This window comes from Pelobates fuscus, chromosome 3, assembly GCF_036172605.1.
Source record: "Pelobates fuscus isolate aPelFus1 chromosome 3, aPelFus1.pri, whole genome shotgun sequence".
In the NCBI taxonomy this organism is placed as follows: Eukaryota; Metazoa; Chordata; class Amphibia; order Anura; family Pelobatidae; genus Pelobates; species Pelobates fuscus.
Genome location: NC_086319.1, coordinates 36,331,860 through 36,395,967, shown reverse-complemented (window position 1 = coordinate 36,395,967; position 64,108 = coordinate 36,331,860). Strand labels below are relative to the sequence as shown.

The following is a 64,108-nucleotide window of genomic DNA, read 5'->3' as shown; positions in this document are numbered from 1 at the left end:
ACTGAATTTACAAAGGTGTATTAGAGAATTGAATTTCAGCTTCCCGGAATTGTAATGAGGAGAGAGCTACCAACTGAACTACAACTCCAAAAATACATTACAGTTGTATAATTTAATGGAAAAGGGATGAAAGGACAGAAAGTGTGAGCTTATCAAGCAGACATATTTGTTATTTAAAGGGACACTATAACATTAGGAATACAAATCTATAGTCCGAACGCTATAGTGTTCTCCTCAGCCTCCCCCATATCTAATTACATATATGGAAACATTCTATCACTTTTTTTCCAGTGCCGAGATCCAGTCCATGCAGCCGATCTGCCTCCTGCAACATCACGCTGACTCTTTGTCTTCTCGCAATATCTCATGGTCCTCATAGAGAAGCATCGGGAATGAGGAGAGCATGTGTGGCCATCCGTTCCTTCCTCCAACTAAATGCTGTCCTCTGTGAGAAGCATATGAAGAGGTTAGCGGTGAGAGATGAGTCTGACTCGTCCATGATAGGGGCACTGCACTAAGATCACTTTATTAAGATGAGGTAATTTAGGTGCCTATAGTGTCCCTTTAATGAAAAACAAAAAAGAATAAATAACTATAACCTAACCTACACATCACACCTAACATGGTTTCTAAAAAAGTAATGTACATTTAGATGCTAGTATGAAACTCACATCAACATAAATATTTTATTTGTGATGATTAAAATTCTCTGTGAAAGCCTTTTCTTCACCCTGTTGTTAGTTTAACATGCATTATGATATAAAGAGTTGAGGTAAAGGAGCAACTAACTGAACTGCTCAGCCAACGCATTTCACCATAGGCATTAAAACTATTGAAACATGATGAGCAACTGCAAATCAATGCTACCTACTGGCCTGACGCACAATGCATCCCTTACACACAAACACACACTGCTTACTATCCCTTACACACAAACACTCTGCATCCACTACATACATTGCATCCCCTAAACACACACACACACACACACACACACACACACACACTACATCTCCTACTCAAACTGGTATCTCTATACACAACTTTCTATGACTATGAGCACACACACACATTACATGTAGTTAGACTTATGGATGGGCCTTGTGGGCATACTCATGGTCAGGGCTTGGGGACCCAGACCTTGATCTGTGTAAGGGGCACCCAAAAATGGAGCTGCTTTGTGTTCCCCCAAGGCATTGATTTTTGTGAGCACAGTTACAAACAGCCTTCAGAGAGCCTGTTCAACACCAGACAAGTGGAGCCAGACTGCAGCCAGAGCCCATCATCATTCTCTTGTTGTCATCTGGCACTAATCACTAATATCTAATTTACCTCACATTAAAGGGACACTACTGTCACCAGAACACCAGAACCACTTTTTCCTTTTGCTCCCATTTCTCTCATTGATTCCATTCTATAAATTCTCCTTCTATAGCATTAATTTCTAATGTTCAGCTTTTTTTCTTTTTTAACTATATTCACTCCTCAATATAATTATTTTTGTGAACTAATGTATGTTCTATGGTGTAGACACAGCTCTCTGACTGATGTTGGCAACGATGCCTTAATTTTAAATTCCGCTTGGATTCACATTGGATTCTCACGTTAGTGAATAGCCCTGCTTGTGTATAAAACCAGATTCCAGGTTAGAAGACGGTATAGAAATTAGATTATCCGAGGAAAGTCGTGTAAATTACAGCTTCTGTCTGTACAATATACTTACTGCTAGAATTGCTGATTTCCAGGAGATGAAATTAATAAGAAGAATAACAAACAAAGGTGCATTATAGATACCAAGACCACTACAGCTTAATCTATAGTATATAGCTTAATGTAGTAGTTCTGGTGTCTATAGTCTGTGCCTGGAGGCTGAGCAAAGTAAACGCTGTCTTTTCAGAGAAAAGGCAGAGTTTATATTACGGCCTAGTAACACCGCTAGGTGCAGTCACTCTGACGGCCACTAGAGGTGCTTCCTACATTCAGCGTCTCTACGTTCTGCATGAAGACGCTGAATATTCCCCTAAAGATGCATTGATTCAATGCATCTCTATGAGGAGATGCAGATTGACATGGTGCAGCGTTTTGTCGCGCATGTGCAATACCCTCCTGAAGCGTTCCTATGGGAAAGCACTGGATTGGATGAGATGGTCACGTCTGATGATCTGAGTCATGAAGGTGGGGACAGCTGTAACGCTGAAGAAAAGGTAAGAAAAAACAACTTTCCTAAGCGATCTAAGAGTAAGAACACATAAATAATGCACGTTTATCAACTTTCTGGTGTTTTGGTTACAGTTGGTTACAATTGCACACATGGTATATGCACTCTTACACTCTACACATGCATTTGCTGTAACAATGCAGCAATAATAATTAAAGGGGCACTATAGTCACCCAGACCACTTCAGCTCAATGAAGTGGTGTTGGTGCCAGGTCCCTCAGTTTTTAACCCTTCACATGTAAACAGAGAGAGTTTCAGAGAAACTGCTATGTTTACATTGCAGGGTTAATCCAACCTCTAGTGGCTGTCTTCCTGACAGCCGCTAGAGGCGCTTCTGCGACGCTGGATGCGAAATTCGCATCCAGCGTGCAGAATGTCCACAGGAAAGCATTGAGAAATTCCGCTCCACTCGGGAGCTGACGTCAGCGGGGCACAAGAGGTCACCAGCGCCGAGGGAGCCTGGCGCTGGATTAAGGTAAGTGGCTGAAACGGTTTTAACCCCTTCAGCCCAGCGGGAGGGGGACCCTGAAGGTGAGGGTCCCCCAAGGATTATATAGTGTCAGGAAAACAGGTTTGTTTTCCTGACACTATAGTGATAATTTAAGATGCAATAACAATATTACAATTTTTTTTTTTTTAGTTAGTATCAAGTCTTATACCTGTATTAATCTGGACTCTGTAGACAGTTGCCACTTTTTCTAGAGGAAAATCCAAACCTTTATCTGAATCATATTTGATGGTTAAACAGTTTGATGACGGTTTTGGCAACTTTTATGTATCTGTGATTGCCAGTCACAATGATCAAAGAGTGTTCACTTAGCAAAGCTTAAAGGATCTATGTCAAATCTGGAACTAGGAACCAAATATGGTGCAAGACAATTGTTACGGAACGCAGTATATTAGTCCACGATATCCGTTGGTATCCTCAGGAAATCCACAGTCACGACAGAAAGCACGGCAATATTCCCCATCCTCCCAATAACCGGACGAAACACAGTTTGGGAGTCAACTGAACTCGGTTTATTCACAGGCAGTATATTTATACAGTGCCCCATGCAAGGGGTTTCCAGACAGTAATTCCAGGGGATTTCTCCCACCATGCATCGTGACTTTCCCAACAGGCCTCGCTGCACGAGGGAGATACTCCCACTAAAATGGACGACTAAGTGGATTATCTCCTCGTGCAGCGAAACCGACAATTTATATTAAAATACAGAAATTACACATTATTCGGTACTTTGCAATAGTTGAACGTTCGGTAGATAGCTGGGGTCGGAGCGCACACTTTGGGAGAATACCGCTCCGATCCCAGCTGAATCGACCGAACGCCGCACATAATACAACAAAACATTAAAGTGCGTTTAAAAGCACCGAATAAGTACGGGACATACAATGGACCGAACGTGGGACTCCCGAACGTGCTGGAAGTCCAGCGGCGTTCAGATCATCGAGTAGCCGTTTTCAGTTCCAGGCTCTCGACGACCGAACACCGCTGCAGGGACAAAGGATCCAAGATGGCCGACCGCCGCATGGTCGGTAGTGGATCGACGGCCACCTTGGAGAGCCCTTACTCACCGATTGCAACAAGGTTGCAATCGGTGAATTGGTACCACACGACTTGGGAATGTGTGGTCGACCTGGGGAGCCCGGATTCGTACGGCGAACGGCCAGGATAGCCGTGTTTCGTCGGATGACTGCTTGGTGCGCTGGCCGCATACGGCGGCCAGCCTGCGAACGGTCACAATACGGTACATACATAGGTTAAACTACACAGTACATATCCAGCCTACGGACAACCTTTAATAACTACAGTCCAGAAGTGGCTAGTTTTGCCACACTGCTCCCCCAGAACCAAGCCGGCATACACAGTCTGATCCAAACGGATCGGCTTGGGGATGTCCGGGAGAGTACTCACAGATCACTTCTCGAGTTCAGTCTGTCTTGATAACCCGTCAGCGTTACCGTTTTGTTTTCCTGGCCGGTAATGGATAGTAAAGTCAAAGGGCTGCAGCGCCAAGCTCCAGCGCAGCAGCCTGGCATTGTCTCCAGACACACGGTTTAGCCACACTAACGGGTTGTGATCTGTGAGTAAAGAAAAAGGTTGTCCGTACAAATAGGGCTGTAACTTTTTAAGGGCCCACACCACGGCCAGGCATTCTTTCTCGATGGCGGCGTAGCTTACTTCGCGGGGTAACAACTTGCGGCTTAAGTAGGCTACGGGGTGTTCTCCGCCATCGGCTCCCACTTGGCTCAGCACTGCCCCCAATCCAAACATTGAAGCGTCTGTGTGGACAAGAAATCTTTTAGTTGGATCAGGAGCCATTAACACAGGAGCATTAGTTAGTGCGGTCTTGAGCTGTTGGAATGCCTGCTCACACTCTGGGGCCCAGACAACCAGTCGGGGAAGGTTCTTTTTGGTCAGGTCCGTCAGGGGTTTGGCCAGGGTACTGTAGTCGGGTACAAATTTCCTATAATACCCTGCAGTCCCTAAAAACGCTAGCACCTGGGTTTTGGTCCTGGGGGTAGGCCACTTGGCCACGGCCTCAATTTTGGCTGGTTCGGGCCTCTGCTGCCCACACCCTACTCGGTGTCCTAGATACTGCACCTCGGCCATCCCTATGTGGCACTTACTCGGTTTCAGCGTCAACCCCGCTCCCCCAATACGATCTAGGATCGCCCCTATATGTTGGAGGTGGTCCTCCCACGTCTGGCTGAAGATGGCTATGTCGTCCAGGTAGGCACAGGCATAGTCTTGGAAGCCGTCCAGTAGTCGATCTACCATCCGCTGAAAAGTAGCCGGAGCGTTTTTCATCCCGAAGGGCATGACCTTGAACTGGTACAGGCCAAACGGGGTGACAAACGCCGACTTGGGGATGGCATCATCGGCTAGAGGAATCTGCCAGTATCCCTTACATAAGTCAATTGTAGTGAGATACTGGCCCCGTGCCATTTTATCTAGCAGTTCGTCTATACGGGGCATCGGGTAGGCGTCAGACACGGTCTTGTCATTCAGCCTCCGGTAGTCAACGCAGAATCGGGTTGTGCCGTCCTTTTTAGGCACCAGGACTACCGGTGATGCCCAGGGGCTATCTGAGGGTTCGATAACCCCTAACTGCAGCATTTCATCCAGCTCGGCCTTCATATGAGTCCGGACGGATTCCGGGACCCTATACGGGGCCTGCCGCATAGGTAGCTGTCCCGGGGTTTCAACTCGGTGGGTGGCCAGCGGAGTGTACCCAGGTAGATTAGAGAACGTAGCCCCTTTAGCTACGATCAGCTCCTGTATCTGGGCACGCTCGCGAGGGCTTAGCCGCTCCCCCAGTTGAACCCCCCGGGAGGGCTCTACCGGCTCTTCCTGTTCTAGCAGATCAGGTAGTGGTAAGTTCTCCTGATCTTCCAGGGCTGAGGCACAGATTGCCGTCACATCCTCTATCCGCTCGTGGTAGGGTTTGAGCAGGTTGACGTGAAGCATGCGTCTCTTCCCTACCCCGGAGCAGGGGCCAATCACATAGGTAGTGTCGCATCGCTGCTCCACTACCTGGTATGGGCCTTGCCAGACGGCCTGCAGCTTATCTGTGCGGACAGGTTTTAAAATTAAAACCTTCTGCCCCACTTGAAAGCTGCGGTCCCTGGCTCCCCTATCGTACCATCGCCGCTGACGTTGTTGGGCCGTCTGGAGGTTGGTGTGTACGGCCTGGGTTAGCGCCTCCAGTCGGTCTCGGAACTCCAGGACGTACGATACTATAGGGGTTTCGCTAGCGATACTCTCCCCCTCCCAGTGCTCCCTAATTAAGTTTAAAGGTCCCCGTACTCTTCTCCCGAACAGTAGTTCGAATGGGGAGAAGCCAGTCGATTCTTGGGGAACCTCTCTATACGCAAAGAGCAGGTGAGGTAGAAATCTCTCCCAGTCTTTGTGGGTTTCCCCGAACGTCCGAAGCATCTGCTTCAGCGTCCCATTAAAGCGTTCACATAGTCCGTTGGACTGGGGGTGGTAGGCTGAATTGACTATAGGCTTAATGCCACACACTTTCCACATCTGTTGGGTAACTTCAGCAGTAAATTGGGTGCCCCGGTCAGATATTATCTCCTGGGGGAACCCTACTCGGGAAAATACTTTTATCAGAGCTTCCGCCACGGTTTCCGCGTGAATGTTAGAGAGGGCTACTGCTTCGGGATATCGGGTGGCGTAGTCCACCACAGTTAAAATGTATTTCTTCCCAGAAGGACTGGGTTTTGGCAGGGGCCCTACTATATCTACGGCGACCCTGCTGAAGGGTTCGGCGATAATGGGAAGGGGGCATAACTTGGCCTTGTGGCGATCCCCTCGTTTTCCTACCTTCTGGCAGACGTCGCAGGACGTGCAATATTGTCGCACATCCTGTGAGATCCCGGGCCAGAAGAACGCGTGTGTTAGGCGGTACCGGGTACGGGTCATCCCTAGGTGTCCTGATAAGGGGATATCGTGCGCAATTCTGAGCAGCTCCTGCCTATACTTCCGGGGTACCACTAGTTGTTTGTTCGTCAAAGTGACGGACCCCCCCACATCCTTGGCCGTGATACGGTACAGTAACTCTTTTTCCCACGTGTAATGCTCCCCCTCTAGCCCGGTCTGGGCAGCTTGTGCCCGGTCCCTATAGATTTGTAGAGTGGGATCGGTCTGTACTTCGGTGATAAAGGTAGTCGGGGTATCCCAGGATATGGAAGTCGGGTGAGGGTCGTGGTCTCTTACCTGAGCCTCAGAGTGTATCGGTGTAGCCGTGGTGCGTGCCTGTTGCCGTGTGGTTACTGGATGGGCTTCCTGGTAGGGTGCCTGCGGAACAAAGGCAGAGGTCATCTGACCCAAATCATTCCCTAACACAACATCTGCTGGTAAGTTCTGCATTAGTCCCACTTCCACTGTCCCCTCTCCCGCACCCCAGTTCAAATGTACTTTCGCCGTGGGTAGTCGGTATACAGCTCCCCCGGCTACCCGAACGGCCACAGATCCGCCGGTATGCGTGCCCTCCGAAACCAAATGGGGGGCTACCAGGGTTAAGGTAGCTCCCGAATCTCGCAGACCCTGCACTTCGGTTCCCTCAAGAGTTACCAGTTGTCGGTGATGCTGCCGGTTATCAGTGGCTCGGACCGACATGACTTCGTGCAAAATGCCCAGAGGTTCCTCCGCCTGCACACTCCATAAATCCTGAGTGGCGGGGTCCCTCTGGTAATGGTGAGCAGCCGCCCTGGGTGCGGGGTTTGGACGGCCCTGATTCCAGGTGGGCCTGCTGCGATTCTGGGTGCATTCTCGGGCCATATGCCCCCATTGTTTGCAGGAATGGCATTGGATGTTGGCCCGCCCGTTGTATCTGGACGGTGGCGGTGTCTGTCCTTGTGAGGGACGGAACGGGGCAGCGGTGGGCGCTAGGGGTGTTGTGGCGCTAGGTAGTCCTGGGGGTCGGGAGTAGCTTTTGGCTACGGGTCCCTGGGGTCTCCGGGCATCAAAATGTTGATCGGCCAATCTAGCCGCTTCCGTTAGGGTAAGGGGTTTCCTATCCCGTACCCATTCTTGCGTCTCCGGGGATAATCCATTAAAAAACTGTTCCAGCAACATCAGCTGGCGCAATTCCTCCATGGTGGTGGCGTTGCTGGCCTGGATCCACCCTTGGGAGGCTTGATCCAATTTGTGTGCCCATTCTGCGTGCGAATCTCGCTCTGGTTTGCGTAAGTGTCGGAACTTGCGCCGGTATGCCTCTGGGGTAATGGCATACCTCTCCAAGATTGCACGCTTTACTTTGGCATAATCTTTGCTGTCCTCACTGGGTACAGCACGGTACGCTTCGGCTGCCCGACCTGCTAGTTTGCTCGCTAGCAGTTGCACCCATACGGACCGTTCTAGCTCATGCAGATCACACAGTCTTTCAAAGTCCTGCAAGTACCCGTCTATCTCGTCCTTTTCCTCGCAAAAAGCCCTGAAGGCCTGGTACGGGATCTTGGGCTTTACTGGGTTGTAGAGGGACCCTGGGTTTGACTCGGTTCGAGCCAGGGTGTGTTGCGGGCTGTGTGCCATAACATATTCCTGCACATTTGCCATTACCATATTTAACATGGCATCTGATATCGGTTGCGGCAAAAACGCTAGCCTGGAACTCATTTCTCTTTCATAGAGCGTTTCCTCCATAACTACCGGGGGGGTAGCGCTGCGGGCTTGGTCTCCCTCCATCAGCTCGGCAATGATTGTCGCCTTGTTTTTGCTGCTGGCTACTTTCCCTCTGGCTTCCAGTAGTTCCTTTAACGTCTGTCGCTTCAGTATGGTATAGTCAATATCCATACGAATTGCCTTTGCTTTCCTCGTTCGGTAGTTCCAGTTACACGAACTCCGTTTTTCGGCTGTAAGGTTCGGATCCCGTCGCTTGCCACCATTTGTTACGGAACGCAGTATATTAGTCCACGATATCCGTTGGTATCCTCAGGAAATCCACAGTCACGACAGAAAGCACGGCAATATTCCCCATCCTCCCAATAACCGGACGAAACACAGTTTGGGAGTCAACTGAACTCGGTTTATTCACAGGCAGTATATTTATACAGTGCCCCATGCAAGGGGTTTCCAGACAGTAATTCCAGGGGATTTCTCCCACCATGCATCGTGACTTTCCCAACAGGCCTCGCTACACGAGGGAGATACTCCCACTAAAATGGACGACTAAGTGGATTATCTCCTCGTGCAGCGAAACCGACAATTTATATTAAAATACAGAAATTACACATTATTCGGTACTTTGCAATAGTTGAACGTTCGGTAGATAGCTGGGGTCGGAGCGCACACTTTGGGAGAATACCGCTCCGATCCCAGCTGAATCGACCGAACGCCGCACATAATACAACAAAACATTAAAGTGCGTTTAAAAGCACCGAATAAGTACGGGACATACAATGGACCGAACGCGGGACTCCCGAACGTGCTGGAAGTCCAGCGGCGTTCAGATCATCGAGTAGCCGTTTTCAGTTCCAGGCTCTCGACGACCGAACACCGCTGCAGGGACAAAGGATCCAAGATGGCCGACCGCCGCATGGTCGGTAGTGGATCGACGGCCACCTTGGAGAGCCCTTACTCACCGATTGCAACAAGGTTGCAATCGGTGAATTGGTACCACACGACTTGGGAATGTGTGGTCGACCTGGGGAGCCCGGATTCGTACGGCGAACGGCCAGGATAGCCGTGTTTCGTCGGATGACTGCTTGGTGCGCTGGCCGCATACGGCGGCCAGCCTGCGAACGGTCACAATACGGTACATACATAGGTTAAACTACACAGTACATATCCAGCCTACGGACAACCTTTAATAACTACAGTCCAGAAGTGGCTAGTTTTGCCACAACAATCAACATGAGGCCAGAGATCCTGCCATCTGATGCTAATTTATGTGAATTGCTCTAATCATATGAAGATCAGCAGAGGCGGCTCTAGACTTTATGAGGCCTTAGGCGAAACTCAAACATGAGGCCCCACTAACAAAAAAGTGTCACATATACACATTGATGCACAGTTTACCTGTGTATGTGCCTGAGAGTGTGTCTGACGGAGTATCCTTGTGTGTGAATGTATGTCTCTGTGAGCATGTTTGCATTTTTGTCTGAGACCCTATGTGTATGGGGTAGCTGCTTGAAGTGTGTTGTGTGTATAGGAGGGTGATGGTGAGAAGGAGAGGCGGGTGATGGTGAGAGGGGGTGATGGTGACAGGAAGGTGATGGTGTGGGGGGTGATTGTAATGTGAGAGGGGTGATGGTGATGTGAGAAGGAGGGGGGGGTGATGTGAGAAGGAGGGGGGGGTGATGTGAGAAGGAGGGGGGGGGGTGATGTGAGAAGGAGGGGGGGGTGATGTGAGAAGGAGGGGGGGTGATGTGAGAAGGAGGGGGGGGTGATGTGAGAAGGAGGGGGGGTGATGTGAGAAGGAGGGGGGGTGATGTCAGAAGGAGGGGGGGTGATGTCAGAAGGAGGGGGGGTGATGTCAGAAGGAGGGGGGGTGATGTCAGAAGGAGGGGGGGTGATGTGAGAAGGAGGGGGGGTGATGTGAGAAGGAGGGGGGGTGATGTGAGAAGGAGGGGGGGTGATGTGAGAAGGAGGGGGGGTGATGTGAGAAGGAGGGGGGTGATGTGAGAAGGAGGGGGTGATGTGAGAGGAGGGGGGTGATGTGAGAGGGAGGGGGGTGATGTGATGTGAGAGGGAGGGGGGGTGATGTGAGAAGGAGGGGGGGTGATGTGAGAGGGAGGGGGTGATGTGAGAGGGAGGGGGGTGATGTGAGAGGGAGGGGGGTGATGTGAGAGGGAGGGGGGTGATGTGAGAGGGAGGGGGTGATGTGAGAGGGAGGGGGGGGTGATGTCAGAAGGAGGGGGGGTGATGTCAGAAGGAGGGGGGGTGATGTCAGAAGGAGGGGGGGTGATGTCAGAAGGAGGGGGGGGTGATGTCAGAAGGAGGGGGGGTGATGTGAGAAGGAGGGGGGTGATGTGAGAAGGAGGGGGGGTGATGTGAGAAGGAGGGGGGGTGATGTGAGAAGGAGGGGGGGTGATGTGAGAAGGAGGGGGGTGATGTGAGAAGGAGGGGGGGTGATGTCAGAAGGAGGGGGGGTGATGTCAGAAGGAGGGGGGGGTGATGTCAGAAGGAGGGGGGGTGATGTGAGAAGGAGGGGGGGTGATGTGAGAAGGAGGGGGGGTGATGTGAGAAGGAGGGGGGTGATGTGAGAAGGAGGGGGGGTGATGTGAGAAGGAGGGGGGGTGATGTGAGAAGGAGGGGGGTGATGTGAGAAGGAGGGGGTGATGTGAGAGGAGGGGGGTGATGTGAGAGGGAGGGGGGTGATGTGATGTGAGAGGGAGGGGGGGTGATGTGAGAAGGAGGGGGGGGGTGATGTGAGAGGGAGGGGGTGATGTGAGAGGGAGGGGGGTGATGTGAGAGGGAGGGGGGTGATGTGAGAGGGAGGGGGGTGATGTGAGAGGGAGGGGGGTGATGTGAGAGGGAGGGGGGTGATGTGAGAGGGAGGGGGTGATGTGAGACGGAGGGGGGTGATGTGAGACGGAGGGGGGTGATGTGAGAGGGAGGGGGTGATGTGTGAGGGAGGGGGGTGATGTGAGGGGGGTTGATGCTGAGGGTGGTGAGGGGTGATGCTGAGGGTGGTGGGGGATGGTAGGGCCTGATGCTGAGGGTGGTGTGGGGGGCAGTGAGGCTGAGGGTGGTGTGGGGGGTAGTAAGGCTGAGGGTGGTGTGGGGGGTAGTGAGGCTGAGGGTGGTAGTGAGGCTGAGGGTGGTGTGGGGGGTAGTGAGGCTGAGGGTGGTGTGGGCGGTAGTGAGGCTGAGGTTGGTGTGGGGGGTAGTGAGGCTGAGGGTGGTGGGGGGGGTAGTGAGGCTGAGGGTGGTGGGGGGGGGTAGTGAGGCTGAGGGTGGTTGGGGTGGTGATGCTGAGGGTGGTGTGGGGGGTAGTGAGGCTGAGGGGGGTGGTTGGGGGTGGTGATGCTGTGGGTGGTGTGGGGGTAGTGAGGCTAAGGGTGGTGGGGGTGAGGCTGAGGGTGGTGGGGGGTGAGGCTGAGGGTGGTGGGGGGTGAGGCTGAGGGTGGTTTGGGGGGTAGTGAGGCTGAGGTTGGTGTGGGGGTAGTGAGGCTGAGGTTGGTGTGGGGGGTAGTGAGGGTGGTGTGAGGGATAGTGAGGCTGAGGGTGGTGGGGGGGTAGTGAGGCTAAGGGTGGTGGGGGTGAGGCTGAGGGGGGTGAGGCTGAGGGTGGTGGGGGGTGAGGCTGAGGGTGGTTTGGGGGGTGAGGCTGAGGGTGGTTTGGGGGGTGAGGCTGAGGGTGGTTTGGGGGGTAGTGAGGCTGAGGGTGGTTTTGCGGGTAGTGAGGCTGAGGGTGGTGTGGGGGGTAGTGAGGCTGAGGGTGGTGGGGTTAGTGAGGCTGAGGGTGGTGGGGGTAGTGAGGCTGAGGGTGGTGGGGGTAGTGAGGCTGAGGGTGGTGGGGGTAGTGAGGCTGAGGGTGGGGGGATGGTGAGGCTGAGGGTGGGGGTAGTGAGGCTGAGGCTGGTGGGGTTAGTAAGGCTGAGGGTGGTGGGGGTAGTGAGGCTGAGGCTGGTGGGGTTAGTAAGGCTGAGGGTGGTGGGGGTAGTGAGGCTGAGGCTGGTGGGGGTAGTGAGACTGAGGGTGGTGGGGGTAGTGAGACTGAGGGTGGTGGGAGGGTGAGGCTGAGGGTGGGGGGTAGTGAGGCTGAGGGTGGGGGGTAGTGAGGCTGAGGGGTAGTGAGGCTGAGGGTGGTGTGGGTGGTGAGGCTGAGGGTAAGGCTGAGGGGGGTGAGAGCCTACCTTTCCTGGTGGTCACCCTTCCCTGGTGGTCCAGTGTGGGCTCCCTGGTGGTCTGGTGGCCATTGCTGCCTTCCGGTCTGCAGCTCCACAGAGCTGCAGACCATGTAATCTCGCGAGATGTCAGAGCGTTGCCGTGGTAACCCGCGGCAACGCTCTGATTGGCCGGTTCTCGCGAGACACATGGTCTGCAGCTCTGCTGACTGCGGAGCTGCAGACCGGTGTCTGCGGTGGCCGGGCAGCCAGGAGGGGCCTCGCACCCGGCGGCATACCGGGCCCCCTCCTGGTGTCAGGTCCTCGGTCACTGACCGAGGACCTGACACACTCTGCCAACAGGCGGTTTAGGCAGCCGCGAGGCCCCAGCCAGCGCGAGGCCTTAGGCGGCCGCCTAAACCGCCTAATTAGAGGGCCGCCTCTGAAGATCAGGCATTATCTATGGTGTAAATATGCTACCTCTAGATAGCATGCTCGTTTGAGCAGGGTCCTCATTAAACTATTGTTTCTGTAACATTTTGTTATTGTCTCACTTATTGGTAAATTTCCCTCTTTATAATATAGTAAAGCACTGTGGAATAAGTTGGCGCTATATTAATGACTATAATAATAATAATAATAATAATACAAAAATGTCAAAAACGTTTACAGTCTCAATTTTGCATCATGTTGTGTTGGAGCTCCATCTGCTGTTAACCTAAAACAAGCCCATGCTTAGATTTAAAAAACTTTAGCACAATCAAAAAACTAACTAAAATGTATGTATTGGTTGTCCTAATCTCTTTGTGAAAAACATTTTTTTTTTTTGTTTTTTTTTGTTTGTTTTAATTTTTTTATGTAATAGATGTGTGGGGCTCATTGGGCACAGCATGTTAAATAGTTAACCCCTCAGCGCGTACAGCAAAGCAGGAGAAAATAGCAAACACGTTTGCATTGGCTTTCTGTGTGCGAAGAGAGCTCATGAGCGACTTTGAGGCATCACAGTGCAGTAAACTCATTCACAACATAGAAGTGCGCTGGAAGTAATATTTTTGGCATAGTATTTTCCCCGGTAAATTCTACAATAAAGTTTATTCTCTAAACTGCAAACTGCAGCCAAATAGAATCCAATTGTGAAAGACTGGATAAAATACCCAAGATGTGATTATAGCTGAGAATTTTTTCAGATCAGCTTTTTTGGATTTTAATACACAACAATTCAATTAAGTGAATAAACCTTTGAATCAAATCGAAGGAAAAATAAAGCTGTTATTAAGCATTGCTTTTCTATTTCATTATTTTTTTTTAAATATATTTCCTACATTAAATTATAAATCTGTTGTTTAAATTTACATTTGAAAGTAAAAATTGAACACTTTGAAAAATCATTCTCCAAACGTGTTGCTCTATAAAGAAATAAAGTCTGCTTAGATCTTCCTATAAGAAAACAGTTTAATCAGCAGGTGTTGATACCTCCTGCTTGAAAAAGACCTTCTTTGGTCTAAACGTTGCTTCTGGACACTTGGGTCCAATACATTTGCCTATTTAAAGCCTTGGAATGCGTGGACCTTTCTTCTCTGGCTACAAACCTCTGGCTACAAACCACATTTAGGGGCTTGGTGATGGCCCCTGGGTCCATTGCACCTAAATCTTAAAAAATAGTGCAATTCCTGGTTTGGCTTTTGCGGTGTTAATACCAGTCATACACCATAGGGATGTGGTGTGTGCATCTGCACCGTAAGCACTTGCCATCATTTTGATATGTTGAAACTGGTAAGCTAACTCAAAAATCCAGACACAACTCTTATCTGGAAAACTACTAATTACTTAAACTTAGAAAGAACAAGCCAAGAGCTCGGATAACCATCCGGGACTCACGGATTGACTTGAAACGCCTACAGCTGAGCTCCAGAAAAGTGACTAACCCTCAATTTAAATAAGAACCCCTAGAATTAATAAAGGTAGGGCTCCCGTCTCTCACTGCATTGGTCGAGCTCTAACTTAGGACCCTTTATGTTTAAGGGGTTCTTTTTTATATTTGTAATTACTTGAACAGTATTCCCACTCCTATTATCTCCACCCCACATTTCCTCTGTTCCGCTTGTCTCCTCATTTGCATTTTCCACCTCAAAAACGGGGTAGTCGGACAAGCAGTTTTTTTTCCTATAGAGCTCTGTATTTGTGGAATCCAGTGCCAGAGAATACGAAATCAGCCACTAGTCAGAATAGGTTAGGATCCCCAGCAAGTTTTAAGTCAATAAACCAACAAAACACATGGTGAGAGTGTTAATAAGGTGTATTACAGGACCTTAAAGTAGCTGGTTTAACCCTGAGAGTAGAAATAGGAAAATACCAGAACTAAATGACTAATTCCTAGGCCTGAAATACTAATTGAAAACAAAATGATCTGCTAAAATTAAGATATCTATATCAGGGTCCTGACTAGCAGAGTCAGGGATACTGGAAAAATAAAAATTAAGGTCAAAATACCAGAAAATAAAAAACAATAAGACTGCAAATTAACATGCTTACACACCTAGAACCATTAAGGGCATCAAACCCAGGGTGGTACGAGTTGAAATAGGATCAGGCCCTGATGTCATACCCCTGTGTAAGCTGTACAAGCATTATACTAGGCAGCAGCAATGACTACAGTACATATCAGCCCCAATACATACAATGAAAAAAAAAAAAAAAAGTAACTTGCGCACTGTGAAATCTGAACGACCTAATAACAGATATAAAATTAATAAGACTGATAAGAGATAAGGTCAAAAATGCTGCAATGCATTTTACGAATTGTTTATTCGAAATTAACAGAATTAAAGAGTGTTTGAACCATTTTCTTTATGAAGAACAGTTTGTTTACGTAACATTCAAGATGTGTTTTGCAGTTTTCTCTCTTGAGATATAACTGTATTTTAGAGGCTGAGGCAATAATTGCATGCACAGATTCAGAGGGAAAATTTAATTCGTAGTCACTGCAAAATGTTCAACTAGACACCGTGTTCTGAACACCCCACCAAGTGTTTATTAACTCTCCTGTTTTTTCATTTCCTTATTTCCAATATGTCCCCATATATTCTCCTGGGTACGGTATGGTCACTTGGAAAGCTGTAATTATGTGGTGTATAGATCCCAATGTGGCATTCCCCTATGGTTAATAGACTGTGTATATATATATGTCTGGTAAATATTCATAGTAAAAAAAAAACCAACCCAATACTCTCACTAGGTATAAAGATTGAACTATAATTGAAATTGTCATGTTTCTTCTTTATTCATTGGGTACAGTAGATATTTCTTGACAATGTCATTGGGATCTAAACTCCTGCTGAGTTTACAAAATTGCTCCTTTATACGTCAGTCATACAGATTCTAAGTAGTAGGCCACCGTCAAACACTGAACTTACTAGGACTTCAAGATTTCAGCTGGAACAATATAATAATCAGAGATGGTATTATTGACAATTTTGTGAGGGTATAGAACAGAAGTTGGTCAAGTTCTGAAGGAAGAATAAAACCTCAGATCAGCCCTTCACACAACCCTATCACATGTATTATGTGCACACTACACTGCATCCCATGATGCAATAGGGCACAATAGACAGTCTTATGCAGTATCATATGCTAGCCAAGTGTGTGGGCTACAAATATCCTAAATACTTTGGAAACTGTCCTGGTGACCAGCCTGGACCATTTTATCACGCTCTTCATCTCCGGAAACTAATAGACACTGCTCAAAAAAAGTAAAGGGAACACAAAAATAACACATCTTAGATCTGAATGAATTAAATATTCTTCTGAAATACTTTGTTCTTTACACAGTTGAATGTGCGGACAACAAAATCACACAAAAATAAAAAAATGGAAATCAAATTTTTCAACCCATGGAGGTCGATTTGGAGTCACACTCAAAATTAAAGTGGAAAAACACACTACAGGCTGATCCAACTTTGATGTAATGTCCTTAAAACAAGTCAAAATGAGGCTCAGTAGTGTGTGTGTCGCCTCCACGTGCCTGTATCACCTCCCTACAATGCCTGTGCATGATCCTGATGAGGTGGCGGATGGTCTCCTGAGGGATCTCCTCCCAGACCTGGACTAAAGCATCTGCCAACTCCTTACAGTCTGTGGTGCAACGTGACGTTGGTGGAAGGAGCGAGACACCAGATGTGCTCAATTGGATTCAGGTCTGGGGAACGGGCGGGCCAGTCCAATGCCTTCGTCTTGCAGGAACTGCTGACACACTCCAGCCACATGAGGTCTAGCATTGTCTTGCATTAGGAGGAACCCAGGGCTAACCACACCAGCATATGGTCTCACAAGGGGTCTGAGAATCTCATCTCGGTACCTAATGGCAGTCAGGCTACCTCTGGCGAGCACATTGAGGGCTGTGCGCCCTCCCCCCCCCCCAAAGAAATGCCACCCCACACCATTACTGACCCACTGCCAAGCCGGTCATGCTGGAGGATGTTGCAGGCAGCAGAACGTTCTATAATTTCCACCTGTTGTCTATCCCATTTGCACAACAGCATGTGAAATTGATTGTCACTCAGTGTTGCTTCCTAAGTGGACAGTTTGATTTCACAGAAGTGTGATTGACTTGGAGTTACATTGTGTTAAGTGTTCCCTTTATTTTTTGAGCAGTGTAGATCCACATCCTATACTTTCTATGTGATTCAGACAACTTATCTGCTGTTTTTTTTAATTTACAGACATTAGATTATTACAAACCAGGTGTGTGTATAGTCAGCGAGACTTACTCAATTCGTATTTCTAAATCCAGGGAACCATTTCTTTGACACAAAAATAAATGACTCCTACTTTGCTTTCTCATTGTTCTAACTTCATAGAAAGTCAGTGGTTTGATTTAGGAGTACAGTGCAGGCTCCTAAATATAGGCACTGAACAGGACACATGCAACTGTATTTTAAATGTGTAATTTATTTATTTTAATCTACCCTGTTGCTGACCATTCTTTACAGCAACTAACATTTGCACAAACTGCTTTGATTATTATGGGTCATCTACAAAGAGGTCTTTCTTCAGCCCTTATGACAAACGAAAAATTACCTTAGTTTTATGTAGCTTTATGCTCAACTTTTATTTAGTTGACAAAACATACGGCAAACTATGAAATAACAAAACAATTTTAAATTAGTGGAGAAATCCTTTACTAAACAAGACAATTTCCAAAGGGGATAAAAAAAAATAAAATAAAAAATATTAATCAAAGTTATGATTCGATGTTATACTAACAACAGACATTTGTGTTGCTCATACTTAGAAAGTTAGAATTGCAGTAGTAAGCACATCAAACAATATGTAGTGATATAACAATTTGCACAGTGTAACAAACAATGTGAACAATCTGTGCCAGTAATAAAAACAAAAAACATAATTACAATAACATACTGTAATTTCACAAAACTTAAGGGCCTGTGCCACTTACCAAGGACACGTTCACCTGATTTTGGGCACAAAGTTTTGAATAAAAAGAAACAGACAACACATTTGTACACGAGATTATAGGAAAATGAAAGCTGTCACTTGAGGTTTATTACTTTTAAATGCTTAATCTAAGAGTGCAGGGACTATTTTCACCTCCGTGGAATTAAACATTATTTAATTAACAGAAGTAAATAGACAGAATTCTTTGGTACAGAAAGCTCAAAAGAGAACATAAATATGCGGTTTCAGTGATTGTTGTCATGCCATAATTTGAGCCAGAGGAACACACACACACACACAAAAAAAAAAAAAAATCTGCAATTTGACAAAATATTATTTGCATAGGAAAATATCTCAGAATGGTAAATATATATATATATATTTTTTTTTTTAAAACAAAGTCTTCTGAAATTCCAGTTTTCCAGTGTACTACAGACAGTGTGTATGCACTACACTTTTATGTCACAAGCTTACATAAATCACCAGTGTCATAAGAGCACATACATTCAATGGACATAACCAGCTGTAATACAGTTATGTACCTCTTAAATATACACTATATAGTGTTAAGCAATGCATCCCTGTAAGAAGATTTCAGAGTCTCCATCAGAGCCTCAATCTTTGCAGGACTGAACCCAGGAAGTAACTGTAGTGGCAGTAAATAGGAAAAGAAAACATATACACTGCTGAGGCTTTAGGGACAGTGTATTTTCTCCAGAACGATGAGATTAAGCTGCAGTAGTTCTAGTGCCTATGGTGTCCATTTAAAATAATCTACAGATACAGATGATCTGACTGAGGAAGATATCTTAAATAACATTTGTCTTGAAATAGATGTTCTAGTTTCCATTGAATGGATGTGAACAAACGAGCATAATCTCTAGTGAGAATTTCTTAGATCAGCGACACTGGTTTAAAATTGCTAATGTAAACAAATGTTACAGGAATGCTGTCCAATACACATTTTAAACATCCTGGTAAATAAAAGGCAAACTATTTGATAAAGTCTACCCTAGTGCAAATTAAAGTTAAAAGGAAGGTATTGCGAGGTTACTCCCTGCGATTGTGAAGAACAGACAAGGCAATTGCACACTTTTTGCTAAGATGACAAAAATGCTCTAACAACTTTGTTTCCAGCTTGGCCATTTTGGTGTAAAATGTGCAATTCTGCTGTTATTTCCCCATAGCTTTCACTTGATGGAGAAATCCCAATAACAACTACAAATGCAGAAAACCTGAGTGACTTTTCATTGTACTATGGCAATCTCAAAGTTGTTACAACAGTTCTCAACTAGTTGTAACTTTTCATCAGATAACAGATTTTCCTGCTTTAACTGCCTAATGAGAGTCTCAAGGACCTGTAAACGGGACAATGTGGCATGTTCCTGGACTTCAAGGAGTGCTATTTTGCATTTTAGTTTAGTAATCTTTTCCCATATTTGATTCCTGTTAAATTCTTGTCTGCAGTATGAATGTTCATTTTCTAACACTTCATAAGCACAATCGGAGTCAACGCCATGTGCATTTCCTAAATCAAATTGTTGCATATCAGTATACGAATGATCGTTAGGTATCAAAGACTCAATGAAAATTGGCTTTTTTTCAAAATTTCCCTCTGGCAAAATAATTGTAATAACGGACTGTTTAGGTGAAGTTAGTTCAATAGTTTTAAATGCCTCATGTTCTTGAAAGGATGTTTGTTGGTCCCTAAAATGATCTGTATGACAGCCACTGTAGTTTTCTGTCTCACCATCATCTTGCTCTCCTGTTGAATGATGCTTATTAGTAGTGTGCAGCCCCAAATTCAAACTGGGCACAGTGCTAATGAAGCCGCTATGTTCCTCCAAACTGATTTGCTGGCAAACTGGAATGTTAGTGTCTTTATTTGACTCTTGGCAAAGTAATTCTTTAGACTGATCCATTAACAAATCCCTATTAATTATATACTTTGTATGAAGTGGCTTAATACAAGACTCATCAGATGTTAGTATAGGAGTCAACAGTGATTTTTCTTCTAGCGGACAAAACTCAATGATCTCTGAAGACGTGTCTTCTACTGTGTTCATGCATTCTTCTTTGCCTTCCTTTGTATTTTCACTCTGGTTTGAACAAAAGGGGGAAGAGTAAATACATGCTTATGTAACTAGGCACTTGACTGTTATAAATATATTTAGAACACATGTATCTTTATTTATTTTTCCTGTTCCATTTCATTTACTTCTAATGTTTTTAACATATATTAGCATTTTATATAAGTTATACGATAAAGGAATCATTAAAGGGACACTATAGTCACCAGAACAACTATAGCTTAATGTAGTTGTTCCGGTGAGTATAATCATTGCCTTCAGGCATTTTAATGCAAACACTGCCTTTTCATAGAAAAGGCAGTGTTTACTTGGCCCCTAGGGACACCTCCAAGTGGCCACTCCTTAGATGGCCATTGGAGTGGCTTCCTGGGGCAGTGCTGCACAGAAGGCAGCACTGCCATTCAGCGTCTCCACGCACTGCATTGGGACGCTGACTTTTCCTCATAGAGATGCATTGATTTAATGCATCTCTATGAGGAGGTGCCGATTGGCGAAAATGGCGTTTGGCCCCGTCCCGTAGCCGATTTTAGCCAATCCAATTCTTTCTCCATGGGAAAGCATAGGTTTGACTGAAAACCGAGGGGGCGGGGCCAGTGCTGATAGACCTGCACAGCGCTGGAAATAAGGTGAGTTTTAATTGCTTTTAAGGGGTGAGCCACCTAAATGGTGGGTTTAACACTATAGGGTCAGGAATACATGTTTGTGCTCCTGACCCTATAGTATTCCTTTAATATTAAAGGAACACAAACATGTATCCCTGACACTATATTTAGAACGCCGTCTCCCATCAGAATAGAGATAAAAGGTGTTTAAACTCACCTTTTCTCCCACGCTGCAGCAGTCTTGCTGCGGTTGGCCCCAACTTGATGATCTCAGCCAATCCAATGCTTTCCATAGGAAATGCAAAGCAAAACACTGTGCTGTGCCAATCAGCATCTCCTCACAGAGATAGATTAAATCAATGTAGCTCAATGTAGGGGTTCAGGGTCTCCAGAGAATACTGACCCAGGAAGCACTTCTAGTGGCTGCCTGCCTATCACTAGAGGTGTTACTAGGCAGTATAGCAAGCACTGCTTTTTTCCTGAAAAGTCAGTGAGTGCATTAAAATGGTTGCAGAGACATGCTATAGACACAAGAAACACTATATTAAACTGCAGTTGTTCCGGTGACTAGTCACTAGAACCTAGTGTATAGTGTCCCTTTAACTAAAGAGGTGCACAATACACTAGAACAGTGGTTCCCAAACCAGTCATCGTGGCTCACCAACAACCCAAGATGTATTTTTTTTCCCTGTTTTATTCCAGTGGAGATACTGTCCAAACCTGGACTGTTGGTGGGTCTTGAGGACTAGTTTGGGAAACACTGCATTAGAATGTATCCTTCATCACTCTGCCAACGGCATGGAGTTTTCTCAAGCTGCATACCACTTTCACACAAAAGGATTCCACTTGTAACTTCTGCAAGAACAACAGGGAGGCTTTTGTTCACAGGTCAAAAGCTTTGCATGCTTGCAGACTACAAAGTCTCACTGTGTGTCCATCCACACAATTTAAATTTGCTCTATTTGAGCATGAAACATTTCACAGGATATCAGTGGAGATCAAGACATGTATAATGTACACAGTCTGATGGGCACATGATAGTGAATCCTCTCATACAATGGCGACATGTGCATTTAATAATACAATACTTGTGAGAATATATTGTGCCACCCACTCTTATATTTACAAAGTAAATAAAAGCGTTTTTTGAGCGATTAAAAGTGAGCAGTCAGAAAGGAGTTTTATTGAATGGATTTCATTTTTATACCCCCTGAAAATCTATTTAAGCATTAATACACAAGTACAAGTTGGTGTTCTCACTGGTACAATAAGATCATATCCAAGTTGAAAAGACTAGTTTAAAAGACAACGATATTGCACTACAAAAATAGAGTTTTTATATATATACAATTAGCTAGTTGGACAAAGACATAAGTACATTTTCCTTTTTCTCATCCTGCTGTTTAACTGTATTATTGTGGTAAGGAAAGTGAAGATATCAAAAGATGCAGGGTTCACTCCCTAGGAAAAAGCAGTGTCTGCAAACTGCAGTGGCAGAAACAGCTTCAGGGCTCATCGTACTCTACTGAGCAGCTTTCTGACACACAGCACTGGGAAGATGTAATATGAAAAAGGGTGTTGCGGAGCCTTTAGGGGGTCTCTGTCACTGAAGCATGCATTGACAGCTGACTCCCTTGCAGATCATGTAACTCTCCCAAAAGAGATTGTTTTGGAACACCAAGTTAAATAGTCTAAAAACCAAATGGCAGAAGAATAAAAATAAAAAAATAAATTATAAGGGTTTGCAAATGCAGGAGGCAGGACACTACTTAAAATAACATTTATTAATCCTATTAAAATATTATTAATAATAATCAGCAATTAATGATTGACATTATACAGTCCTAGCAAGTCTGATGTATGTTAGTAAAAGCACTGACAGACAGGAGGTAAAAGCAGGTTTAAATCAGATTTAAGGCCAGAGCATGTCTCCATACTTGCTCATGGATTGTTTGTCTTTTACAAACCCCACAAACACTGCATACCTGGAAACTTGATGCACAGGGGAAAATAGTTGGTACAGCATTGGGTTTCAAATATCGAATACCCCATCTGATGTTAAAGCAATCGGCGGTAAAATGGTCACTGCATAACACCTGGTGTTTAGTAGGATACCATTTGCTTTGTTTCATATTCCACAACCATTGCTGTAGTCTTCCCTTGTCATGTAGTGGAAACCTATACAATACATGAAACATAAAATTGTCAATATACCATCAGCACTAAATACTTTTAATATACAGTGCAACTCTTGGTACCAGTTTAGTATCTTTTACGTAAAGGAGCAGTGCAACGTTATAAATATATTTACTTAAATTGTTAAGCTTTTGCTCACCTTCATTAGATTGTTACCACCTTTTGCCGACCCAGTGAAATTTAGTAAATAGCATTAAACTCACCCTTTATTCATCACCACCAGCTTATTGTGCTGTTACATCATCCCAATTGATGTTTCATGTTAATCCAATACTTCTCATAGAGAAGCACTTTGGCCCTAAAGGGCATGCGCGGCAATTGCTGCGCTCAGCCAACTAGACACGTTTGATAATGAAGCATTGGATCCAATACTTCTTTATTAGAAACATTGAAAGTGTTCAGAGTGTTCATGCTGTGCAACACAACATACAAAAGAAAGTGTTCGGAGTGTTCATGCCGTGCAACAAAACAGCAGATTAGCAATTTTACATGTCTGCTATAAATGTTAGAGGGGAAATCTGGGATGACCTCATTGAAAAATAAAACCTTTCTAAAAGGTAGCTTAGTTGCCTCATGATCACCAGTAACACAATTCTTCCAAATATTTCACCTTTGTTGCGTACTATGTGTATATCATAAGGTGACAATTCAGATTGGATTTTTCATTTATTTAAGATATCCATGGCAAAAATCTAAAAATAAAAATCACAAACTCTTTAGAAAGACATATTAGGCATGACAAGGGCACTTTAAGCACCAAAACCACTTCTTCATAATGAATTGCGTTTGGTGCATAGACCATGTCCCTTTTTTACTTGCAATGTAAACACGGACATTACTTAGAGACTGCAACCTTTACATTTGTCTTATCCTGAGCGTCTAGCGGCTATCAGACAGACAGGCCCTAGAGGCTTTTCCTCATAAAGACCTTATAAAAGTGAAATGCATCTCATAGAGAAGCATTTGATAGATGCAGTTGGTGCACATATGCGGTATTTTCCTAATAATGTTCTATGGGAAACATTGTTTTGGATAAAAGTCTTCATCAACGGCGGAGAGTGGCCCAGTACTGGATCCAAGCTGACTGTTACTGTATAGCATGTGCAATTCTTCGGATTACATTGCTTAGTAAATACATCATTTTCTTTGCAGAGATGATTAACATGATGCAAAAGGCCTTGTGCCAGTGACAAAAAAGTAAAATATCAAGCTATCATTATATGGAGTGATGCAAGGCTGAGGTAACTCTGGTGACAGCTGACTCCACAATGACAATTATCTCAAATGATCATGCGTGGCCTTTTGATTTTATGGGGTCCAGTTGCAGATGAGCCTGATGTACTGCTATAAGAAAAGAGCTACTAAAAACCTTAAAAGGAACACGGAGGACACCATAACTAAATTGAAATGAAGGTTAGGTGTTAAACCCCAAAGTTGCTCTGCAACACCGTTTCTCTCTGTGCACCATCCACATTCAGAAATCGTTCTAAAGGAAGTCTCGGAATGCCGCTGGACAGGAGTGCTGCTGATTGGCTTGGAGAGATCAGCTCTCCATTCATAAAAATGGTCTGAGAAAGGAATGTGGCTTTTTTTGAAGCTCTTATAATGAGTGGGAAGCTTCAGCAAAGCCAACCAGCTGCGACCCTACATTGCGGAACTCAAAGACTTATTTTAGAAGAATTTCTGAAAGCAGATATTTAAGCAGCACAGCTAGAAACTGCGCTACGGACCGGTCTTTGGGGTTTAAACCTGGCACTCTCTTACCTTTCAGGGGCCATACCTTTCAAAAACTGTTTAACCCCTAAACGATTAGGAAGCGCCAGAAACCTCCAACGCCATTAAAAGCTAATTAGACAAAGTTAATTTCAATGAAGTTGTTATGGTGCCTGGAGTGTTGCTTTAATAAATAATGATGGAATAAGGCACATGCACATGGTTTTACTTCACTTGAAACATCAGACACAAAAATAATAATCTGTAGCTCCCAGTAAAGCGTGACCAAGGCCAATAATAAGGACTGTTCTTCCTAAATCGGGTCGCTTGGTAAGTATGGTTCCAGTGGCACACAGTATAGCGGAGGGAGGGGAGCCGCAGCCTGGCACAGCCAACTCACGGGTAGAAGGAGACTCTCTGCTGTTTCCCTGCCGCCGCCTGCCCCCCCCGGTTCTTGCAGCCTGGGGCCGCACAGTATCGTGTCATGGCGCCGGCACGCGGAGCCCCCAGCACGGACACGCTGCGTGGTAACCACGGGCAACCGACCCAGCACCGCTCAGGCTTTCCGCATCCGGGCCTCGCGCTCCCATCCTGGCTACTTCACTGCCAGCTAGGAGCTGCCTGTCCCTCTCACTGGAGGCCGGGGCAGCCATTTTACATTCGGGCAAAATGGTTTATTGCAGGGGAAAAAACCGTGTAAATCATATCGTATCGATCTGAAATATCCGCAGACCGGGCTTTCTGAGTGCATGCGAGGATTTTCCGTTAGCTCCTCTCGAGTCACTAATTCGGTTTAATGGCGGGCGATGCCCTGACTAAAAATGTCCGCCGTGAGCTCCAACTCAGTTCTGACGCACTAACGTCTCCGCAGAGCCCTTACGTACCCTCAGAGCACACGCACGTTTGTGACAGGAGGTGGCAGCGATCACGTGGGGGAAATAACTGCCCTCAGCGCAAGCCCCGCCCAGCAGCACGTGCCAAGACTGAGAGTGGCGCGTCAGTCTTGAGCTCCGCCCCCCTCCCCACCCCTACATTTGCCCAGCGACCAGGCTAAGGACAAGTCAGCGGAAGTGACGTCCGTTGTTGACCCTCCGCGCTGAACAACAGCCTTCCACGTGCGCCTAAAGGAGTCACGTGTCCCCTCCCCGGCCAATCGCCGAGCGTGTCGTGTAGCTGCTGCGCTGGTGGCGCGGGTGCTGGCCTGGGGGCAGTGGGCGGGGCCGCTGAGCAGGGAGAGGAGATAAAGTCCTGGCTGCGGGCGGGTCAGTAAGCTGTTGGCTGCAGGTGAGTACCGGGGGGTGTGGTAGGTGCTCGCGGGCAGGGGGTCCAGGGTGAGGATGGTTTTCATACCCTGAGGGTGATCTCCATGGTGACAGCAGGGTGTTAGGGGCTGTCATAACAGGCCAAAGTAATCAACACTGAGCTCTCTCCAGGCTGATTGCCCTGGCCTTAAATCTGTTTTAAACCTGATTTTTACCTCCTGTCTGTCAGGGCTTTTACTAGCATACAAAATTCAGCCCTGTGCTCCAACTCCCACTACTCCTGGGCAGCAGCAATGGCTACAGTACACATCAGCCCTGATACATCCAAGGGAAAGCCCTATCCCAATACCAAGTACACACTTTGAATAACTGGAGGTACAATGGCCTTTAAAGTGTCAGCTCACCTGCCAAGTCAAACTTTAAAGGCCATTGAAGTGATACTTAAAAAAAAAACCTCCAGTGTTTTAATTGTGCCAAGGGATTTGGAATAATGTGCAAGTTATATTTAATTTTTTTTTTTTTTTTCCCCTTTGGTTTTTATTGGGGCTGATGTGTATTGTAGTCATTGCTGCCACCCAGACAGAGTGTCAGTTTAAGTGCAGGGCTTCATTTTTTACATCTGAATTTGCGTTTGTATGTATTACATGGCCATGTTATCATTCTGCGGTCTACTTTCGTCTGTTCCCTATTAAGGGTTAAATAAGTGTGTAGTAGGGGTTTTGACCGCTACCCCTCTTGGTCTCAGAGATTTTACCTTCTAGCTGAAGACCGCAAGGTGAATTGTTAGTGTAGGGCTCACCTAAGCGTTTATGCTTTGACTGGGCAGGTTAGCGTGTATTACATGGCCATTGGAGTGATACTAGAAACCCACTTCTTTAAATGTGCGTAGGGATTTTGGATAGTGCACAAGTAACTAACTTTTTTGCTTTAGTTCATACTTTTAGTTAATAACCTAGTGGAGGCATTTACTCTCTCATCTCTTATATCCTGCATTGTTGTCTCAGCAAGCATACACATTCTTCATTTTCTGAATACCGTATATGAATATATGTGTGTGTGTATGTATGTATGTATGTATGTGTACGTCCAGTGGTCTGATTATGTGTCTGTTAGTCCACCCATTGTACAGCGCTACGGAATTTGTTGGTGCTATATAAATAATAAAATAATAATAATAATAATGTGTGTCTGTGTGTGTGTGTCTGTGTGTCTGTGTGTGTGTGTGTGTGTGTGTGTGTGTGTGTGTGTGTGTATGTATATGTATATGTATATATATATATATATATATATATATATATATATATATATATACACATTTTTTTTTTTTTGTAAGAGATGAGTAGGGCTGTTATACCTATGGCTGCGGGAGACAAGTCTCACCAGCCAAGTGTTTTTTTTTTTTTTCCTGTGTTGCATTGTTGTAAGGGTCTCTGTTAGGGTTATTTACTAAAGTGTTCATTCAAAATTATTCTAAAATTTAAGTAGCCAATCTCAAAACAGCTAACTTAGAGATTTATTTATTTTTTCCAAAGTTTGGCTATTTTGACCTTTAAATTTTAAATTCACCTTGAATTTTCACTTTGAATAACCTTGTGTTTAGTTTTAGACCTTGCAAATCATTGTACGATCTTGTTGCATCTGCGATAAAAGTATCGGTTATAGAAAAAGTGTTTGGAAAAAATAAAGCAATCAGAGGAAAACTGTTTCGGTTTTATTCCACTGTTCTGTTTGCTAACTGTTTCACTAAAATAACTTTGCCCCGAAACATTACTAGGTTGACCTTTTCGCTGCTGTCCTGTAAAAGTACTCGTCATACTAAATGTCTGTGTTGGTTGTATTGCCATGTATTGCATGCTCTTGCATATAATCGTCAGGGGAACATAGCTGGGAAAAAAGTAATCAAATCTGTTACTGTGATGCAACTAGTCACCCAGGTGAATACAGGTGTTGTGGCATTGAGAGGATGCTTTATTATTCTAGCAGGTATTTATAATCAAAGCAATTTGAATTCTCTGGAAGAAAAATGATATAGCATTTTGGAGCTTGTGACCTTATGTAAGATATATGGGAAAGCAGAAGTGTTAAACTGGTGGGGAAAAAGTACTGTCTAGCTTTCTTCTGTGCGTTTTTTTTTTTTTACTGGTCTGGGCTCCTATAGTTTCCCTTTAAACTTGTATTAAATATGTAGCCATTGCCTTCACCATCCAGTTAAGTCATGTACATTCATGGCACACTTTGCAAATGAGTAGGAGAAATAGAAATATTGTTTAATCTCTGTATGCCTATTATATGCAGACTGTCAGATCTTATAAAATGATTAACAGAAGGGGAGAACTCTTAATTTCTGCGTAAAGAGGTGTAGACTAATACATTTTAACTTTTTATTTTTCCGTAACCACCATAACCACAACAGCTCACTGTAGTGGGTATTGTGCTATTAGTCTGTGGGCACCATCCCCTGTTTTTTTGTGAAACTGTTTCGATGTTGGACAAAAGAAACAAGGTTTCTCTTCATCACTCATCTAGCCTTTCTACTTCCTAGTGTGATTATGCGGAAGTGTAGCTTTTACATTATCAACTGCAAAGGCATCCAACCTTTAACATTGACAGGCTGTTCAAGGTTGGACAAATCAAGAGACTGTGCTCAAACTCATAGCACAATTGAACTGTAGTGGCTATAGTTCTTGGACGATCATCTAATTATCCTTTGGGTTGTTTTTGTTGCTTTATAAGTCACATGCTGTTTTTCCAAATTAAAATTATTGCAGAATGCAAACTTTTCAGACCTAAATAACCACAAAGACAATAATCTCCAACTAAATTCATTTGAGCATAAACTTTGTAATTCCTTTGTCAAAAATCTCCACAGTTCTGCTTATATTGAATGGCTTGTAGATATTTTCTAATATTAAAAGTAGCTTCTCATTGTGGGAACAGTAAGACAAACACATTCCAGGCGGCTCATGTGTATAAATATATTGCGTCTGCCTATTGGCTTGTGCTGTATATGTAAGATGTCATCTACCTGACAAAAAAATGCTTGTGTTTTGAGGTGTTGGGTTTTGTTTTCATTCTGGAATATACATTGTTTATAATATATATTTTTGTTTACCCCTAACAATTAGTGGGTAATCTGCAAAGACCCTAACACATCCACCACTAAGGTCTGGTGGCTACTGGGGAAGCAGGCAAAAGGGGGTTTAACTTGCCTGTCCCTTGCAGGGCCCCTCGTTTTCTCACAAGTCCTCTTCTGCTCCTGTACGGCATTGAGTTCTATAAAGGATTCTGCTGAATCCTCCATAGATGGAGCCAATTCTCTAAAGTATTCACTGGGGGATTGGCATGTCTTGATGGCAGTAGCTCTGACCACAATCCCAAAGTGTAATTTGTAGGAAAAATACTGAGACCAGGTCCCTACTTAGTATATGTTTTGACAGGAATTTCAGTGAAATTCCAACAGTCATTGAGTATTTCATATAACAATTTTTTTTTATTTTTTTTTAACTCAATTTGTAGGTTGACTTATCAAAGGTGAAATCTTTGACTCATCAGTTGAATGCTTAAACATTGTGACAGGAAAGTTGGTACTTAATTCCAGTTGTGGTTTTTAAATGCAGCACACACTGAATAAACAAAGGATATTTGTTGATTCATACAAAGTATTGTTTCCGTCCCTTGTGCTTGCATCACAGTAAAACATAATAACCACTAATTGTATAATAAGGACTACAGTGACCAAGCATAATGGTAAAACATCATGACCACTAAACGTACGAGGGCTTTAAAAAGTGTTTTACATATGTAAATGTAGATTTAGCCAATGTGCTGTAAGCTGATGTGATTATCCCCTAAAATTAAGTTAATTTGTTACATTAATAGTTTAAGGGGTAAATGGTCCCTCACCGCTACTTTGCTCTGCCTGCCAGGTTCCAAGTGATCTCTCTGCCAGTAGAAGGGAGGTGCTCACCCCCTTTTTGCTCTGGGGCACAGTAAGCACCTAAAGAGGTTCAAGGTTAACTAAGGAGTGGATTGTTGGGGAAGGATCCATAGTAAATTTCAGATTGTAGACCAAAGTGTGTATGTATGTGTGTGTGTATATATGTATATATGTATATAGAAAAAAGGGGAAAAACCTTGCACTCCTACTTACAATATTAATGACCCGGTGCTCGATTGCACTATTCAATATGTGTAAAGGATAATCAGCACTCCCAGGTTTTGTAGAAAAACAAACTTCTATTTATTCCGAAATGTCAACGTTTCAGTTCCTCTAGGGAACTTTCATCAGGACAGCAAGCAACAAACAAATGATGCACAAACTGAGTTTAAATAAGAACAACAATCAAAATAAACTTACAGATCAGCTGTGTATGGGGGCCGGCCATTCCAATCAACGGACACATGGGCAAACACCATCTGAAGTCCATGTCTCATTGCGCGCTGTGTACTTCCGTATGTGGGCTGGTTGCCAAGGTGATTATGACGCAAAGCGCCTGCCTTTCACTCATTGGCTTATTCCCCAAGCGCCAGCGTTACTTGTAACTATGGAGATTCGAGCGCATGCGCATGAAACATAGAATTCCGATATAGTGTTAATTCCCGGAACGGATCAGAAATATAGCCTGTTGCCCGACCAAATACCTAATCGCTTCATAAAAACAGGGATACATAACAGCCCTAAGCCCTTCTCCCATCTCTGGCTAAGTGTTGTGGTACCATATACATAATAAAACCAACATGACTAATCTATTTCGTGAGAACTGTGTATTGTCGAGACTGTAACACCGAAAAATCTGCTGGGCACAAGGTAAAGCCTGACCTCTCTATGGGCAGGGGTGTTCCTATAAGAGTACCCTGGTGTGCCTAGGATACATTATACGATCAGGAAAAAAGAGTTTAATACCGGACAACCTGTCCTTGGTATAGCTGGAGAAAAAAAGAAACTAAGTGAATAAATGTGAATTAAATTTAAACAGTGACAAATGTCTATGATAGACTACTGGTGCTATAACATGTGCTAACAATATTGACCAAAAGTCAGTGCTATAAGTGCTGTAATATTCATCTAATTGTCTGGTATAGTGGAGAATGTCTATAATAACCATAATCTCCATCCCCATCAGTCAAAATAATGATATAGTACGAAATCAAATGAGGGGAACAGGGCAACAATATACCCCAATTGAAATATAGATAGGTCAGCATCTGTCTAAAAGTCTATAGTGACAAAAAGATGTATATGTATGTTGTACACTCAAAATTATTAAAAAAGACATTTCGGAATAAATAGAAGTTTGTTTTTCTACAAAACCTGGGAGTGCTGATTATCCTTTACACATATGTATGGATGTGTGTATGTGTGTATGTGTGTATGTGTGTATGTGTGTATGTGTGTGTGTGTGTGTGTGTGTGTGTGTATGTGTGTATGTGTGTGTGTATGTGTGTGTATGTCTGTGTGTGTGTGACTGTGTGTGTGTGACTGTGTGTGTGTGACTGTGTGTGTCCGTGTGACACTGTGTGTCCGTGTGACACTGTGTGTGTCCGTGTGACACTGTGTGTGTCCGTGTGACACTGTGTGTGTCCGTGTGACACTGTGTGTGTCCGTGTGACACTGTGTGTGTCCGTGTGACACTGTGTGTGTGACCGTGTGACACTGTGTGTCTGTGTGACACTGTGTGACACTGTGTGTGTGACACTGTGTGTGTGACACTGTGTGACACTGTGTGTGTGACACTGTGTGTGTGACACTGTGTGTGTGACACTGTGTGTGTGACACTGTGTGTGTGACACTGTGTGTGTGACACTGTGTGTGTGACACTGTGTGTGTGACACTGTGTGACACTGTGTGTGTGACACTGTGTGACACTGTGTGTGTGACACTGTGTGACTGTGTGACACTGTGTGTGTGACACTGTGTGACTGTGTGACACTGTGTGTGTGACACTGTGTGACTGTGTGACACTGTGTGTGTGACACTGTGTGTGTGACACTGTGTGACTGTGTGACACTGTGTGTGTGACACTGTGTGACTGTGTGACACTGTGTGTGTGACACTGTGTGACTGTGTGACACTGTGTGTGTGACACTGTGTGACTGTGTGACACTGTGTGTGTGACACTGTGTGACTGTGTGACACTGTGTGTGTGACACTGTGTGTGTGACACTGTGTGACTGTGTGACTGTGTGACACTGTGTCACTGTGTGACACTGTGTGTGTGACACTGTGTGACTGTGTGACTGTGTGACACTGTGTGTGTGACACTGTGTGACTGTGTGACTGTGTGACACTGTGTGTGTGACACTGTGTGACTGTGACTGTGTGACACTGTGTGTGTGACACTGTGTGACTGTGACTGTGTGACACTGTGTGTGTGACACTGTGTGACTGTGTGACTGTGTGACACTGTGTGTGTGACACTGTGTGACTGTGTGACTGTGTGACACTGTGTGTGTGACACTGTGTGACTGTGTGACACTGTGTGTGTGACACTGTGTGACTGTGTGACACTGTGTGTGTGACACTGTGACACTGTGTGTGTGACTGTGTGACACTGTGTGTGTGACACTGTGTGACTGTGTGACACTGTGTGTGTGACTGTGTGACACTGTGTGTGTGACACTGTGTGACTGTGTGACACTGTGTGTGTGACACTGTGTGACTGTGTGACACTGTGTGACTGTGTGACACTGTGTGTGTGACACTGTGTGACTGTGTGACACTGTGTGTGACACTGTGTGACTGTGTGACACTGTGTGTGTGACACTGTGTGACTGTGTGACACTGTGTGTGTGACACTGTGTGACTGTGTGACACTGTGTGTGTGACACTGTGTGACTGTGTGACACTGTGTGTGTGACACTGTGTGACTGTGTGACACTGTGTGTGTGACACTGTGTGACTGTGTGACACTGTGTGTGTGACACTGTGTGACTGTGTGACTGTGTGACACTGTGTGTGTGACACTGTGTGACTGTGTGACACTGTGTGTGTGACACTGTGTGACTGTGTGACTGTGTGACACTGTGTGTGTGACACTGTGTGACTGTGTGACTGTGTGACACTGTGTGTGTGACACTGTGTGACTGTGACACTGTGTGACACTGTGTGACTGTGTGACTGTGTGACACTGTGTGTGTGACACTGTGTGACACTGTGTGACTGTGTGACTGTGTGACACTGTGTGTGTGACACTGTGTGACTGTGTGACACTGTGTGACTGTGTGACACTGTGTGACTGTGTGACTGTGTGACACTGTGTGTGTGACACTGTGTGACTGTGTGACACTGTGTGACTGTGTGACACTGTGTGACTGTGTGACTGTGTGACACTGTGTGTGTGACACTGTGTGACTGTGTGACCGTGTGACCGTGTGACACTGTGTGTGTGACCGTGTGACCGTGTGACACTGTGTGTGTGACACTGTGTGACCGTGTGACCCTGTGTGTGTGACACTGTGTGACCGTGTGACCCTGTGTGTGTGACACTGTGTGACCGTGTGACCGTGTGACTGTGCGTATGTATGACCGTGTGACCGTATGTATGACCGTATGTATGACCGTATGTATGACCGTATGTATGACCGTATGTATGACCGTATGTATGACCGTATGTATGACCGTATGTATGACCGTATGTATGACCGTATGTATGACCGTATGTATGACCGTATGTATGACCGTATGTATGACCGTATGTATGACCGTATGTATGACCGTATGTATGACCGTATGTATGACCGTATGTATGACCGTATGTATGACCGTATGTATGACCGTATGTATGACCGTATGTATGACCGTATGTATGACCGTATGTATGACCGTATGTATGACCGTATGTATGACCGTATGTATGACCGTATGTATGACCGTATGTATGACCGTATGTATGACCGTATGTATGACCGTATGTATGACCGTATGTATGACCGTATGTATGACCGTATGTATGACCGTATGTATGACCGTATGTATGACCGTATGTATGACCGTATGTATGACCGTATGTATGACCGTATGTATGACCTGGTGATTTAACTCTTAAATGGCAGAGAATTGAGCAGTGCAACTGCAGGGGCATGATCTATACACCAAAACTGATTTATTAAGCTAAGGTTGTTTTGGTGACATAGTATCCCTTCAATGGTAGAACAGTCTTAATTTCAAGGACTGAGTGATGGGGGAGCTAGAAAAACAATCCCCCATGCAGTTATGTTGCTCCCTATCACTCTTCTGCACCCACAACAGACTTTTTTCACTTGCTGGGCAGTATGGGAAGCATTGACTCTGATTTGCCGGCACCTGAGCTAGCAGAGGATGGCTCTACTCGGGGAAGTCTCCCCAAGCCGTGCCAATCGCAGTAGGGGTGGCAATAGGGAATGGGTGCTACAGCACAGAGGGTCTCTGAGACTGGTGACACTGGAGTGAGGTGCTGTAATGTTGTTACAGCTCCCAATGCAACTCAAGATATAATTTATCTTTATGATAAATTAGATAGGTAATACTTTGGGAGCTGTTGTAGTTCCAGATTTACTTTAACTGTTCTCGCTGTTCATTTAAAGTATGTATTGAAGATTTTATGCTCACAACGGAGTTAAATATGCATATCATCCGTATGTCGAGATCTCTCCAGAGTTGCCTGTTTCAGAGCACTGCTGGTATTAATGATAATTCAATATTGCACTTCCCTTGATAGAACCTGTGATTAAGCACATTCCTGTGTGGAATGCAGGAGGCAGGCCTTTCACATAGCTGATACTGGCTTACCAACATTTACCTGATCAGTCTTGTCAGACATCATTCTTAATGGCTAATTTTATACATTCTATTGTCTCTAGTGTAATAATGATGGTATTTAACCCCTTAAGGACACATGATGTGTGTGACATGTCATGATTCCCTTTTATTCCAGAAGTTTGGTCCTTAAGGGGTTAAGTATCATCTTGCATGGCTTGGTTTCTACTTATTTTTATAATGTGTTTATATATTTTATATTGGAGGGGGGGGGTGGCTGTTCACACGCTTAGAAACTTTCTTTATTGCAGTTGAAGGTGGCTGCTGCTTACCTCTTCTCATTCCTTAAATTTTAACTCTATTTTCTATTTATTTTTTTTCCCAGGCATTTCAGTCATGGCTTCAGCACAGTCTGTGCTCATATTTGCTGTGTGTGTTCTATTGATATCTGAAATAATACTTGCAAAGAAGACTTATTATGAAATATTGGGGGTTCCAAAAAATGCTTCAGAGCGACAGATCAAAAAAGCTTTTCATAAACTTGCAATGAAATACCACCCTGATAAAAATAAAAGTCCTGATGCTGAAGCAAAGTTTCGGGAAATAGCTGAAGGTAAGAGAACTTAATCTGTAAAACGAGCTCATAACTGCAACTTCAAATACAACTGTAGTGACATTTATAAACTGTATGTATCTTGCATATATCCATTGTACAGCGCTATGGAATTTGCTGGTGCTATATAAAAATATAGATGCCTGCAAAAAAAATATTTTTGTCTGATGCCTATTGCAGTCAATGTATGGATGGTTAGATAGAGATAGAGATAGAGATAGAGATAGAGATAGAGATAGAGATAGAGATAGAGATAGAGATAGAGATAGAGATAGAGATAGAGATAGAGATAGAGATAGAGATAGAGATAGAGATAGAGATAGAGATAGAGATAGAGATAGAGATAGAGATAGAGATAGAGATAGAGATAGAGATAGAGATAGAGATAGAGATAGAGATAGAGATAGAGATAGAGATAGAGATAGAGATAGAGATAGAGATAGAGATAGAGATAGAGATAGAGATAGAGATAGAGATAGAGATAGAGATAGAGATAGAGATAGAGATAGAGATAGAGATAGAGATAGAGATAGAGATAGAGATAGAGATAGAGATAGAGATAGAGATAGAGATAGAGATAGAGATAGAGATAGAGATAGAGATAGAGATAGAGATAGAGATATACACACACACACACGGTGGTCTTGTCTTAACTTGATTTTTATTTTATTTTTTAGCATATGAGACACTTTCTGATGAAAATAAACGGAAAGAGTATGACCAGTTTGGGCATGATGCTTTCGCAAATGTTGGAAAGGGTTCGAATGACCAGCACTTCCACCAACCTTTCCATTTCAATTTAGACGACCTTTTCAAGGACTTTGACTTTTTTGGTGAGAGTCAGCACACTAGATCTAAGAGGCAATTTGACAGCCATTTTAGGAGCCAACAGGAATCTCATAATAGACACAGACGTCACTTTGAAGACTTTTCCTTTGGAGGAGGACTGTTTAATGACATGTTTGAAGATATGGAGAAAATGTTTACTTTTGGCAGCTTTGATAACGCTCAGCGACACAACGCAAGAGCAGAAAATGTGTTTAGTGGGTCCAGCAAACATTGTAGAACTGTCACCCAGCGTAGAGGAAACATGGTTACTACCTACACAGATTGCTCAGGACAATAAATGCTGTTTGTGTACTAAAACTCAAGTTATAGGTAACAAAGTTGCGCTCTAATGAACAGTCTGCTATTAAGCTTTTATTCTAGACTTCAGAAGTACTGGAGAGTGGTAGCAGAGTATAAAGCAATTTTCAGCAATCAATTTGTGTTTACAATGAGCAACTCACCATGGAAGACTGAAATCAACATTAGTAGGGTGCTAAATATTTTCCTAGTGGCTATTTATTTGAAAATATGTACAAATGTCTCAGTTGCATTGGGGGAGTCTACAATCTCAAACCTAAAAGCTATTTCTGTGTGTTCCAAATCGGTTTTTGTAATCTCTTCTTGCATGAGGAAATGGGCAATAACTAAACGTATTCTTGTGTTTTTAAGGTTCTAGATTTTATAGTAATCTATGCAAATTTGATTTCTATTTACATATTTTCTTCCGTGCTGTAAAAGCTGTTCTTCACCTAACAGTCCTTTTTTGAGTTTTCAGAACTTTCTGAAGTCAACCGAATGAGTGTTTGTCTTGCTCTTTCCAGACATTCCTAACACATCAGAAATGCTGAACATGCTTAGTCCTATGACATTGTATCCGTACACCTAGAATAGTGGAAAATTGAGATGGGAAATTGACTAACTTTAAACCCAAAATTGAAGTATTTCTCCAATCTGGCCTTATTTTGTTTCTTCCCTTCTCTGTGATTCCCATTTTAGAGTGACACCGTAGGCACCATAACTGTCTCTTCTGATTGAAGTAGTTATAGTATCTGGATTCCTCTGGCTCTGCCTTTCCAATCAGCATGGAACCGTTTTTTAATATTTCAATGCTTAACAATAATCATGGCAACATATCCCCTCTGTGCTCCCTGGACTGAGTAATCATTAGCCAATCAGACTTCTATTGCTGCTTAGGCTAAGTGTGCCAGCAGACTGCAATCAGCCTATCACAGTGCCACTGCAGGCTACGGGAAGATGCTCCTTCAATGTTAAAGTGCTCAGAATGGTTTGACCCTGAATGGAGGAAGTGTCAGGCACAATAACAAACTCAATGCGATTACATAGTTTTAGTGCTTACAGCAACTCCAGATGTTGCTGAACTACAACTCCCATGATTCTTTGAATGAAATAGCCAATCATGGGAGTTGTAGTTCAGCAACATCTGGAGGGCCAGAGTTTGAACACCCCTGACTTATTCTAGTGTCCCATTACAGAATGTGCTCATTTAGCCCTCCGCTCTCGTTTGGTGGCATGGGAAATAATGGCCACTGCAAAAAGAAAGTTCCAACTTGTTTTGCTTTCTCAGAAGAATGAAAACGTTTTAAAATTGGCATTTAGCACTTTCAGCCTTTGCATGTAGTGTATCATTAAATCTTTACATGGTATGTGGTCCCATTTCAAGTGCACTCGACCAAGGCAGTTTAAAATAAATATGCATATACTTTTTTTTTTTTTTCTTCCCCAATAATATGAACAAATGCTGCGCTCAAAATGTTATTGGGCTTCTTCTGCTCCTCAAACTTTCTTGATTTGTTTTTTCTCCTAACAAGAAACAAATCTTAGACTTAAATCCTAACTTTACTTGCAAGGAGTCAATCCATTGAATGAGGTTCATGTCCGCATATAGTGAAACCTCTTTAAAGGACCAAACTTCTGGAATAAAAGGGAATCATGACATGTCACACGTCATGTGTCCTTAAGGGGTTAATCTATCAAAGGGGATATCTCAAAAAGGAATAGACCCCCACATTCCCTAATAAAGGAAAGCACTGCAGCATTTTGTCCTTGACATGGTTATAGAACACGCGTGTTGCATTTCACATTGACTTTTTTATTTCTAAAAATTTGAATTTTCTTACAAATCTTCCATGAAACTGTATTTTTGAAGACTCTGCTTTTTAGAATTAGTGTACACAAACTAGTTGTTTATGGCAACCAATACTAGCTCTTAAACATTCTACTCGCAGATGTGCTTGTTTGGATTGATTTTTGGTTTTTTCCTTGTCAATCTTTTAATTTGGTACTTGCCTTGCCTGACGTTTCCTGAAAGGTTATTTAACCTATATTCTTTGGTAATGCTTCACTTTTTAATGTGAAACATTACAAAACGTGCAATATCTTACAGTATATTTCCTTTCCTTGTGTGCAAAGTGATCAAATGTTCTATTCTTTTTGTGTTTTAACAATTTAATTCTGCACTTTGTCTTTACCATACTCCATATGAATATAAATCCTATGGATATATAATGAATACACTTGTTCTAACTCGTGTAATGAGTTGAGTGAAATAAACTTTAATGCTTATTTGTCAAGTCTGGTTGTCCATTCTCTTTGGTGGGAGTATGTATACATTTTTTATTTTATTTTTTTTAACCACAAATACGGTGTGTGTGTGTGTGTGTGTGTGTGTGTGTGTGTATATACATTGTTATTTAGTTAATGTCTGACGCTGCTTGCATTTTATTAAGGGTGTACCTAATAGCAGTTCCCAAACAGTGTGCCACTGATCCCCCAGCAAGCACACAGGGGTGCCACAAAATGTTTCCCTGGTGCTGTGATAGTACTGGGAAACCTGTCTGCTGAACAGGGGACCAGTGGGGGTACTATGGCCCTTTAAGACCGCAATCTGGCCTCCTGTAGGGTCTGCTGGCTGGGAGGAAGTGGCAACCCTTCACTGCCTCCCAGCTTTGTGCAGAGCACAAAGAGCTGCTCCAGACCTCGCTACCCCCAGTAGCGGGAACAGAACTACAAGCAATCCACCCTCCTGGACAAAAGGTAAGCTAACAGGAGGGTGGCTGAAGATCTAAAAATAATTGTGTGTTTGTGTGTCTGTCAGAACTCTCCTGTCAACAGATGAGCTCTCACTGACAGAAGCCAATGCACAGCAGAAAGGAAGGCTTGGGTGCAAGGGCCCCGATTTATTTATTTATTTTATTTTTTTAAATAAATATGGCTACAGTTGAACCTCTAAAAGCCTGAACCCCCCTCCCTTAGTTTTGAGCAAAAAGTGTTCTTACAAGTTTCTAAGTTTTGGCCTTGCACCCGAGCTATAGTTTATTTGCGGTTTACGGTATATCTCTTTAGTTTTGCTTTCATAAAAAAAAATCTCATTTATTTTACAGCACAACCCTGCACATTTAGCCATGCTCCTTTAAATTTTTTTTTTTTTTTTTTTTTTTCTCCCCCAAAACCACTTATTTAACTTCTGGAGTACATTCTCGGCTCAGCCAAAGAAATATTGGTGTGAACTGGTGCCTTGACACTGTAACCCACAATCAATCACAGCCAGTCACTTTTATTTGTATAGGATTTCAAATCTGTGCTAAGGAGATGAGGAACAAATGATAATAGAACCGTAATTGGCTGTAGATTGGAGTGATCTCGGCAGCTCAGATCCTGAATATGTATTCTATCAAGTTGTTTTGTGAAAAGTGGGAGCATGTTTAAAGCTAAAGGGTTATACGATTTTTTTTTTCTCTCCTCCTCCTAGCAAAACTATTGATATTTGAAATGAATAAAAAAAACTGCATGCGGACCAAAATATCAGATGCACGTATTATATTGGTGACCATATTATGATTGGAGTGTCCTTTAAATAAGTGCGTTTTCATAGGGATGGGAGATAATTTCAAATTGTAGTGCATTCAGGTAAGTTTAGCATGCAATTACAATGATTTATATAGCTCCATCATATTTATTTCTGCATGTCTTCCACTTTACATTACATATATTACACTATTGGACATCCCTTTGTTTCATCTCCATATATTTATTCTGCACTGATAATTATTGGAGTCTTTTAGACAACACTGAAATATATTCATGGGGGTTATTCTAATATATGCTGTCACTAGCAGAGCTTGTATGAAACTTTATATCAAGTGATTTGCCACTTGTATATCTTATTGTCTATTTTTGAACATACTAAACTACTGGTCTCATCTTTTTGTTTTCTTTACGTGTATCCATTGCGGAAGACCCAAGACACACAGGATTGAAGGCAGATGGAAGAAAATCGTTGTACTTTATTTTTTTTACGGCTAGTGTTTGTTCACTGTTTGGTAGGTACAACCTGGTTTTGTTTGTTTAAAGGATCACTATAGTGTCAGGAAAACAAAGCGGATTTCCTGACACTATAGTGCCCTAAGGGGCACGTTGAAGGGGTTAAAACCCCTGCAGTAGCTTACCTTAATCCAGTGCCAAGCTCACTTGGTGCTGGTCTCCTCCTCCGCCGACGTCTGCTCCCGAGTGGAGCGGGATGCGCATGCTTTTCTATGGACGTTCTGCATCCAGCATCGCAGATGCGCCTCTAGCGGCTGTCAGGAAGACAGCCATTAGAGGTTGGATTAACCCGGCTATGTAAGAAACTGCTATGTTCACATGTGAAGGGTTAAAACCTGAGGGACCTGGCACCCAGACTACTTCATTGAGTTGAAGTGGTCTGGGTGACTAGTGTCCCTTTAAGCCCTGCACACTACTGGATCCAGGGGAATTGTCACTTAGACATTCTCCCTCCCCGAGCTACCAGTTGTACAGACTGGAAAGACTTTTTAATTTATTTCAAAACTTCCCGGGGAATAGAAAGAAAATTAGTGATTCTAGTTTGGCAGTGAGTATAGTTTTGGTATGCTGGTAAAGTGGTGCAGCATGCATTGTGTAGGAGTGTATCCTAGAGCTTTGCAGTAATGTGCACTACGTATGAGTGTATTATAGAACTTCGCTCTGATGTGCATTACCTATGATTACATAATGGAGCTCTGCAGCCATGTGTTGTACACATGAGTGCACTTTAGAGTTCTGCAGTAATGTGCTTTACACATGAGTGCATTATTATGTTATTTATATAAGACCCTATAGTGATCTTTTAATATTATTACATTTCATATTTTTATTTATTTCCATTCGTCCTGTCCTCTGCTGAGAGCATCAATCATGTTTTCAGTGAACGTTTCACGTGCTATAAGATCCACCTCTCCTGCAAACCCCTGTTTCGCAAGCGTATACTTGCTTCCAATAGCAACTTAGAACTCTCTAACAATTTATTTTGGCTTTGTGTAAATACAAGTTATTTGTTCTGGATCTCCATTCTCAGATTGCCTTTTCAAAGCTCCTACAATAAATCATTCTGGCTTTTTCTTTCCTTTCTCTGTGCTGCTGCTGGTGTAGCTTTCACACAGAGCCTGCCTTTTCTTCTTCCCCTTGCGGATATTGCTTTTGATTAGACTGAATTCAAGCCCCAATAACCCCCAATAACAGACATGCTGAACACAACCTTATCTTTGTGCTGATTGGTATGGACTGAACTGCTGAGAAGAGGGGGGAAGGGCTTTTTTTTTTTTTATTAAAAACCCTCTGTTAAAGAAATTTAGAAATTTGTTGGCAATTTGATTCTCTATCACTAAAATGTAAATTGTGTATGTCATGACAAGCACCCCCCTTTAATTTGAAGTGTATATCCATTTACAAATTGTACCTAAATTGGCCCTTGAAAAGGCTTTCAATGCAGACCTCAAATAGTAACTATCAGCCATTGATGCATTTTGATGTAGGTGCCTTTGTACAGCACTCGAAACTGCCAGAGACATACAAGCTCTGGCCTGTCAGGAAGGCCAGTGGGACTTCAGATATCTGCTAGTGCTAGTGCAAACTGAGTGGTGAATGCAGGTGATGAAGGACGATCCTCAATTTATGTATTGCAGCACTTGGACTTCCTCCCAACACTTGTCAACGGCAATCCACACTGGAGTGAGCAGCACGCAGCAGCTATTGTAATTCCTACCCTTGACCTGCAGCTGGTCAAGCCTGGTATCCACTGGACCCCATGGAAGCCACCCATACTGCTAGAATATATACAGAGCTGCAGAAAAAAAGCTTCCCCATCATACAAATAATAAAAAAAATCAAAGGTATCATACACAATACCACAAACTAATCAAGAACCTATACAATATAACAGTCCACATACACACAAATACAATGCTACAAAGCAACTGCAGCACCCATAAATAACACAAACACAATACAGCAACATGCACACCTCAATCTAAAACAAGAGGACCGTCACACCGAGGGACTTTAAGATCTTGTTTTGGCACAGTACTACTAAAAGGTTGCCTACCCCTGTCATACACTGTTGCTCTTACATGGTCAGTTGGAAAAGAACAACCACATACATTGTAAATGTATTTCCAGTTAATGAACAAAATAATGAATTCTTTAAAATAAATTGTTTGCCAGTGGCATTGTTACATTCTTTCTCAATTTATTTATTTGTTTGTTTACCTATACAAGCCATTCTCCATGGGCACGAGACAAACATTGTGCCAGTGTTCCTCTGGTATTAATAATAGGTTATCAAGCTGTCATTCAGTCACACACTGGCTCTGTTTATATTTGCATATAAATACACTCTGGTGCAGCAATTAGAAATATTATGCAAATTAATGCTTTACGGTGCATTACTCGGCCGAACAGCCAATAAATTGTCAAATGTTGTGTCCTAAAATATTTTGAACAAATTATTCATACACATAAACAAGTCTGGCTCAGCAGCTGGATCCCACAGTTAATTCATGGTTATTATTTCATTTTAGCTCAGCCTACACTGTGCCAGCAATATTGCAGGTGTATTTTATTTATGCCCAGAACGGTTTATTCTAGTGAGAGGCTGACTGCCAGGTCTAGTTGTAAACCATTACGAAGTAACATCTGCCACAGAGAATATGATTAATTTGCAATAACTAGAATATAAATTAGTTTATTGATTGTAAATATATCCATGCTTACAAGTAGCAAGATATTTCTTTTTGCAACCTTACCCACATCTATACCTTTGGATATGCAAATGTTGTGTTGTTTCAATCATAATACCTACTAACACATTATCTATTGGCACCAGCCAAGAAGGGCAACCAGAGGTTATGTAGGTTACATAAAGACCCTATTTAACATAACACTAATTTGTGAACACACGCATTGCTATGCTCTCTTAAAATAAAATAATGTTCTCTTAAAATAATACATGCTATACCACATTTAAAGGGACACATACACAATATTTTGCTTATTGTTTTTCGATTTCCTTAAAATCAAGATTCTACATGTTAGGTTCATATTCTATTTTGGGTCAGTTTTGGTAATCCAGGATATCTCCTATCCGGATAAATTTGAGTGTAATCAAAACCATAAAATTCAACTCGTATACCCTCCTACATTTATCTTTTATCCCATTCCTCTCTGTGTTTGCTCTCATCCAAAGGATGTTGTTATTGGATGATTATATTTCAGCTCCACTCTACATAGTTTAAAAAAAATGACTACTTAGTAATAATTAGCTGTATGTTAATATCAGAGCTGCCATCTGAGACCACCCACATGGCCCACCCCAAGTTCACTCACAAGAATGCAGAGTGTGTGTGTAGTGGATCGAGTGTGTTTATTGGATGCAAAGTGTGTGTGTTTCTGTAGTGGATCCAGTGTGTGTGTATATATTGGAATTAGAGTATGTGTGGTGGATGCAGTGTGTGTGTGTGTGTATATATTGGAATTAGAGTATGTGTGGTGGATGCAGTGTGTGTGTGTATATATTGGAATTAGAGTATGTGTGGTGAATGCAGTGTGTGTGTATATATTGGAATTAGAGTATGTGTGTTTAATGCAGTGTGTGTGTGTATATATTGGATTTAGAGTATGTGTGGTGGATGCAGTGTGTGTATATATTGGATTTAGAGTATGTGTGGTGGATGCAGTGTGTGTATAAAGTGGAAGCACTGTGTGTGTGTGTGTGTGTGTGTGTGTATAGTGGATGCGGTGTATATAGTGGGTGCACTGTGTGCGTATAGTAGATGCAGAGTGTGTTTTTGTAGAGGATGCAGTCAGTGTTTGTGTATTTGCTGTATAGTTGTGGCTGTAATCAGAGGAGCCTCCTGAATGCCTGGGGCAATAATACCAAATATGTGTCCTATATTTTGCAAGGAGTTGGGTAGTTAGTAACTCTTTCAGTTTTGTTCCTGCCAGAGATGGAGTGGTACTAGGAACCATGGGTGGCCAAGCATCTTATTACTCACATCGATATTTTGGGAAATCATCTGTGGGGTGTAATACATAATTAGTGGGCTGATTAGGAATGTTATATTTTCAGTGTTGGTTATATTAATTAGGTTGTTGCCCTGCCTTAATTAAGACTGTGGCTTTGGTGTAACTGTGATGTAGAGTAATCCACTTACGTTTAGGCAGGTTTTTGGGTGGACGGACAGCAACTCTGGGCCAGCGGACAGACGGCAACTCTGGGCTGACTGGCTAGCGGCAACTCCAGGCGGGAACTTTGCCTCTTCACTGGTGACAGCTGCAGGAAATGACAAGCTTGAAAAAAGGGTAACTCTTTCTTTTGTCAGGCTTGTCAAGAATACGAAAAATACTGACACAAGCAGTCTCTGATTTGTATCAGTATAGCTTTTGATTGAGTTGGAATCTCAGGAAAATACCAACACAGTCAATGTTAGCATTTTATAAACATACTCATTTTGGAAAGGGGCGTGACAAAGCCACTTTAAAAGGACACTGAGCACCAAAAGCACTGCATCTAAATGTGGTGTTTGGTTCATACAGCACTCCCTGTTCCTTTTCTTTGGAAATGTTAAAGGAACACTCCAACACCAAGAGCTTAATTAAGCAGTTCAGGTGTATAGATAATCCCCATGCAGTCTCATTGTTCAATTTGGGACACTTTTATTTCTGTTTATACAGCTCTAGCCACACCTCCCCTGACTGTGAGTCATACAGCCTCCATGAAAAAAAAAAATGTTTCATGCAGGCTCTAGCAGTTTATCAAGAGAACAGGAAATAAGACATTTGAAATTAAACATACTGTGCAATAATGGAAGCCTACAAATGTAGGCAATTTTTCAGGATATGTATATGTCTCAGGCAGGTGAAGTGTTGCTAGGGCTATGTAAGAAAAGTGATTTAATTTGTAAATGGCAGAGAACTGAGCAGTGCCACTGCAGGGGCAAGGCCTATACACCAAAACCACTTCATTAAGCTGAAGTTGTTTTGGTGCTCAGAATATTCCTTTAACCCAGTGGTAGTCAACCTTTTTTTAACTACCGCCCACTAATGCATCTTTTTGGTTGAAAAAATTTCCTTACCGCCCACCAGTTTTCGCGCAAGTGCGGAATATTTTTTTCGAAAGGAGGGTGTTTTAAAAAAATTAAATGTACGTACATTTATCTTTTTATTTGCAATTAATGCATGTTTATAATGTTTTTAACTTTATAAAAAGTTTAATGAGAAAACAATAAAGTAAATTGAAATTACCTTTACTAGTGATTAATGAGATCCTTGAGGTTGTAAGGAACAAACAAAGGTCTCCTCTTTCGGTGATATTCAGACGACTTCTCTGTTTGCGCATAATATGATTTCTCATCTGTGCGTCAGCTCCCCTCTTCTCCCTCCTCAATTCCCCTCCCCACCTTTTTTCCCCCTTTTTTTACCTTCCTTATAGCAATGCCCAGTAGGAAGGCTGAGCTAGGTATCCCACTATAACAGACTGGCACACATACATACAGACACACAGACAGCATACAGACAGACAGGCACACACACACACACAAAGACATACATACAAAGACACATACAGACAGACACAAGAAACAGACACACATACATACACACATATATACAGACAGACACACACACGACACATACATACACACATATATACAGACAGACACACACACACGACACATACAAAGACATACATACAAAGACACACACACACAATACATACATACAAAGACACACACACACACGACATACATACAAACACACACACACACACGACATACATACAAACACACACACACACAAGACATACATACAAACACACACACACACAAGACATACATACAAAGACACACACACACAAGACATACATACAAAGACACACACACACACACACAAAACATACATACAAAGACACACACACAACATACATACAAAGACAAGACACACATATATACAGACATACACACAGACACAAACAAGACATACATACAAAGACAAGACACATGTATACAGACATACACACACACAAGACACATACATAAGACACACACAGGACATACATACAAAGACAAGACACACATATATACAGACATACACACACACACACACAAGACACATACATAAGACACACATACAGACACACACACAAGACATACATACAAACACAAGACACATGTATACAGACATACACACAAGACACATACAAGACATACATACAAACACAAGACACATGTATACAGACATACACACAAGACACATACATAAGACACACACAAGACATACATACAAAGACAAGACACACATATATACAGACATACACACACACATAAGACACACACAAGACATACATACAAAGACAAGACACATGTATACAGACATACACACACAAGACACTTACATAAGACACACACAAGACATACATACAGACACACACAAGACATACATACAAAGACACATACACAAACAAACACACATTATATTTAAGTCACCCTCCTGTTTCCTACCTTTAAGGTGCAGGAGGGTGACTTTCCCTGGGGTCCAGTGGTGGCTCAGGTGCATGGGAGTCAGAGTTCCCACTCTGACTCCCTCCTCCTCCTTCCTCCCGCGCGGCTCTCTGTATGCTGGGAGGAGTGACCGGGGCATCACTTCCTCCCAGCAGATTTGATGTCATCACAGGGGGCCCGGTCGCGCTGTTAAAGCGCCCAGCGCTGACCGGGCCCCCTCACAATCCACATCCATCGGGTGGCCCTGACAGCATGGGCCACCCGATGGACCCCTCCATATGCGGCCCCGGCGGTTTGCCGCCGGGGCCGCAAGTGGTGATGGCGGTACCCAGTCACAGTGGTACCGCCGGCTCGCGCCCGCCCGCCTGCCCAATTTATAAAAAAAAAATTGAAAATCCCTACCGCCCACCTGGAATCCTGAAACGCCCACTAGTGGGCGGTAGGGACCAGGTTGACGACCCATGCTTTAACCCCTTAAGGACCAAGCTTCTGGAATAAAAGGGAATCATGACATGTCACACATGTCATGTGTCTTTAAGGGGTTAAATATTACTCTCTCTGAGAAAATGCAATGTTTACATTTGTCACAGAATACACCTCTCATGTCTGACTGAGGCACTTCTCATGTGCCTCACTAAAGCACGATAATGCTGAATGTTGTTAATGCTTTTTTTTAGAGAAACATTAATTTCAATGTATTTCTGTCAGAAGCATCAGACTCTCTTCACACGTGCCATATTTTACAAAAGTTGCTTTTTCAATAAAAGTCAGCTGTTAATCAGCTCCACAGAGTTAACAATAGTGGCAGGCACACTGAGATCAGGGGGAGTACAGCTTAGCAGTGCAGCTACAGTACAGCTCATTGAGAAGTAGTGGTAATTTGCAACCGCCTGCGCACTAGTAACACCATCGTAAATTGGTCAATTCCCCGGCAAAGACTGAAAACCTGTGTTAGGTAAAGAAAGGAGGGCTTACAAAGGCTGCAGACACAATGTCTGCAACTTTTCAAAGCTGTTTTCTCATTTAACCTATAACAAAAACATGCAGAAATAATACATACATGTTTTTCTGCGGGTTATAAATACTAAATATTGACAAAATCAGTTGTCTGTCCCTTTAACATTAACAGTTTTCTTTTAATGATACATTTAATAGTGAAAACTATATTGAAAGCATTTATGTTTTTAGTGATCCGTGCACTGTGCATGTTAGGTATAGAATTTACTTATGTATTAATTATCTAGGAAATAAAGTGCATCTAAACTATGACATCCTCTCTCACGCTCTCTGTATATTATTTGACATTTCATTTTTTCCACCATTATTTCACGGATTCTCTGAAATCCTCACAAATCTTAAAGAGCTATGTAGCAGTGGCTGTTTATCACAATGATCTAACTCAGAGCTCCAGTCGTAACTATTATTCAAGACGATAGCAGGCAGACAGCATCTAACCACATGCCCAGATGGTACCTTTCAGATATATATATTTTCCGCAGCTTGACATCTGAGACCAACAGCAGATAGAAGCTGCATACATTTTTATTTTATGACATAGCCAGAAGAGACCTGAAAACCAAACAATACCTCCTCTATGAACAACACACACACACACACACAAAACTAAAATAACAATAATAATACAATTCAGAAAACACAAACACATAAAATACAATTAGCATGTAAAAGTATTGATGTTGTTAACATTCTATGTGGTTGTTAACATTCTATTCTAACGTTCTTAGTTCTAAAACTGAATATATCATATTTAATGTCAACTCTCATAAACAAACCATCAGGAATGAAATACATTTTTTTTTCAGAAAGCATGACAGGTGCATGGAATATTTCTTTCTATATGTCACAGTAAATTAAATAAGGGGGTTTTAATGACAGAGAAGTTTAACCCCTTAAGGACACACGACGTGTGTGACACGTCATGATTCCCTTTTATTCCAGAAGTTTGGTCCTTAAGGGGTTAAAGGACCACTATTGGCACCCAGACCACTTCAGCTCAATGATGTGGTCTGGGTGCCAGGTCCCTCTAGTTTTAACACTGCAGTTGAAAACATAGCAGTTTCAGAGAAACTGCTATGTTTCACTGAGGGTTAATCCAGCCTCTAGTGGCTGTCTCACTGACAGCCGCAAGAGGCGCTTCTGCGATTCTCACTGTGAAAATCACGCTGGTGTAGCAGTACTTACCCTCTCCAGGGGCCGGCCGGGGTCCTCTCTTCTCGCCGCGCGCGGTCCTGCTCCTGCACGAGCCGCGCGCGGCTCAGCCAACGACGAGATCAGTCGGGCGGGCAGTGACCGCGAGAAGCGGTCACGTGTCCCGCCTGATACTAAGAGCGCGCCGCGCGTCTCGGGCGCGCTCTTAAAGGGACAGTGGGAGACAAAATTAGAATCAGTCTCCCATTGGCCCCTGTCATGCCACGTTCCCCATACACTCACGTTTTGGGGGCGTGGATATGACAGGGGCCAATCAAAGTGAACATTAGGGTATTTATACTCACCTGTTTCCTTTGCACCTGGCCCTATCGTAATGTCACGGTAATATACCCCAACACGCAGGAATAGTCCAGATAGTCAAGAGACAAGAAACCAGGATTCGTCTTACCGGACCTTAGAATGGCCGGACTAGACGAGTACAAGAAAAGATAGAGTCCAGAACAAGCCGAGGTCAAGGGAACGGAGAGACATCGTAAAGTAGAACAAGCCGAGGACTGGTACACAGAAGACAAACCAGCGGATAAACAAGCAAGGATAAAGAGAGAGCGGAGTCAGGAACAAAGCCAAGGTCAAGCACCAAAAAACCAACTGAACGATACAAGCACTAAAGGGAACTGGACAGAAACTACGATAGGGCAAGGTGCAAAGGAAACAGGTGAGTATAAATACCCTAATGTTCACTTTGATTGGCCCCTGTCATATCCACGCCCCCAAAACGTGAGTGTATGGGGAACATGGCATGACAGGGGCCAATGGGAGACTGATTCTAATTTTGTCTCCCACTGTCCCTTTAAGAGCGCGCCCGAGACGCGCGGCGCGCTCTTAGTATCAGGTGGGACACGTGACCGCTTCTTGCGGTCACTGCCCGCCCGACTGATCTCGTCGTTGGCTGAGCCGCGTGCGGCTCGTGCAGGAGCAGGACCGCGCGCGGCGAGAAGAGGGGACCCCGGCCGGCCCCTGGAGAGGGTAAGTACTGCTACAGCTGGACATCCATAGAAAAGCATTGAGTAATGCTTTCATATGGGCTGTTTGAATGTGCGCGCGGAGAGTTCCCCAGCACAGAGGGAGCCCGGCGCTGGAGGTAAGGTAAGTGGCTGAAGGGGTTTTAATGAATTCAGCCCAGCGGGAGGGGGGCCCTGAGGGTGGAGGGGCACGTAACGACCCTTTAGTGCCAGGAAAATTAGTTTGTTTTCCTGACACTATAGTGCTCCTTTAATGGTATTGTGATTAAACAAATATCGAACATTAAAAGCAATTGTCATGATTACATTTTGTTAGGTCCCAAAACAAAGTGATTTAAAGCAGCTGTGTCATTTTGTCTGTTTCTTCTTTTCTTATGCTACCTGCATTTTAATAATTATAATTCTTTATTCATATTTATTATCATGTCTTCTTTGTGCTGGATCTCAATACCTGGGAGCAAACATTTTGTTCTAATCTGTCATACTTTCTGCTATCTGCCCTTTCTGTAGGATTGGTTTTACTGGTGGATTATAGGAAAATTTGATTGACAACTGTAACAGAACCTTGTTTTAAACTCTGCCTGTTTATCCCTGATTTTTCTAATGTAGTTTTAAAAAACTGGAGGACTCAGGAAAAAGTAAAAAATAAATAAACCAGAAACAGGGGAGGTCACCATGCCATCCTTCGCCTTAGGCAGCACAATGTCTTGGGCCGGCCCTTATTGTTTAGTAGACCAAATGGGGTTGCACACGCTCAGTGACAGTATATTTAGACTGTAAGCTTGTTTGAGCAGGGTCCTCATCAACCTATTGTTCCTGTAACAATTTGTAATTGTCTCATTTATTGTTAAATTTCCCACTTTTATAATATGATACAGTGCTGAGGAACAGGATAGTGCTATAAAAATACTACTGCTACTACTACTAGTAATAATAATAGTACTATGGTGCATCAAAGTAGAGAGAGTTCCCAAATAACCACAGAAACCCTAGGAACACGTAGTAATATGAAAAGGGCAGAGTTTATTTTGGGAAGCGTCACAGCCACAGTTTTGGCCTAAGTGTGTGCCCAAGTTTTCTGTATTCAGAGTATATTTGTGTATAAAATTAATAAAACTAATAATACAATTTTTAGGTGAAAAGTGAGCTGTATTACTGGCCAGAATAGCCTGGCTTAACAGAATAACGTCAAATGAGATATGTAGTGAAAGACATACTGAAAAACATGACACTCCAAAAATTGAATAGCCAGAAAAACAATAAAATCTAGAAACAAGCCAGATTCAGGAAATCCAGAAACAAGATAGTTGTACAAGCCTGGTAAAAAAAAACTACAATACCAAACAAAAATGAGCGTGAAAAACGAAAAAAGAATCACAATAGTGCACTGTGAATTACCATAAAGCGGTTTAAATATCCTGGCATTCAACTACAATTACAATACATTATTTTAACTACAATAAGGAACGCTGAGAAAATCAATTGTAAGGAGCGGAATACATCAGCATTTTTATGTTTCTGTAAAATATAATTAATGTTTCTTCCAAAATCTGGCCTGCATTCAAGCCTAAACCATAAGATGTTCTATTGATTATATAATGACACCAAACGTTTAAATTAATTCAGAGTATTATGTATAAAAACCCTAAACTATACTGTAATATTAGAAAGAGTTTCAGTCCTTGATGGCCATTGAAATAGCTGCCGTGTGGGACAATAACTCCCAATAATCTGAGACATGTACATGTTAAACTGCTTCAATCAGCTAAAGTTGTTTTGGTGACTATAGTGTCCCTTTAAAGGACCACTATAAGCACCCAGACCACTTCAGCTCAATTAAATGGTCTGGGTGCCATGTCCCCCTAGATCTAACTCTGCAGCTGAAAACATAGCAGTTTCAGAGAAGCTGCTATGTTTACATTGAGGGTTAATCCAACTTCTAGTGGCTGTCCCCCTGACAGCCACTAGAGGCGCTTCCACGATTTGCAACATAATCACATTGTTCATCTGGAGGTCGCCTGTACTACCTTTTTTTTTACCTGTACATATTTTGTTCTTATTTCACTTATTTATCTTGTATTTTGCACATTTGTACATATTGGGATAATTTCACAGAGTTCCACAGCAATAATTCTCCCAGTAATGTGTCTTTAAACTACAATAAATGTGTTTAGAAATCAGTCTGTGTAAATAAGATACATTGTTTTTGTCCTAAATAATATTCAGTTTTCTCAGAACAGAACCGCCATTGGTTACACCTCCACTCACAAACCTACAATTAAAATGTCCCTCTTTGTTCAAGTGGAATGTTGGGGGGTTTGAAACTGTTGATGCCATATTTAAGGAAAGACAAATTACTGCTAAATATTGAGACACAGTCTACTGGTTTCTATTTCCTTTGGTTTGCTCCTTAATTAGAACTTTGCCCCAGATCAGAGCCTGTTTTTAGCTTTGTAAATATTTGTCTGTGAATCAGGATTTGATAAGGAAGAAGGAGGAAAACGTGAAAATGGATTGGAAAGAAAAAAAACCAAAATCAATATATTCAGCCGTCTTCAACGAAAAAACAAACAAGATCATTCTACTGATTGTGCTGTATGGATGATTAAATTACCGTGCAGCTTTATAGACTCCTTCACCAACGCCAGCACAGCGGACACATCAGGGCGTATCAACATTGCAGAAAATCTGCTTTCGGTGCATAAAACATTGGAGCCCTCCGTCTGCTTTGTTTGCACAGATCCATACACACATTTTGTCTGGCTGGTTCCTGCTACACACAGCCATTATTGACAGGGCCGGGAGAGCTACTGTTATGCATAACTCAACACAGGCAAGCTGAATTCAAACTGACAGAGACAGCATTGTGATTTACATCTACTTGCGTTCATTTTAATTTAAAATGCTGTATCGATAAAGTAGTGCTCTCTGGTGACCCCTGTAGTCTCTTTATGCTGATTGACAGGTGAGGTGCATGGGGCAAGGTTTAGAACAAAGACTGAAATTGAGCCAGAAAGGAGGCATTCAGTTATAGGATATGATATGATATGGATTTGTACTATTAATTTAATTTTTTTCACCGCAAAACAATGTTTGCTAAAAATAAGGGATAAGTAAGTATAAATTGTAGAAAATTTCGAGAAATGACTTTTACCCTTTCATTGTAAAGATTATTTCTTACATAATAAGTCTGGATATAAAGCAAAATGTTACTTTTATATAATATCTTTTACATTAAGCAGGTCACAGCGGTATAGTTTATTATACGTGTTGTATGTAGGTTCACCAATAAATGTATCCAATGTCTTTATTAAATAAAACAAAAATATATGTTTTTTTATTCAGGCCAACAGAAAATGATAATTTTCCACATGTCCAGATGTAATTTCCAGATGTATCTCTGAAGTTTTTAGTATAGACACACAATATGTTGAAACTTTGCAATATTTAAAGGGACACTACAGGTACCCAGACCACTCTCATTGAAATGATCTGGGTGAAGTGCACCTGTCCCCTTAATCCTGCAAATGAATACATGCTTCCTGCATTCTCCATAAAAAAGATGTTGGACATCCTTAAGCTTTGCAAAATCCCCAAAGGAAAGAATTGATTCAATGCTTTCCTATAGGAAAGGTCTAATGCTTGCACGGCATTGACATGATGACACTGGAAGAGGAGATCGATCCAACAATGAGGGACCTCAGCCGTGGAAAGAGGTAAGTGAAAAAAGTTATTTTTAACTCTTTAGTCACCCGGTGGGAGGTTTGGAGAAGCCGAGGGGACACTACAGCGTTAGGAATACAGTTTTGTATACCTAACGCGATCGTGTTCCTTTAAGGAATACACATTCAATAAGAGGTGCTGTACATTTTGTTTGTAACTCACCATAAATTATTGTTTTGTGAACTAACCTTTATATCCTGTAGCATCTTCTGAAGCACAAACACCCAAAGAACCGCTGAAGACAGCTGAACCATCACGTCTATGGCACAGCTTTCTAAACATAAGTACTTGTGAAGAAACTCGTAATAGTTTAGGGATTCCATACATCCTAACAGGTGGCTCTGTCAGCATATTCGAGACACCAATAGACCCACCTGGGTTCTTGTAAGGAGATCCTGTAAACATTTGCTTTTGAGAGCTCTAAATGCTATGGTCTTACAGCAGTCTCCAATAATGCAGACAGTAAAATGGGGATATACGTGAACAGCTACACACATAAATATGATTCTACTGTGGATGCACACACCTCAAGGCATCTCTAGAGGGGGCACACATGGTTATAAAAATGATTGACAGTAACAAGACTTTGGATTAAGTTTTATAACGCGTACATAAGTACAAGTAGAACACAGATAAATTGACATGGGATAAGAGAAGTTTGTTCTTTGTATAATAAGGCTAAGCGCAATGCCATTATCAAGGACGTTTTAATAAAGATTCAGGATTGCTATTTCATTTTCTTCTTCATTTTTCTTTTTTATTATTTTACCTAAAAGCCATTAGATTGGCAAAAACTTTCAAAATATGTTGGTTCTGGGAATGTAGCCAGCAACATATAAAAAATAAGTTAAGGTAAAGTTTCTCTTCTCCCATATACACAACAGGAATTCTTATTTATTTATGTGCTAGTGGCTATAAAAAATGAAAATTGCTTACAGAGCTAGAAATTACTTCTAGAAATGCTCCGAACCCCTATTTGAAATGTAACAAGCATTTAATAAGGAAGTACAAGCAATTGCATAAAGTATGGATATTGAAAGGAATAAAACCAACTGTGTACAGCGAGAATGCTGGCAGATAAAGAAATTAATTGAATAAAAACATTTATTGCAAAGCAGAATAACTAAAAGATTCTTCAAGGCAGCCTGATGAGCCAAGAGAGAAGTTTCTTTTTTTTTTTTTTTTTAATAAAATTAAGATTACATTTAGCACCTGCAGTTTCACACTGTGAACAAACTAATAAAGGAGATTAAATATATATTTAACTTGTTCCTTATCTAATCATTATGTAAGTCATGAAGCCTATCTGGGATTTAAATGCTGATGACCCAGCACCTAGGTTTTGCAACACTGCGTAGGCTTATATAGTCAAACGTATCAACTCTACAATAATCTCTTTTATCTCAATAGAGTGTACAAATTGCTATGTTATAGTTATGTTGTATAATCAGCTGCCAAGTGAGTGCTGCTAGGTGATATGTCCGTGTATGATATATGTTATATATAACATATATAACGCCTTGCATAGATGTTTAGATCCCTTGGAACATGCGTCGAACAGATATAATATTTTTGCGATTTGAAGAAGTCGATCCCATGGCGAAACGCATTATCGCACAGGACATCATTACCCTACCACCCTTAAGCGACACAGGGTTATGTGGAGAACCGGAACTATACACCACAGCTGAGGTTTAGAAGCTGACTGTTCTTCCACTGAGTTGCTGCCTTTCTGTTCATTCGAACTGCAGAGAGGCACTGTGGGCTGTCTTTTGCTGTGTTTATTGTCAGGATTATAGTTGATCCAGCACACCGAATGGTCTCACACCTAGGACTAAGGATAACGTCTAACCAGATCTTAGAATGGCCGGACTTAATGTACCGCAGAATAGTAAAAATACTTGCCGAGGTCAGGGACACAGAATGAGACACAACGATGAGGAAAGCCAGAAGTCAAGGATACCAGAAATCAGGTGTTACGGTTGCCTCCAGGCTGGCTGGAAGTTGGACCACTTGGATATCCTGGTTCCCAAACTTGGAGAGGAGGAGAGCCCCTTAAATCAGCATACAGTAGTAATTCCTGGAAATGTAGAACATCCTACTAGCTATAGCACAGCTAGGGTACACTTTTCCCTACAACACGAGTCGAGGCTGCGAGTTGAGGGTAAAACTAACTGACTTTAATGGCACTCATGCATGGCAATTAATGCAGTTACCAGGCCAGGGGACAGCCCCCCTCTGGACCTGATGGAACACTGGACAATGCAATGTCCCAACCAATAAGAACAAAGTGCATTATTTGAATTACTCCCCCCTACCTTGGAGATAATTGATCCCAACGGTTACATTAACCTAATTATCTCCACGGACATGAAAAATGCCACGTTTTATTATACACACTAACACAGCATAAAAATATATAACTTTGACATTTAAACATCAAAATATCCCATCCCATACCATTCCCTGGATAGCTCAGATCTGAACGCACAAAATATACGAATGGCGCTCAGATCTCACGAATGGTGTGCAAAAGTCATGAAAGTAAAGTCTGTTTGTATGGGTTTTATACGAATGGATGGGAGAACCGGCACTTCAGCGGGGTTCGTATAAATCAGTAACCAATTATAGTTCCAGGAGTTTTAGCCCTAGGCCCAGCTGAGCACTCAACGACATAAAGATGGCCGCCTCCTCGTGTTCGACATACGAACGGCGACCACCTTGGAATAGGTACTTAGAGTGCGGTTAACCGCAAAAAACACAACTTAATTGAGGACATATGCCAGTGTCTAGGTGGTTGTTGTTTGACAGTTCTTTTGTGCGGTGGTTCGGTACTTTGTTCAAGTATTTTTATATGAATGGTGGCCACCCTGATGTCAGCCAATTAGGCTGCGGTTAACCACAAACCGCAGCTCCCAGGGGGTTAATTGTCGGCACACTCCTGAGGTAGGTTGGACCGCCGTTCGTTGGTTCCTTCAGTGGTTTTGAGGTCAATGAGGTTAACTAGCGGCACACGCCAAGAGCAGGGTGGTCGGTCATTCGTACATATGAATGAATGGCAGAATGAGTTCGATAAAACAAAATATCAAAGTGCAACAAAAGTATCTGTACGAGTCTGACAGAGGGGATCCTTGTAACATCAGGGAAGTCAAAACGAAGCCAAAGTCAAATACCAGAAAAACGCAATCATGAACACACTCTCGGATAACCAGCTAGTGGAAACCACGACAGGGCACTGACAAAAAGGTAATTTGGGTTTAAATAACCCTCCTTAGGCTGTAATTGGTTGTTTCTGACCTCTGACCTTAAAATGTGCGTGTGCGTTTATGACGTGACGCCGCACGCACGTCGGCGCCATCTTTGAAGTACGAGAAGGTAAGTTTCTTATAAAAGTCTGATCCGCAGCAGCCGGCGTTCCTAAGAATGTCGCACCCGCTGGGGATCGGAATGGAGGGAGACCAGATAGCTGCCAGCCGAGCCCAAGATAAGTTTTTGCTATGTTTTTGCTATGTTTGAGTGCAGCCACGCCGGCAGAGATGTCGGGAACCATGATAATTATCTACAATATATACTATGAGTTTTTTATATACATGTGAGAGATGTATGTTCACAATACACTTTTTTTTTTACTGTGTGAGGTGTTAAAGCACAATGCACTTTTATTGCAAGTAATCAATCAATTAATTTATTGTGAATTTCTAAATAAATTGTGTTATTATTTTTTTAAAGGCATAGTGCACTTTTATACTGTTGCCATTATTTCATTTTAGCTATTGTGAATATAGTGATGCTATCACTACACTCTGCCATTTAGTAGTTAAATCACTTTTGTTTCTGTTTATGCAGCTCTAGCCACACCTCCCTTGACTGTGACTCACACAGCTTGCATGAAAACAAAATGGTTTCATATTCAATAAAATGTTTACTTACTTTAAACGTTTTTGTCTCCTGTTTTGTAAATTGAACTGTAATCACACACAGGCGGCGCCTGCAGGGTCTAGCAAGCTATTGACAGAGCAGGAGATAAGAAATTCTATATTAAACAGAATTTACAATAAAGGAAATGTAAACATTAGATGACTCTTTACAGGAAGTGTTAAGGAAGGCTGTGTAAGTCACATGCAGGGAGGTGTGACTAGGGCTGCATATTTGAGCAGTGGGGCATGCAGGGTCATGATCTAATTCTATGCTTTAAAACTGCTTTATTAAATAAGGTTGTGTTAGTGACTATAGTGTCCAGTTGAGAACTCACTCACTGAACATATTTTACATTTGGCATAAAAACTATTTTCTCTCTTTTGGAAAAAAAAGAACAAGCCCTCAAATGAGCCTGTAGTTCATCAAAAATGGAACAACTCTGCTATTTTTTGGAAAAGATTGTTACTGCCTCAGATAGAATAGCACAGTATACAATTTGGGCCCAATTAAAGGTTTCCACTCAAAGCTATTGTTTTTGAATATTTTTATTACTTGTAAAGGTTCCAACTCATGTCACAATTTGCAAGGATCCACTGTACTGCCTGCTTCCTAGTCATATTTTGGATGACATGTTCTTGTTACCTCCTGGTGATCTTTCCCTTTTCTCCTTTTTCTTTGTTCACCTAGTAATGATCTATTGTTTTTGAATATTTTCATCACTTGACAAAGATTTGCTTTGTTTGAGAACATCGAGCTACTTTTTCTTTTTATCTTGAGCCCTGCTTCTCTCATTCTTTACAAATGTAAGTACTTTATCTGTAAGTATCCTGCAAACCCCTAATGTGTCATGCCGTTATTTCTGCTATAAAATCTTATAAGAATTTAAGAATTATATTTCCAAAAACACACACACAAAAAGAAGCACGCTGCAGCAGTGAACAAGTTATGCTAATCAGATACATCCCATGGCGTCGATGAAGTCAATACTTTTGAGCATTGTAGCTATGTTATATTTATTTATTTCTTATAATGTTAAAAAGTCATCGAGCTAATGGTTGGGATTCTGTCTATTGTTTAGAATATCTGGATCAGCATCACAAAACTAATAGTAAAAGATATAGAGCAAAGAACGTAGTTGTGTTAAATAAACATGCATGATATGTTCTACATGTGACATTACGTAGAGGGTAACAGTGGCCTCCCGGGGAACAAATGTTAAAAATAGCTACAGTTTCAAATCCAACATATTTGTTATCCGCCTTTATTTATTTGGCACGGAATAATGGTGTCCAATAATAACAGAAACATATAAACCTGGTGGTTTCTCATGTTTGGGATGTGGGTCTGGGTGGAAATATATCAGCTTTTGAGGTACATTAATAACTCCTACTCCTAACTGTGCTTTGCGAGAGTTCAGTATATTTGTGTCATGCAGCAGAGAAAATACAATCTCATGCTGTAAAAGAGTAATAGAACAACTCAAAAAAATCAATTACATGATTTTACAGGTCAACGTGACATTTGTTTTATTCATTTTGAGAAAATTCTAATAAATTGGACAGTCTGATTGGTTGGAATAGAACACCAATCACACTCATTGTAAATCAATGTCATAGTGAAAAGGTCATTATTCAAAATGAATAAGTCTGTGAGAACTCATTTTGTTTGCAGATCTTTTTTCTGTTTCTGTTGTCAAATTATATTTTAAGGAAGCCTAATTAAAAAAACTCCTGAATGCATGGATTGCATTGACCTCTGTTTGGCTATCCTTCTGGCACATCTAGTAAAGGGTAGGGTGACATTTTAGTGGGCTATATTGAAAATCAGCTTGCAAAAACTGCAAATCTCTTTTCTATAACATTTGTAAACCCTCACCTTCTAAGTCAGCGCAGCCTTTCTCTGGCTGTCCAATCACAGACTTGCCAATACAACTCAATGAAGGGCAGGGGCTCTGAGCAATTTCTGCCTCCTGAGTTTATCTCCACTGAGCTAACCAAACCAGGAAGTAACAGGACCTGTTGTCTGATTGACAGCCATGGAGGGTTGTAACAAGATTATTTTATAAAAGTGCCAATTTCTATTGAAATCTACACTTTTATAAAATGAAAAAATTTTACACACTTTTCACACATGTAGCATTTCAGCAAGCTAAAGTGCTTTAGGGGTCCAGAACATCCCTTTAAATAAAAGGAATAAGCTAACATAATATATATAAAAAAATCATTTGGAAATGATAATTCCCATTACAATTGAAAGATTATTTAGGCAGTTGAGATGGCACAATATTGGACTGGGCATAAAGAAAAGTTTTACGCTGTATATTTAGGTGAAGTTGGGTAGCTTTCTTTATATTAGGTTATTTGTGGACTTATTTATACTTATTGTGGACTTACAGTTATTTGAATGAATTTACAGATAGAAGGACATGGAATTGGGGAAGGGTAGAGCAGACGTGTTGAATACAATTGAAATATTTGTTATCCAAATTCTATCAGCCGAACTATTACTAACTATAATCAGGTGGGGTATCTTCCAAGCTTAACGTTTTAGGTTTCAGGTGGAAATGAAATTACTTTATTTCTTTTAACTGCTTTGTTAAATCAAACTCAAAAGTATAAAAATATTAAAACAATTTTCATAATAATAACTTATTTTAAAAGTTTATCTAAAAATATTAAATAATTTAAATAATATTAAACAGAGACCAAAGTACTGTAATTAATGAGAAATGCGTTTAGTGTGAGTAAAATGCATCTTTGTATCCACCGCCTATTATAAAAGACCATCACTTCAGGTTTTCTAAAGCAACTTGCGAGAAATCATTCAAACTTCAGACATTATTGCTGTCAGCTAAGGATTCTGCTTAAATGAGTGCTTGTAGCGTCAAGAGTGAATTGTTTATTGCACAAACACGTTAGTATTTTAATTGGCAGAAAACCTAGGAACTGACAGTTTCTGGCAACTGTTTACAATGAAAAATATGTTAAGACGTCTTTGGAACAAGCACAGATATAAATGGGAAAACAATGATATTGTACAAATTTAAGAAACAAAACAGCTGAAATGAAATGAAAAGAGAACATACGGTTTCTAATTAAATAAAGCAACAAACAGCAATTATATAGAGAGCAGAATATTTATGTTGGCACATTGATGGCAAATATGACAACAGCATTGAGCGCTACTAAATAATCTTCTTGCTTAATGCACAATTTAATTTAGTTTTCAAGTAACTTTTCCTGTAGTTTCTGCCAATGGCTTTATAGACCGTAAGGTGTTCGCCTAATTGACTGTAACTATTGTATTGTACATTATGTTATACTTGTTACATGTGTAAATCTCGACCCTAGTTTTTTTTGGTGTTTATACACCACAGACATATATGTAATTGTATAGGCTTGTTACAATATGTCTCTCTTACATATTATACTTTTTATTTTACATAGGATAGTCATGATTTCAGGTCCTGTAATTCACAGAGATTACATCGTCCCTAATAATTATTTCTTGTAATTCACGTGGATGACATCATCTCGGTGAGTTAACCGGTTTAGATTTCATGTAGCATGTTTGACAGGAGGATAAGGAATTTTCTCCATCAATTTTTGCTCTCTCGACATGTTCATATCACTGTCAGCCATGCTATTCAGACTGCTATACAGACGGATATTTGTTTAATAGCAGGGCTGACATATTACTGTCAACCCTGCTATTCATGCTGCTATAAAGACTCTCTAAATATATTTCACTTTTTTGTTTTTTTTTTAAACCCAAACTTTCCAGCAGTTAGCTACTGTTAACCTGTAAAATGTGCTAGATTTATCTAGCTAAGCCAACAATCTACCAAGCCACATTTTGGAAGTTGACCGAAGTAACCAAAATAGTTTTTCAAATATTGGCTATGCTTTAAACATCCCAAGTCAGATATGACTTTTTTTTAAATAGTGGTTGAATAGCTGTACATCTTTGATCATTTATCATCAGCTTATTTACTATGTGATTTCCTTGACCAGCTTTCAAAGCATGTACAATAAAATCTCACTTTTTAAAAGGTCCTTCTCTCACCTTGCAATGTGATCTCCTCCTATAATTATCATAACACAACCACAGAACTATCTTCACACATATGTTTCATAGCATCTATACATTTCGCCTTGCTCCTTCTTTGAATAACTTTTTTTCAGGCCTGTCACCAGAAATCCTCTCATGTTGCCACCGCTGTATAGAATACTCTCTCCTGCTCTGTTTAGCTCACCCTGACCCCACTGCTTAAAATACACCTTGAAAATAAGCTTCGATTTATTAAGGCATGTCAGTCACTTTCTTATAAAGCAGGCTTCGCCAAGCTTCGGCCCTCCAGATGTTGCTGAACTACAACTCCCATGATTCTATGAATGAAATAGATAGGCTGAGAATCATGGGAGTTGTAGTTCAGCAACATCTGGAGGGCCGGAGTTTGGCGAAGCCTGCTATAAACCATACAGATACTGACACACAACATGCACTAATACCCTATTAATCCTGCATTTTATCTGTGCTATTCTGTAACCCTTAGAATTCCAGAGGTGTGCTTAATGCGTTCTTATACAATGTGTCCTCCAGCACTCAAAAAGGTGACACTACAAACCTTTCTCAAGCACTTTCCATGTTCCTTATATTCCTTTAATAACTACTATATATTTTTTACAAGTGTTTTCCAAATTATAGCACAGCCGATAGCTAACTTTTTGTTTTTTATTTGGTTCTGTGAAATATCTCACCCGATTCTACATTAAATTCATTGTTTAGTTTTGTAATTGTCATTTGGCTTTTTTGGGGTATTTTTTTTAGCCATTTAAAATAGTGAAAACCCGAGTAATCCTCATATCTTTTAATATTAGTTGCTTTTAGAAAACAGTCGGCATACATTATTTATTATTTTCTATTACCTATCTTAGTATTTATATATACTGTTTATATTTTATGAAGGTGCCTTCCAACTCTCTCTCGAGCTTCACCATACCAATATACCTGCCACCTTGAGGGATCTTTAAAATAAAAAAAATAAAAAAAAATGTATAATATACCTTCTACAAGGGAAAGACATATTAGTCAGTGAACTCATGTATACATCATTTCGGGCACTAGATGGAGCAGTTGACTCATAATGGATGTTGGCAAATATTCAAAAGGGCAAGTTTTGTGATACCTGTTTTGGTTTGCAATACATTTTTAAAACACGTTACTTTAGAAAAATGTGTTGTTGTCTTATATAGCAACACAAAATATTACGTATTGATTTTAATTAATTTAAGTTATTGCTTTAATAGTAGCTGTTTTCCTCTGAACTTAAATGCGATGAGATACAATTTGTGGGGACATGTTTATTTATCATATGTATATGAGCATAGTTTATGTGACCTGTAGTGCCATCTTTGTAGTGTAATTGAAAGGCTGAGGATATTTAATATAATAACTATTAAAACATGTAAATGTGTAAGCTGTCATACATGTATTTGTAGTGTGAGATGGAATTAGCCCTTTGAAACTCTCTCATATGGTACATGGAAGAGAAGGGAAAAATGAGAAGTATATAGTGTAGTATGTTTTGTAATATGGAAAATGAAAAAAGAAATGCACCTAAAAGCTCCACTTGGTACTGTGAGTGGTAAGCTCGAGGATGCTTATTTTATCTCTTGGTCCCAATGCTAGTCCAGGATGTATATAGTGTAGTGTATCCGAGTAGTATAAGTGGAATATAATTACCGTATATACTCGAGTATAAGCCGACCCGAATATAAGCCGAGGCCCCTAATTTTACCCCAAAAAACTGGGAAAACTTATTGACTCGAGTATAAGACTAGGGTGAGAAATGCAGCAGCTACTGGTAAATTTCTAAATAAAATTAGATCCTAAAAAAAATATATTAATTGAATATTTATTTACAGTGTGTGTATAATGAATGCAGTGTGTGTGTATGAATGCAGTGTGAGTGTATGAATGCAGCGTGTGTATGAGTGCAGCGTGTGTATGAGTGCAGCGTGTGTATGAGTGCAGCGTGTGTATGAGTGCAGCGTGTGTATATGAATGCAGCGTGTGTATATGAATGCAGCGTGTGTATATGAATGCAGCGTGTGTATATGAGTGCAGCGTGTGTATATGAGTGCAGCGTGAGTGTATGAGTGCAGCGTGAGTGTATGAGTGCAGTGTGAGTGTATGAGTGCAGTGTGAGTGTATGAGTGCAGTGTGAGTGTATGAGTGCAGTGTGTGTGTGTGTGTGTGTGTGTGTTGCAGAGCCTTGGTGGGGGGTGGGCAATTTTTTTTTATTATTATTATTTTAATATTTTTTTATTATTATTTAATATTTTTATTTATTTAATTTAATTTTTTATTATTTTTGTATTATTATTTAATTTCTTTTTTTTTATTACTACTAATTATATTTTTTTTCGTCCCC

General features: G+C 42.0%; 2 protein-coding genes across 2 annotated transcripts; one reads left to right on the top strand and one right to left on the bottom strand.

Moving 5' to 3' along the window:
* Positions 1-18,294: 18,294 nt before the first annotated feature.
* THAP5 (THAP domain containing 5) lies at positions 18,295-25,179 on the bottom strand. Its single transcript, XM_063445105.1, has 3 exons — positions 24,957-25,179; positions 22,633-22,825; positions 18,295-20,054 (listed from the first exon to the last, which is right to left on the bottom strand). Exons 1-3 carry the CDS (start codon positions 25,040-25,042, stop codon positions 19,203-19,205), a joined length of 1,131 nt encoding a protein of 376 aa, XP_063301175.1. The 5' UTR covers positions 25,043-25,179; the 3' UTR covers positions 18,295-19,202.
* Positions 25,180-25,757: 578 nt separating this feature from the next.
* Positions 25,758-38,510, top strand: DNAJB9 (DnaJ heat shock protein family (Hsp40) member B9). The gene is made up of 3 exons (XM_063446887.1): positions 25,758-25,840; positions 34,938-35,165; positions 35,843-38,510. The coding sequence occupies exons 2-3, from the start codon at positions 34,949-34,951 to the stop codon at positions 36,289-36,291; spliced, it is 666 nt and encodes a 221-aa protein (XP_063302957.1). The 5' UTR covers positions 25,758-25,840; positions 34,938-34,948; the 3' UTR covers positions 36,292-38,510.
* Positions 38,511-64,108: the final 25,598 nt, after the last annotated feature.

Bases quoted from the DNA above. Each gene is read 5' to 3' on its own strand.
- DNAJB9 (XM_063446887.1), top strand. From the start codon at position 34,949: ATGGCTTCAGCACAGTCTGTGCTCATATTTGCTGTGTGTGTTCTATTG. The intron at 35,166-35,842 runs GTAAGAGAACTT...TTTATTTTTTAG, and splicing joins GTTTCGGGAAATAGCTGAAG to CATATGAGACACTTTCTGAT.
- THAP5 (XM_063445105.1), bottom strand. From the start codon at position 25,042: ATGACACGATACTGTGCGGCCCCAGGCTGCAAGAACCGGGGGGGGCAG. The intron at 22,826-24,956 runs GTGAGTTGGCTG...TGTATTGTATAG, and splicing joins CAGAGAGTCTCCTTCTACCC to GTTTCCACTACATGACAAGG. The intron at 20,055-22,632 runs GTATGCAGTGTT...TGTTCAAACCAG, and splicing joins CCTGTGCATCAAGTTTCCAG to AGTGAAAATACAAAGGAAGG.